This window comes from Artibeus jamaicensis, unplaced genomic scaffold (genome assembly GCF_021234435.1).
Source record: "Artibeus jamaicensis isolate MK-2021 breed Jamaican fruit bat unplaced genomic scaffold, CSHL_Jam_final scaffold_2375, whole genome shotgun sequence".
NCBI classification, from domain to species: Eukaryota; Metazoa; Chordata; class Mammalia; order Chiroptera; family Phyllostomidae; genus Artibeus; species Artibeus jamaicensis.
Window position 1 is genome coordinate 2448743 of NW_026522032.1, and position 71080 is coordinate 2519822.

The 71080-nt window shown below is 48.7% G+C and overlaps 1 protein-coding gene and 1 pseudogene across 4 annotated transcripts; both read right to left on the reverse strand.

The window, feature by feature from the left end:
- Nucleotides 1-1068: 1068 nt before the first annotated feature.
- STARD8 (StAR related lipid transfer domain containing 8) lies at nucleotides 1069-60096 on the reverse strand. 4 transcript variants are annotated; one of them, XM_053656650.1, is made up of 14 exons: nucleotides 60076-60096; nucleotides 13954-14025; nucleotides 11729-11810; nucleotides 10671-10734; nucleotides 7929-9340; nucleotides 7123-7296; nucleotides 5995-6154; nucleotides 5317-5515; nucleotides 4829-5039; nucleotides 4421-4535; nucleotides 3908-4132; nucleotides 2728-2945; nucleotides 2459-2635; nucleotides 1069-2307 (listed from the first exon to the last, which is right to left on the reverse strand). In XM_053656650.1, exons 4-14 carry the CDS (start codon nucleotides 10725-10727, stop codon nucleotides 2190-2192), a joined length of 3066 nt encoding a protein of 1021 aa, XP_053512625.1. In that variant the 5' UTR covers nucleotides 10728-10734; nucleotides 11729-11810; nucleotides 13954-14025; nucleotides 60076-60096; the 3' UTR covers nucleotides 1069-2189. The 4 variants fall into 4 exon arrangements, with proteins under 4 accessions (XP_053512625.1, XP_036988978.2, XP_036988980.2 ...); XM_037133083.2 differs by lacking the exon at nucleotides 60076-60096 and adding an exon at nucleotides 40577-40776; XM_037133085.2 differs by lacking the exon at nucleotides 60076-60096 and adding an exon at nucleotides 33389-33407.
- LOC119040228 (uncharacterized) lies at nucleotides 18756-18856 on the reverse strand (annotated as a pseudogene).
- Nucleotides 60097-71080: the final 10984 nt, after the last annotated feature.

Below are 71080 nucleotides of genomic sequence, written 5' to 3' on the forward strand. Positions count from 1 at the left end.
CTTGACAGGCATCCCCGACCTATTCGGACTGGTGGGGACGCAGACGGGGGCAGGCCAACATGAACACTTACTGAGGCTGACTTGGGACAATGTGTAACTGGCCTATCTGCCCTATGAGGAAGCAGAAAGTTAGTTTCAGGCTATCTCACAGCACTTAAAGGGATGGAAATACAGATTTGACTGTGAAGCCTACACTTTCTCTAGCTGCCTTTCAGAGGTTGGGAATTTTCTAGCTGCAGTAACAGGGAAGAGGCAAGTTTCTTCCTCTAGGGAAGTCAACATGAGGGGGCCCCTCTTAGCCCCCTGGGCTTTGCTGGCCAATGGAACCAGACCAGAAGCTGCTGTAAGGCACTCTAGACCTCCCATAACATGACTTATTGAGTACAACGGCTTTCCCAAGCCTCCCAGGGTCAGGTCTCCACTCTTCATCCTTCAGCTCGAGCTGTGTGTAATAGGGGAAGAAAGGAAAACATTGCCAGGGAAATGCTACTCTCAGGACTACTGCTACATCCCCTACTGCTACTGTCAGGACTCCTGAGGTCATGCTTGTGGGCCGCTCAAATGAGGGACCCTGGCCAAGATAGGGGATGGGGTTTGCAGCTTGTGCCCAAGCTGTGGCTTCTTGGAATCCTACCTCCCCACCCTCAAATACCCTCCTAAAGAGAAGAGCTGAGGCCTTGCCCCTGTTCCTCTTGGGACCCCCCTGAGTCCTAGGCCAATAATGCCCAAGAGCTCTCATCCTAACACCAAGCCCAGGCCCCACCCAGCATCTGAGCAAAGAGCCACATAGCTGGCATGCATCTCCAGTATTGCTTTATTGTTTTGCTAAGGGAGCCATGTGGTTCCTGCTCTCCATATCCCCCATCTCACCTTAGATGCCCTGCCCCCCCACTCCTACCCATAGATTATAGTATACTCATGATAGAACATATGTGTGTATACAGATGTATGTATGTATGTATGTATGTATGTATGTTCCTGTATGTACACAAATACATATATATATATCCTGACTGTACAGTATTTATAGGTACAAGTAAAACAGGCTTAAATAAGTACAATGTTGGCTAGGAACCATCTCACTTCAGTTTATTGAGCTTAAAGAAAAATGAATCATGAGTTGATGTTAGAATGGCACTTGAATGTCCACATGAACCCAGACAGCCAATGTGGGTAGGGATAGGTCAGGTTAAGATCACTCCCCAGTGGGCTGAGATGACACTAGGCCCTGCCATCTGGCTGGCTGGACACGTGAACCACAGGCCAGGTCTTTGCTTCAAGGGGCTATTATATCAGCCTGGTACTGCAGGCACAAAGAGCAGGAGAAGGGACTCGGACACAGCTACGTGTCTCCTTGCCACCATCTGCTTTTGCTCAGCCCGTATGGTGGGAGTGAGCTTGTCTACTCTCCAGATGTAGCAGTTCGTGGCCAAAGGCTGCACGGGACCCCACGAAATGGCAGATCAAGTATGGGATCCAAGCCAGGGGAAACTGGTTCATTGGTCTGTTGAGATCAGAGAAAGGAGGGTCCCTCCTTCACTCTCATGTCCCAAACTATCCCAAATCGTCATGTAGCCTACTAGGGGCCCTTCTATGCCTACTCTTTCAATCAGCCTCATAAAAAATCAGCATCGTATTTACACAAATAAAACACTCCATGGTGGCTGGGGATGCCCTGTGCTCTGCCCATGTGCCCATTCAGTCCCATCAAATTTCTCTGGAAAAGCTAGTTTAGAGCCATTGTTGGGCCCAAAGGCAGGGCCAGAACCTCCTGTCCAATCTCAAAGGGACCCTAGTACCAAACAGGATGGCTTGACCTCTCAAAAGGGCAGAGAGCTGAGAGTACACACTGCCCTCTCCCTCTGTCCCCTGCAGGCAGAGACCTGGTAAGGCTCCAGGCTGACTGGTGGCTCTGTGGGCCTGGGGGCGATGGTGGTGTTCTTGCTCCTAAAATGGCTCCACTCTGTCAGGAAGGCAGAACACAGGTTTTGGGTGGGGTTGGAATAGAGATGGGACACTGAAATTCTCTGTATGTGCAGGGGAACTTCAGGGGATGGGGACAGGTAGCTGGGGTGCGGGAAATGGCTCTGCCCCTGGAAGCAGCATGTGGGGTTTGCTGTGCTATGATCCTCCCTAATCATCTGGTACCAAGGGGGCGGGGCGGTGTCACCCTGGAACCATGCCAAAGCTCACAGCTTTGTCTCTGGGCCAGCTGCCTGCAGGGTGGGGAAGGAATCCCGGATCTTTGCCACTTCCATGGCACACAGGTGCCCAAAGACTTTGTTGTACCAGTCAGGAGAACGGCCCCTGGGGAGAGAGAAACAGGCAGGAATGAGCCATGCAGTCTTACCAGGAGCCCCTTCCAGGTGGAAGGAAGAAGAGACTGGCCCCCAGCCCCCAGGGATCAACAGCATGGGGCAGAGGCAAGGAGGTCACCAGGGCAAAGGGGGCCTAGTACCTTAGGTCAGCACGGCAGATGTGGGTAAGCCGGGAACGGCCCAGGCCACAAGGCTCTATGAGGTACTGGGAAGTGAGCATCAGGGCTCGCACCCCAGATTCTGGGACAGGTTGTTCAGGATCCAGGGACTGGGAGACAAGCAGGCAACCCCCACGAGGCAGGTCAGAACGCCACATCCTGTGCAGAAGGGACACATTGAGTTTCCTGACGCTGGTTCCCACCCCACCTGTCCCCTTAAGAACAGCAGAATAGCAGTTGGAGTCTCTCACCGAAGCACCACAAAGTCACGGCAAGGGTGGGGTGCCATGCTGTCGGTGACATAGTGGTACAGCTCCACGCCCGGCATCAGGGCCTCCAGCACCTGGGCCCGCAGCAGGTCCTCATCCCATAGGGCCCGCTCCCGCAGAATACGGTGTAACACCACAGCTGGAGGGGCTGCCACCTCAGTGGATGCCTTCCACACACGCAGGGGGTGCCCATCTGGTGCCTGCAGGCCAGGGAAGTGGGGGCAGGAGGCAGCTGTCAGGGCTCAAGAGCTCCCAATCACTCTCCCATTCTGGCCTGCCCTCACACCAGGCCCAGAGGAAGGAAGGCTGCAGGACTCCTGCGCCAACCCATGTCAACCCCCCAACAGGCCACCCCTGTGTTCCCTGTCCTGTCTGTCCTTTCCAGATGTCTGCTTCTCTACCTGCTCAGATTACAAAGAGATGACAGACCCACATTCTTGGAGGCCCACTAGGCTCTACCATGAAATAGGCGCAGTGCTGGGAATTTCCGGATATGAACGGAAGAAGATATGGGGATTGTCCTTGAGGAACTCACCACCTAATGCACAGAGTAGGAAATGTGCAAAGCAACCAAAGCTGCTGCTCACTGAGCCCTCTGTACATGCCAGATGCTGGGTTGGCTGCTCACCCCAAACCCATGAGGGAAATTTCACTGTGACCACTTTATACATGGCAGTCCTCAGGTGTACAGTCTTATTCGCAATCCGAACCCAAGAGAGAACATGGCGAGTGCCAAGAGAAGGACAGAGAAGTCACCTCCAGCCCAGGGCATGGCAGGGGTTTCTGAATGGAGGAGGGGGAATATCAAGTTGGGGCTTACAGTGGCTGGGGAAATGTAATGTGTGGGGTTGGTCAGTCCCAGTAGCATGACATCAGGGGCAGAAGCACTGCATGACTGTGGTGCAGGAGAGATGGGAGGTGAGGCTGTAAAAGTACTGACATGTCTACAGTGGGGCTTTGGGAAAGTAATTCTGGCAAATGATCCCCAAGAGAGATCCCTTGGTCTCATGTGGTTCTAGCTTTGCTGGTTGACATTGTCCACGTATCAGGCCAAGGCACAGCGAGACTATCAGGGCAGCCCCTTCCTTTGGGATCCCATGCCCCTTGCCTGCACTGAGTCCTCTCCCAGTCCCACAGCAACCATGGCAAGTGCAATACTCACCTTCTTGCAAGCCAGCTCCGTGTGCTGGGGCCCTGGTACACTCATCCAGCCCTTGAAGCGCTCAGCAGCATCACGCAGCAGCTCCTGGACACTCTCTTCCATGTACAGGCTGAGGCTCACACCAGCAGCTTGGGCCTGCCGCAGCTCAGTCAGGGCTGGGCCAGGAGGGCTGAGCTCAGCTGCACTGTAGGAGCCACACAGTTGCAGCACCATGTCCTGGGGCACCTGGCAGGGCACACACACACTGGGCTGGGGCCATGAGGAGCAAGCAGCAGAGAGGGTCAGGGACCCTCGGTCCCATGGCCCACAGAGTCTGTCAGGTTCATGTTCATGGGGTGGAGAGTCCTGGCTACTGCAGTGAGGTCAGTGAGAAACCTTGCAGGCAGAGCTGGAAGTAGGGGGTTGAGGGACATATGTAAAATTGGGCCCTATCCCTGACTTCGGGTGCAAAGGTCAGACCTGGTGATTCCCCCAGGGTCTGGGAGGTAGGCATCATGGCCTGGAATCACTCACCTGGAAAAGTTTCTTACAGTCACTGATCATGTGTGACAGGCCCTGGGTGGCCGCCATGTTCTCACTTAGGTCCCTAGGGCCTGGCCGGCCAATACGGCTGCGCCTGCTCTTGATCCTACAGGAAAGGGCGGAGAGGAGAGGGTGGCACAATGGCAGGAGGTAATATGGCTGGTTTCCAGTTCTCAGGAAGCCAGCTTGACAGTCCTGAACACAAAACAACCTGGTGTCTTTTAGAAGACCCTGCTTCACAACATCCAACCAGTCCCAGGCCCCTGAGGACTGCTGCTAACCCCTTGTGGTGATGTTTTGGAACTGTAGCACCAGGCGTCAAGGGCCCTAAGTCCAAGTGGGGCAGGGGTTGGCAAACTGTCCCTGCCTGGCCCCACCCCACATGCTACCCTGTTTCACCTGGGTGAATGGCCATCCTTCTTGGAGACGTTGAGGTGGAAGATAGAGGGTGCCAGGCACACCGCCAGGTTGCCAGCTGTCATCTGATTTTCCTCAGCAGAGGCAATGTCACTTAGGAAATACAGCAGGGTCTGCAGCACCTCTCGGTTCTCATCAGGGAGCAGCAAAGTAGCGGCTTGTGCTGCTGCCAGCCACTGATCCTTGGGGAGGACTGCAGGGAAGGAAAGATAGAAGGGCTTCTTTATTCCCTAGAGCCTACTGTGTCTGGAAACACAGAAGAAACAGTAGTCCCAAGGGACTCCAGTGAGAGAGAATGGCAAAGGTGGGCTCTGGGAGGTCTCCAGGTGCAAGATCAAGCTCCACTCAAATGTGTGGTGTAACCTTAGGTAAGTCCCTCCCATATAGCAGGTTTGAGGAACAGAGTGTGGTTTCTCTCCAGGATGGCTGAGAAGGGGGCAGATTGTGAGGGATAAGCACTGGCAACTCACGCTGATAGATCTGCAGGAAAGTAGTGGTGAGTTTGCTGGTGAAGATAGGCTCTGGCAGGTCTCGGAAATACTGCTTCAGCAGGTCAGCCACATCGTAGGCCGACTGGCCCTCATAGCAGACATTGTCAGGGGAGGACTCATTCATTTGGCGCAGGTTCTGGATCCTAGACTTCACCCCAGACTTGCGGAAGATGCCCACCTGGTCCGTGCAGATCAGGGAGGGAGGGAGGGAAGAAGGGAGACATGGAAGTGAGACTATGAGGCCAGAGCTGGACCAGGAGTCACAAGTACAGGCTACCCCGAAGACTTCCAAACACACGGGCCTCCTCTGCAAAGAGTTGGAGGGAAAAGGCAAAACCAAAGAAAATGGTTTTTATAGCTTCAGGCCAAGCAGAAACATGGCTTTAGTGGAAACAAACAGGCAAAGGGGTATCTAGGCTAAGGCAGACTCTTGGAAGTTGGGAAGTATAGCACCTGGGTCAAGAAGGAGGCTGGGACAGAGCTGGGAAGAGGGGAGCTTTGGCTCCATTCTTTCTGGGCCTTCCTAAGGCTACGAAAGGTCTCTGGTGGGCCAAGCCAGGGGGAAGAAGCAGAGCAGAGTGGCTGCCCTCCCCAACTTCTTAGCCTCAGAGTTCCTCCTTAGCACTACCTCTCCACAGGTTCCCCAGTGGGACTCACCTGGTCTAGGCACTGGCTGCGCAGATAGCGCATGGCTTGCTGAATGCTCTGTGGCAGTGGCTGGCCTGTGCGCTGTACATGGATGAGGGGAGGCACCCCAAACACATGCTGGCCCCGGTAGTCTGGGGTTTTGTTCCTTTTCATGAACTTGGGCATTGACCTGTTTGGAGGAGTAACAAAAGATCAGGAAGGGGCATAGGCTATCAGTAGGGACAGGGAGGGGATATGGGACACAGCTTGGAGACTGCAGTCTTGAGGGACTTAGGTAGTGGTAAGCGGGGTAAGAAACACACCATATCCCCTGAATCAACAACTGTGAAGCACCTACTCTGGGGCCAGCCCTACAGAGTCATAGAGGAACACAGGGAGCTCTGGTTAAAGAAATAACTGTGTCAATAGGCAGTGACAATACTTGCTGCCAGTAGTGAGCCAAGAGCTTCGAGGAAGACCCATGAGGGAGGGGAACTGTACCTAGTGGGTCAGGGAAGCCTTCAGGTATGGGTAGAGATTTAGCAGGCTCTTGAGAAATTAGTAGGCATTGTCCCAGAGGAGAAATGGGGAAAAGACATCCTAGGCCAAGAGAACAGCATGGACAAAGGTAAAGAGGCTGGGAAAAGAGCACAGCACATTCAGGGAAGGGCAACTGGCCCATGCAGTGGCATTGCTTTCAGGTAGCAGGCTACAGAGCCTGACAGATGGGGCAGGGCCAGAATGTGAAAGGATCATGCTGGGAAGGAAATTTGGGCAATGTGGAACCACAGAAGGGTACTTATCAGGAGAGTGAAAACCAAAGCTGCACTTTCAGACAATGTCACTGGAGGTAGCATGGATGTTGGGGTAGAGGAGGTATAGTGAAAGGACCTCATGTTCCACACCCCCGTCCCTCTCTCACACATGGCACACATACTCCCATGCATCCGATGTGCACCCCTCACCCACACAAGCTACCTCTCAGGCCACAGTCCCTCCAGCCTCTTGGCATATCTCACCACCACACTGCCCTGTGGGCTCTGCCTATATATACCTAGGTTCTGGGGCTGACCCTCCCAGGGCCTTGGAGTGGGGACGGGGAGGGAGCCAGGACCGGGGTGACCAGCCCCCTACCCACCGTGGCCCCGGAGCACTTACCAGCCCCATCCCTGTTTGTGGGGCATGGTGTACTTCTCCATGAAGGCCGTGAGCCGCAGCAGAGAGCCCTTGTGCAGCAGGTGGATCTGGCTGGCAAACTGCCGGTTGATCTCCAGCGACTCCGAGTTGAGACTGGGCCGGTGCGAGTTCTGAAAGCTGTGCCAACGGAGCTTCCTAGTGAGGGATGAGTGGGTGGAGAAAGCCAGAGGAGCAGGGTTGGGTCAACCTTAGAAAGGGCTGTGTTCTTCGGGCCCCTCCCCTCCACCAAAAAAAAAAATGCAGAGACGTGACCATTGTCAGCATTGCCACTAGGCCCCAGGGTAGGAAAAGTTTAGTCTTAGTTTCCGGGGCTGTCCAGTGGCCCAGATGCAATCAGGGAGATGACCCAGACCTCAGGCCCATCTAGAGCCATCAGGTAGTACTAGCCCCTACCCTTTTCCAAGGCTGCAGTGACAAGTCCAGAATCGCAAAACTGGGGATCAGAGATCACCTCTTCTAATGCTGCAGATTTACATACAGGAAAGCCGAGGCCCAAGTAGAAGACAGTATTTGCTCAAGGCCACAGCAGAGGCAGGTCTGGAACCTAACATTCCGGATTGCCAAGTCTTGTATTCTTGCTCTTTCCCTCCTGCGCCTTGGTGCCTAAAAGCAATCAGCCAGCCCCCAGGAATCTGCCCCTGGGCAGCATAACTGGCTTGGGGGGTAGTGAAGATGGAGTGGGGGGAGAGAGGCAAAGGAAGGAATTGAGAAGGGAAGAGACAGAGACAACCAAGCCCCCTGCCCCTATCCCTACCCTAAAGTCCCACCTGCAGGGTCTGGTAAGTGAGGCCCCAACGCCTGAATCTCGTCGGTCACGAGGTGCTGATGCCTGGAGTGTAGCTGGGGACGCTGCAGCCTCAGCCTCGTTCATGGAGTTCCCGCTACTGTCCAGTTCACTGGAGGAGGCCACAGTGTCAGAAATGGAGTGTCCTTCTTCCACAGACAGGCTAGAGGCAGAGGTGGGTTCCCCACCTGAATTCACCTCCTGCTCATTCTCCTGGGCTGGGCCCGGTGACTTGGCCTCGGCCCTTGCCTGCAGCTCGGCCTGTGTCTGAAGTTCAGCTGAGGCATGAGCTGGGGGAATGGTCTGAACTTCATCCTGGCCCATGGCTGAGGACTCTCTGTGGGCTGGAGCCTCCATCTGGGCCAGAGCCTCAGGCTGACCTTCAGCTTCAACTGTGGCTATTTCTACTGATGAAGTGGCATCTTCCTCTTCTTCATCTTCTTCTTCTTCCTTATCTCCAGGCTCCAGGTCTGGGTACATGGCCTGAGACCAAAGCTCTACCCGCTGCTGCAGTCCCCACACATGCTGGAGGATATCATCTAGGTGGGCATAGCTGCCCCCTCCCTCCTCATCTTCAGCCTCAGCCCCAACCAGTATAGGCTCAGCTGGGTACAGCTCAGGCATGTTGTCATAGGTGCTGGCATGGCTGCCAGTTGAACCACAGGAGCCCCGGCGCCCTTCATAGCCCCAACGCCTACCTGGCTGCCAATCCACCAGACGGTGTCCATCCTCAGGACACAGACTCTCGATGGACAGGGAGCGAGGGAATGTGCCTGGTTTGTGGTCCCCAGGCACATGCACCAGGTAGTTACCCCTGTGTACCCGCTGAGGATGCCGGAGTGTGGCCACAGACCAGGCCTCCCAGGCCCTCTGAGTCTCAGTGCCACCAACTCTGGCTGAGGAGTGTGACCGGTTCTTGGCCCTGTAGAATCCAGCTGAGAAGAAGCCACGGTGGTTTCGGAAAGAGAAGGCTTTGGTGGCCTTCTCTGAAGTGGCTAGGCTACGCTCAGACTCAGCTTGCCGGCTGCCACCCTTTTCCTTCCGTCTCAGAGACTCAAGGTGCTTGAGGAAGCTACGGGAACGGCGCTTCTTGGCTTTGTCCTGGGGACCCTCTGGTCCCTGGTTGGGGCTGAGGAGGGTCCGGTCACTCGGGCTTAGGGCACGGCTTAGCAAGGGTGGGTCTGCTGGCTCAGGTGGGAGGCTCACGGTGATGGCCGGCAGGGAAGTGGCACTAAGCTCAGTGAGGACACTCTCACAGCTGGATGTCACTGGTAGTTCAGGGCTCGGTGGAGCCAACAGGTCAGAAGAGCCCATGTGAGACCAGCACTGACTCTCTTGCTGCAAGGACCAGGGGTTGCTGATGGTACACTGCTCTTCCTCTTCTGAGTCTTCATTCTGGGAAGGACACCACAGGGTCGGTCAGAGAAGTCCACCCACCAACCCTTGCTTGTACTCCACTCTGCCTCCAAACACTTGGAAGACTTTGGGGCAAACGGCCCTGCTTTCTGACTGGGGACATGTACTAGAGAGGGAGCTGGCTCTGGGATTGCTAGAAAGAGGAGGCTGGGAGGTATAGACAGAGACCAGATGGACAGTAAAGGTCATGTGATTGATCCAATCCCTCCCTATTTATAGATAGTGAAACACAGACCCACAAATGAGAGGCCACTTGCCCAAGGTTATGTGTCATGCAGAAAGTCAGTGATAGAGCCAGCCTAGACTTTAGGTGTCTTAACCTTTTGGTCTCAGCAACCGCTCAAGTCTGGGCTAGAGTCTTAGATCAGGATCACAGAATGGCCCTGGCTGGTGTGGCTCAATGGACTGAGGGCCAACCTGCAAACCAAAGGGTCACTGGTTCAATTCGTAGTCAGGGCACATGCCTGGGTTGCAGAATCACAGAATGTCAGAGCTGAGAGGAGTTTTGAGATTTTCTCCTTTTCTAATTTGCAAGGTGGGGAAACTAAGGCCCCCAGTGAGGAAGAGGCTCACCCAAGGTCACTGAGCAGTCAGTGGGGACTAGGTCCCAGGAGTTTCATTCTTCTTAGGCCAGGGCTCTGACAAATTGGCTAATGCACCTGGCTCCAGGCCTCTAGGACAGAAAGCCTCTGAAGAAACTCACAGAACCTGACCCCAGGGCAGGATGGAGTCATTAGGTCCACATTCCAGAGCTACGTGCAGACCGACAGTTCTCACAGTCTCAGCAATCCCAGATTGGCGGAGGCAGAAAAGCTTCTGGAAGCTATCAATACCCCTCCCCACCATTCATGAGAGAGATGAGGAAAATGGGGCCCAGAGGGAAAAGACTTGGGGGTGAATAGAATTAACGACCTTGACATCTAACATCATATAAGCTATGAATTTTTCCATCACATTATTCTGTCTCTACCCCCTAGTTAAGGAATTTCTGCCATCACAGAGTAGGGAGTGGAGGCAGATGGATTTCCCTAAGGAAGCGCCATCTCTGGGTCAGGTTATTAGTAAGCCCAGGAGGTATGGGTGGGCTGAGGTGGGGGCTGAGGCCAAAGGCCAGGGTACTTTTTCTCATACTTCAGCCTCTAGACCAGGCTTGCCTAACCCTGACACCCTGGCCCCAGGCACTGGAACAGGGCACTGTAGATGTCACGGACTCCTTGGACACTGGAACTAGTTTCGAAAATGGTTTGTGTATGCCTCGAGTTTCCCATAGTGTTGCAAGGTCACAGACTCCACTCTTGCCATGACTCACCTGCTTGCATTGAAAATGAACCTCCAGTTTCATCGAGGCACAATTGTTTAAGGTCATCAGCCTCCTGCAAGGAAACGAAGCAGTAGTCACCCAAGGGTCCCAACCCCCAGAGCCTGTAGCACATAACCTACCAAGATATTCCCATGATGCCATCCACTAGTGCATGTGCCCAGCCAACAAAATATCTCCCAAGTCCAGTGTTCATGAGGGTCTCAGTGCCAGACACAATGCTAGGGAGATTATGGCCTCTGTCCTCTGAGAGCTAACAGATGTGGAAACAAACCACCACAGAGATGGGAAAGGTTCAAGAACCAGAGTAGACAGAAGGCAGAGCAGGCACACAGAGGGTGGGACAAGGAAGTTCCGTGAACAGACTGATTGTAGTCAGATAAGGCTTCCTGGAAGACAGAAATGGGATTCAGAGCAACAGAGACAGAGGAACTCCTATCTCAGGTTTCAACAGGAGCCTGGGACAAGGTAGAGAGAAAAACATTAAACAGACGAGTGAAGTTATGAGACGAGACTCAGGCTGATAAGATCAGTCAAAACCAGATTGCGAAGGACCTCCAGTGTCATGCTAAAAAGCTTTGTATTTTTCCCTTTAGGCAGCAACACATTTTAGGCAGAGGAGTGCCTGTCTGGAAACTGACTCTAGTGGCTGGTGGGCGGCTGGGCCGCACAGTGCCGAGGAGGGGAACACAGAGATGGGAAGGCAGGAGGGCCAGGTAAGAGGCTGTAATGGATCCAAGAAGTCATGATTTGACCTCAGACAAGGGCCAAGCTGGTGTAAGTAGAGAGGGGACAAATGAGAGGACTGTTTGTGGAATCTCACTGAAGAGAGTCTTAAGAGAATCAAGGCCAGACCTTGGCTTTCCAGCTAGAGTGCTAGGAGGGTAAGGGTGTCACAGACCCAGAAGACAGAGTAAGCAGGGTAACTACAGTACATGAGCTTTGTTGATATGTGGGGCTCCTCCTCTGTTAAGGGCACAGGGATTTTTTTCACAAGGAAGCCCCAAGCTGGGCCCCAGCCTCCCAGGTCTGGCCCTCAGCCCCCCTACCTGCACAGGGCCCCCAAAGAGTCCTCGTCCAGAAAACCGTGGTCCTTCTTCACAGAGCCAATATCCAGGGGAAATGAACCTTCTGCATGGCAGAGAGAAGCCAAGATGAGTTGAGGTTGGTTGGATAGAAATTCTGCCAGTGGCCCTTATTGCTGAAAAAGGGAGGTTGGGGAGGCTGGGGAGGCAGGAAGGCAACCCAACAAGAGCAGAGGAGGGGGAGCACATCTGCAGGAAGGGAAGGGCCTAGGAAGCTCAAGTTGGCCATCGGCAGAAAGGTCGGGGAGAGGCCAGGAGGGATAGCTGGATGAGAGGACCCATCACCAGTCAGTGAGGTGGGTCCCGCAGGGATGGCAGGTCTCAATCCCCTTTAAATCCTGGGCTGCTCAAATGAGGAACTTCCTCCTTGGCCCAAGTTGCAGTGGGGGAGCAGGGAGAGAGTGAGGACAGAAGAAACACCACTGCTACCCAGAGCAGGGGGCCCACTCCCTGGGGTTTAAAGAGGAGAGGGGAGAGAGGAAGGAGCAAGGGAGGAGGTAAGAGCAGCCAGGAAATTTCACACTTGTCTGCCTTATTGGTAAAACCAGCCTATTTACTCATTTCCTAAGATTCATTGAGCATCTACTTTGTGCCACAAACTGGGGATACAACAGCAAATGAGACAGAAATGATCCCTGCCTTCATGGGCTTTCCACTCTCCTGGGGGGGGGCAATAAACAATATACAAAACAAACAAGAGAATGCAGTAATAAATGCTACAAAAGACATCAGTACAGTTTGGGTGGGGACTATTCCTAGACAGGTGGCTGGCAGAGGTCACACCTCTGAGCTGGGTCCTGAAGAAACAGAAGGAGCCAGCCATGCAAAGAGCCTGGGTGGAGAGTTCCTAGCAGGACTAACACTAAGGCTCTGAAGAGGAAAAGGGCCCAGAGGGAGCAGGTGATAAAAAGGAACCTGAGTGTGGTCGTCGAAGGGGAGAGGAGTAAAGAAAGGGCAGGCAGTTGGCTGACATAGTCTTGTCCGTAAGGGTGAAGCACCAGGGTTGACTTCATTCTAAGTGCACTGGGAATTACGTAACACAGTCAGAGCAGAGCAGTGACAGACCAGGCCTACACCCACAGGGCCTCTAGCCCCTGTAAATTCAGAGTACAGCAAGGAGTACAGGGAAGAGACTGACATGCTAGGCCAGGTGAGCAGTGACAGCAGGTCACACTGATATGGCGGTGAAGGTGGCAGGAAGTGGATCAATTTAAGAAATATTCTGGAGGGAGGAAGGGGCTAGCTGAAGGGTTAGCTATGGTGGAGGAAGGAAAAGGGGAATTGAGGATGATTCCTGGACGTGGCGCTTGAGCGGGCAGTAATACCACAGGGAGCTCAGATTCAGACCTGTTAAATCAGAGGCACCTGGCAGACATCTGAGTACAGACAGTGATTGGCAGTTGATTAGATAAATCTGGAGCTTGGGAATGAGGTCTGGACAGAGAGACATTTGGAAGTCACTGGAATATAGATGGTACTTGGATAAGAATCTCTTGGGAAAGAAATGTTGAGAGAGAAGAGGGACCAGGACTTAGCCCTGAGACACCCCGGCATTTAGCTACCTTCTAAAGGAAGCAAAGTCAGCTAAGGACACTGAGAGCAACAGCCAGAAAGACAGTCAAGAGAGCAGCATTTCTAGAAGCTGAAGTGAGTGGCCAACTGCACCAAATGCTTTGGAGACCTTAAGCAAGGACTAGGAAGTGACCACTGAACTTGACCCCATGGAGGAGCTTGACAAGGACTGTTGTTGGCAAGGTGGGGGGAAGCCAGGGTGCAGTGGGAGTGTGGGAAGAAGAGGAGAAGTGGAAACATCTAGTATGAACAACGCTAATGAAGACTGGGAAAGTGAAGAGAAACAAAGAGATAAAACCATGGGGAAGATGAGGTAAGGGCCAGGCTGCCAGGGCACATGCTCCATGCTGCATCTATGCGACTGGCATCCTTGGAGTGGTACGAAACAATGACCCTAGTCAAGACAAGGTATTTTACACGTGGCAACAGCAGAGCTTGTGCGAGCTAATGAGAGCCATGTAGTAGAGATGATGTAGGAGAGAACGGTTATGGCCATAGAAGCAGGGCCAGAGTACACGGCTTCTTGTACAGTCAGAGAAAAGATCTGATTTGCCCCATTTGACAGATGAAGAGTAGAGGGATAGGAAAGTTTGGGGATGGGGAAGGGGGCACCTTACCTTCAAAAAGCTGAGCATACTGAGGGAATCCTGTTGCTCGGAGCCACTCGCATGCTTTCTTGGCTTCAGCTTCTAAAACGAAACAGGGTGAGAATGAGGCAGAGAAGCAGGGTTAGCGGGGTGATGGGTGCCTGCTGACTCACCTCCAGCAGGCAGGCACCTCGAGTTCTGGTGATCTGGAAATGGCAGAAGAAGTTGAGGGGAGAGGCTGGCACATTTGCCTCACGTCACAGCCAGAGAGGATTTACCCTCTACTCCCCAGGCCCCACACACTGTATGTCCTGGAACCCCTTTCTTGAGCCTCATTCCTTACCTGTCCCGATCCCCTCCTACTCTTTGGCCCCTGCCTGAGAACAGAACCTGCCAACAGCAGCAACTCCCAGGACTGTCTGGGGTCAAAGAGTGCTGCTGGGGCAGGGGGACACAGCTGCATCTTCAACCCTCTTCCTTGGGGACCCATTTCCTTCCACGGCCTGAGTAGACTGTCCTAGTCCACCTAGGGAGATGAAATGTTCACCAATTTTTATTCTCTTTCTCCTCATCACACATAAAGTTCTCCAGCACTTTGAGAGGAACCACATCTCACTGAAAACACACAACAAGCTGTGAAGGTTTTACTCTCCCCATTTCCCAGATCTCAAAACCAGCTCAGAAAGGAAGGGCTCATCCATAGTCTCCCAGTTGATGGGGTAGCAGTGCTAGGACCAGAGTCCAAGTTAAGCCTGACTCCAGCTCAGTGTTCCCTCTTTTGACATGGTGCCTTCCCCCAGTGTTCTTCCTCCCCTACCACTCATCAAGTTCCAGCCCTCTCTCCCCTGGGAGCCTCCCAGGACTGCCCCAGCTCTCCCCTGAGGCTATTTGCAGCATAACCCAATGCTGACTGTCACGCTGACACAGCACTGGCCTGTGGGTGTCTCTCAGGGCAATGGCTGAGACGGCCTCCCGCCTCTGCTCTGGGAGTTCCTGGCCCTGAACAGGACACCCCTGCCAGCCTCAGTGCAGACATGCAACTGGACTGAAGCCACAGAGGAGGCCCTGCTGACCCAGTGTAGGCTGAGTACCAGCAGCAAAGTTCTGAGACTGCCCAGGCAGCTATTTGTTCCCTACCCAGGTGGTGCCAGGGAGCAGTGGGGCTGGAACGTGGGAAGCATTTGTTACCACGGGGCCCAGCTAGCACTACCTCAGCGCCTCTGGTAGGGGGCAAGGAAGGCCTGGGAAAATATCCAGGTCCCTAGGCAGGTGATGGTCTGGGGGATGGGAAGTGGTAATAGCAGCCTGGAGGGACTTCACACCCACCCAGGGAGCATTTGGGGGACACAGTTTCACTGAGAGGACAGCTGAGCCAGCTGCTACAACCACCCCCTTGTCTCTTACACCTACCAGACACTCTGGAAAAGGGCCTTCCCTGCCTCAGAGCCCCTCCCAAGAGCCAGCTCTGCTTTCCTGTCATTAAGACAAACAGGAAGGGTGAAAGGAGACCAGATCAGTTTCCAGAAAGGTGGTATAGAAAGCAACGGGGACACTTAAAGGGCTATGAGTCTGGCATGGCCACCCAGGTCAGGAGAGCCAAGCCTAACGGATAAGCCTATATGTCAGGATCGCATGCTTTAACTCCACTGCAGCCCCCAGTCACTCACAGTTTGAGGCAGAAGAGGAAGAGAAGGGCAGAGAGAAGTACCTGCCTGGCCATTACTCCCATGCTCCTCCCTAAGCCGAAGTGGGGTGGGAGAGCACAGTGCTGAAAGCCTGTACCTTGTACCATCTGCCTGAGCCATGAGGCCCACAGAAGAGCAGCAGGGCTTCCTGTTCCCCTAATGCTAAGCAGTGGCACTAGCCAGGGTTGGTGGGAAGGGGACCAGCTCGGTCAGGTGAATGCCACGTTCTTTCATTCATACTTAGGGCCCTCTAACCCCTGCTATTCAAAGAGTGGACCAGCAGCATCAGCATCACCTGCGAGTGGATTAGACACAAAGAGTCCAAGACCTACTGAATTAAATCTCAGTTGAATTGGATCCTCGGGTAATATGAGCCCATTAAAGTTTGAGAAGCATTGACCTAAATCACTTAGCTCAGGGATGCTCATCTTTGGATGCACATGAGAATCAGCTAAGATGTTTTTAAAATACCAATTCCCCAAGGCACCATCCCCAGAGGCAGATTTTATTGGACTGTGGTGAAACTCTCCAAATCAGTGTTTTTAAAAAGCTACAGTATGGGGCATACTGAAGCCCAATGAACTTCCCCAAGTTACACAGTTAAGGTGTTATAACTGAGATGACGACCCTGATCATAAAAATTCCATGTCCAGCACTCTTTGCCCTGGCTTTATACACACCTGCCATGAGATGCTACGTAAAGGGCCTTAGACTCAAAGGAACCAACCCCATGCCCTCAAACTCGTGTTCTGCCCCTTCTGGCCTAGTGGAATGACAAGCTCGAGTTGAAATCCTGGGGCTGTCAGTCACTAGCTCTCTGACATTGGACAAGTTGTTTAACCTCTCCAAGACTCAGTTTCCTTCTCTGTAAAATAAGAGCATTCAATTAAATACTGGGCGGGGAAAAATACCCTGACATATAGTACCAGGCACTCACCAGATCAGTTAGTTCCCTTCCCACTGTGACTGAAGTCTCCCAAGGAAAAGGAAGAAATGGGAGAAAGAGGCCCAGCAAGCATTCCCTTTTGGGTCTGGAAAGTAGTGACATCCATATCACTGTCAGAACTGGAAGCCAAATGGCTCAAGAAAGTGAGGTTATGAGGCAGAAGTTTCAGAGGCCACACAGCTCAAAAAGACAAAGGAGCCAAGGAGTCTGAAGCAGGGCTCCAGACTGAATCCCCAGCAGCAGTCCCTGGTAGGAATCTGGAGAATGTAATAGGTTATTGCCCAACAGGATGTCAGGGACATTGGCTCCTGACAACATACCACTCCATGGAGAGCTGAGAGGCCCTGAGGCCCCCTCCCAGAGGAGCAGTCTGGGATATATGTCTTGGTGATTAAGGGCTGACCTAAGGTGTTTTGCCTTTGTCCCTCCCACCCGTCCAAGCCTGCACAGGCTGGGAGCCAGGAATGACCACCCAGCCCCAGAAGAGTTAATTCACCTGGAGCTGGGGCCCAGGCGGCCCAGAACGAAGATTGCCTTATATGCCTGGCGGGGAGAGTGACACCAGGCAGGCTGAGGCTAGTGATGTAGGAATGTTTGCCTGTAGCCCCTGGTCCAGCCTGTGTCCAGATGTGCAGATTCCAGTAGTTTCAGCCTCTGTGTTATGCAAGCCATGCTCTGGCCAACACTAGGGTGATAAACCAGGACAGGTCAGGGACAGCACTCAGCTGGCACGACCTGGATTCCATTGAGAGTTAAGGCCAGACTCTATCCCTAGGGAGAGGCCCAGCTGAATCGAGCCAAAAGATCGGGTGGGGGTGAGGCAAACTACAGAGCTCTGAAGTCTAATCAGGCCCCAGGATCACACTCACAAGTCTCCTGAAGGGAGCATCAAAGAAGGACCGGCTGAACAGAAGCCAAGAGGTCAGTGATGGTATCTGCAGCGATGCTCACGCAGGCCATGTACCAGGCACCAGAGTGCTTCTCTGTGCAGAGAACGATGCAATAAGAAGAAAAGCAGTGCTTCTGTCCTTAGGCCATGCTCTATGAATGAGGGTGGAGTTTATGCACCCAGGAGAAAAGCAGCAACATTTCCCATGGGAGAAATGCAATAATGCCCAAATATGATAACTCAGTTGGAGAAAAAGGTTTTCCAACTAAGCCATTCCTATACTTGCTGCCTACATCATCTTAGACAACTTTCTTCATTCTCTAAGCTTTGGCTTTCAAATCTACATAGTGAGGACTAGTAACTTTCCTGCCTACCTTCCTGGCAAGTCTGGATGTGGCCAGGTTTTATCTGGTTTTGAATGTATCTACAGGAAAGCTATCATTAGAGGGGACTTCCTTTGTTAGGACTACTTGAACTTTATATTCACATAGTCTTTAAGTCCCAGTCCTTATTGGGTCCTGATTGTAAAAAAGTGAGAGAGAAAGCTAGGAGGAAAAGAGAAAGTAGTGGGTAACTAAGCTTTGGGAAGCCAGGACTCACCAAGCCAATGTCACCAACTCTACCCTCTTCATACCGTTATTGAGAAACTCGAGTCCTTTTATGCCTTATGGTCACTCGGCAGGCTGTGAGAGAGGTGCCCAGGCCCTGGTTCAGTCTGCTCCCTTCCAACCCAAAGTCCAACTCAGGCCTAGGGACCAGGCAAGACACAGGGCCCAGGACAAGCAATGGGTGGATGTCACAGATGTCCAGATCAAAGTGTCTTTGTTACAGCTGAAGTAGTAACTAACCTCTTGACTCAGGCTGAACATTATAATCTGGGGAGCTTTTAAAAATACCAGCGTCAAAACCCCAGTTATGATTAATTAAATGAGAATCATTGCCCCCTGGCTGATGTCGTTCAGTGGATTGAGGGCTGGCCTGTGAACTAAAAGGTTTCTGGTTCAATTCCCAGCCAGGGCACATGCCTGGGTTGTGGGCCAGGTCCCCAGTAGGGAGTGTGTGAAAGGCAACAGATTAACGTATCTCTCACACATCAATGTTTCTCTCCCTTTCTTTCTCCCTCCCTTCCACTCTCTCTAGAAAATTAATAAATTAAATCTTTAAAAAAAGAGTATATACTACCAGAAAATAGATGGGGGGAGGGCAAGAATAGTATGGGAAATATAGAATCTAAAGAAATTGAGATACATGGTCATAAACTAAAGGGGGAGAATGGTGGGGGAGGGGTGTGCAGGGTGGAGGGGAATGAAGGGGGGAATAGAACAACTGTAATGGCATAATTAATAAAATATATTTTTAAACTGATAAGAACAGATACTACACTTGATCTTAGCCAAAAGGCCAAGAAGTGATAATAAAATATATTTTTAAAAAAGAGTATATACTATCAATCTAACTTACTACTGTTGATGTTACCCTCAGTCACCTCTCAGTCAGCTGCCAGACAATGTTTGTCAGGCTTCTCCACTATAAACTAGTCCCCTACCCTTCCATATTGTACTCTGTAAAAGAAAGTCACTGCTTAGTCCACACTTAAGAGGTAAAACCCTAGCTGGCAGGCTCAGTTGGTTAGAGCATTGTCTCCATAAGCCAGGATGGCAGGTTCAATCCCCAGCCAGGCCACATATAAGGAAGTGGAACAACAAAGCTCTGTCTCTCTCTCCCTCTTCCTTTCTCTCTCTCCCTCCCTCTCTCTCTCTCAAAATCAATAAATAAATTTAAAGGAAAAAAGAATCTTTAGGGATAGGGTTAGTTTTTTGTTTCTTTTTCAGACCTCTCCAGGTGATTCTGGAGTGCAGCCAAGATAGAAAACCAACCCTGGTCAATGTGGCTCAGTTGGTTCGAGCGTCATCCCATAACCAAAGGTTGTGGGTTTAATTTCTGGTCAGAGCACACGCCTAGATTGAGGGTTCAGTCCCAGGTCCAGGTGTGTACAATCCCCTGTCCAGGCACATACAGAAGGCAACCAATCAATGCTTTTCTTGCATCGACATTTCCGTCTTTCTCTCTACCTCTCTCTCTAACAAGGCCCGACTCTGTGTAACCTCCTAGATCAGAAGAGATGGAGCACATTCAGGGTGGTATGGCTGGAGACTCCACCTCTCTCTCTCTAAAAGCAATGGGGAAGAAAGAGGTCCTCAAATGAGGATTAAAAGAAAAAAATAGAGAATCACTTTTAGAGAAGCGCTAGAAAGCTATAGCATAGGTCTCTGGAAAGACTTGCCAGAGGCCAAGCCCAGGCCATTCTAGTCACTGGTCCATGTTCTCTCTAGGGCTGAGTATAGGAGCAGGAGAGAGCAATGAGCAATGATGTGAATGCACATGATAGAACAGGGGCAGGCCAGTCTGTGGGTGTTTGTGACCCACTCCATAAGGCAGCTAGCTTATCTGGAAAGGCATCTCCTCCATGGCCCTCGTGGTGGGATGATTGTCTCCAAAACAAGATCTGTTATCATCATGGCCTCTCCCGCCTTCAGAGAACACATGAGGAAAGCCAGCATTCTACAGCACTGGAGAAAGGCCTGCATTACCACAATCTATGTGGAAACCCAAGTTCCCAAAGTGGGCTCTGTGAGGCCAAGCTGGTACCAAGGTAGGCAGAGTGCTGCCTACCACTCCAGGCCTTGCTGTTGCACCTGGCAACTGCTAGGCCCTGACAAGTAGCTTCTCAGATCATTTCTCCTGGCTGATGCAAGGCTTGTTGCCTTTGCCCATCTGAACTCCTAAAGAAGGACCTGCTTAAGGAGATGTCGGCCTTTTGCCAGAGGACTTACATATCACTCGGCTCCAAGTGCCTATGACTAGCCCCTTTTACCCTCCTAGAAGGATACACTATAGGACCTATACCACAAGAAGCGTGCCCACCCATCCTCAAGCATTGGACCCCTCAGACGTGGTGTTTCATTTGATTTTGCACAGAGGGGCTCTCTGGGATGTCAGTGACCCTGGCAGAGAGATTGCAACAGGTGACTGCCTGGCTAGGCCACCTCTCTCTCTGGGGAACCAAGGGAGAGGAGCCCTCACAAGGTACCCTGCTAAAAGCTGTCATAGATTCCAAAAGCACCAAAATTTCAAAAGTTCCCCTCCAGATCCTGAAGCAGACATTCAGGGGGGTCTGTGATACCCTGTCCACGGGCAGTTGGGTACACTCTTGTCTTTTCCTGCTCCCACTGCTCTTAGCTGGGATTACAACTCTAACTAGGTTCTTACAGGGGAGGGAGGTGGAGGGAGGAAGAAGGACAAGACCAAAATAGCTCTCATCCCACATTCCAAACCTCACAGGAGGGGCACCACACCAAGGGCTGCCGTATTTCAAGCGGTCTAGCTTGGCAGTGGCAGACACTAGCTGGCCTCCGGCTCATTAGGTCGATGGGCAGAACTTGGGGCCCCACTACACCTGTTTGGATGCCAGCCTCAATCTCAGCCAGAGCTACAGCTAGATGCCAGCTCCTGGGCCCATGTGAGCAACACTTCAGAGTGTCCCTTTCACAACTGAATCACCAACAAGGCAAAAGGCCCAGGGAGGTACAGTACTGTGGGACTGGGTGGCAACAGAATGAAGCTACTGAATTTTCTTGCTGGCCAGTGGCAGGTTCATACGAGTTGCTCTCCACTCTAACACCAATCTCTCTTCAACACTCCATACCCAAGGCCATAGGGCCACAGGAATTCTTCAACCAGAAACAATTAACTCCAGAGCACCTTTAGCAATATCTGGAGACCTTTTTGATTGTCAAAACTGGGAAGTGATGCAACTAGCATTTACTGAGTATAGGCCAGGGATGCTGCTAATCATTCCACAATGCACAGGAGAGCCCCCACAAACAAAAACCAGTTTGAGTCCAGGCATGAAGTACGACACCTTACCTGGGAATCTCAGACACCTCCAGGCAGCCCCACCCCACCTTGGGCATGTCCTGAAGGGTGAGGTGAAGAATGGATGCAATATTCAATGGAGGGCCCCTGTATTTGGAACACTGTGGACACCTTACAGGGTCAGCCAAGGAGAGGTGGCAGTTCTAGTTTGGAGTTGTTATAAATATGGAATTTATACAAGAAACCACCAACTGTGCCTTTCCTCCCACGAACATGTGGGCTGAGCTCCAGCATGAAGCAGTAAGTGAGGGCCATAAGGAAAGGTCATAAGGGCTTGTAGCTCCAGAAGACCTCTGGCCTGCTCAGGCTGCTTGAAAATCTGGGTCCAGAGTCAGTCAAGCCTGTGGTCAGCTAGGCTAGCACTAGATACAGCAGGGCCAAAGCAGGCAGCTGACATTCCTGCCTGGCCCAGGGCTTCCCTGTGACAGCTAAGGTCAAAGCTGCCACCTGTTCTGTAGCAGTTTCTCCTCATTAGTTTTTTTGCCTTCAGGGGGTCCCACCCCCAATACAGTCCCAGGTGCTCTGACAAGGTCATGGTAACAAGAAAACACAGGTGTTTTAATAAGCCACATGCTACTCCATCACCACCAGTCTCCAACCTGGAGGCAAGAGATGCCAGCCTAACCAGTCTGGGGCAGATGTTAGACCAGTGGTAACTGTTCTCCACTGTGGTATGGAAGACTATTGGACTGAAGGTCAGGAGAACTACACTCTGGCCTTAGTTCCACTGGGAACTTCTTGGGTAACCTTGGGCAAGCTACTACCTCTGTCTGAGCCTCAGTTTCTCTACCTAATAATGGCCATGGACCAAAATCTAGACCTGAGGCAGAGTTAGGTGTGATTGGTAGTGGGTGATTGAGTAGGGGGTGCTGTCCTCCCCCTGTGCATTCTCTTTCTGGGATACTGAAGTAAGAGCCCTTAGTGGGGTGGGGGGAGAACCGAGACCAAACCCATCTTCCCCTCCCAATCAATCCAGCTCTCCTGATTTCCCACCTCCAAAGGCACCAAACATCTATACTTAAATCCCCAGTCATCCTGGTCTGTTTTCTGTCTTTATTTGTCTATTTAGTCACCAAGTTCTATCAACTTTTCCATCAAATGGTCACAGTTTCCCCCAGCCAACCGTGCTCTAGGTTCTCATGCCTGGATTATTTCAGTCCTCCAAGTAAGGACTCCAGCTTCTGCTTTCAACGGGTCATCCTGCCAGCATCTGCTTCCAAGAGAGCCCAGCTCTGACCTGGCCACTCTCCTAATCTGCAACCTAACAGGATCCCCATGGCCCACAGCCCAGAGCAATTATATCAGACTGCCTTTTACCTGGCACTTGAGGTTATCCACACTCTAGACCCAGCCTGACTTGAATCTGCAAACTCCTATTATTCATCAAGATGGAGGCCAAATGTCCCCTCGCATGAAGCCTTCCTTCCCTGATCTTTCACCACCTCCTACCACCCAATGGCTCAGTTAAATTAAGTGGCCCCCTACATATTTTCTTTACCTTCTCAAAAGCACTAGAGTCTACCTCCCCAACTCAACCAAAGCTCAACTCCTTCAGGTCCTACTGGTCTCTGAATCCTCACTGCAGTGTGGTAATGGCTACCGAGTGTTCTGGCAACACCTAGACAGGAAGTCCTGCTTCCTAACTAAACAGTGTGTGTGGGCCTCTGACTCCTCCCCTTCTCTGGTTATTCCCACAGCGAGGACACAGAAGTGAGCACACACCTGAACCTCAGGGCACTGGCTAAATGGCAGAACATTGCCCTGGGGCAGAAACCACAGGGCCAGGAACCCAGGTCCAAAGATGTGAGAAGGGAAAACAAAACATCCTTGAGGGTAGAGGCATTCTGGCTTCAAGGAGCACTTAGCTCTCCCATCCCCAGCTCCTGCAAGGACATCCAAGAGCACTTGACAAAAGGGACGTGCGCCATCTCCTGCTTCCCTCTATTGGCCTGCAAAGTCTTGGCGGTTACCCGTTTTGACCCTGTGCCACCACTTCTACATCCCACCCACTTGCCTACTTCCCTTTCCTTTTTCTGAGGCCAAATATAAACTCCCGGACAGGAAATGCCTTGAAGGAGCCTGTCCCCACCCTGAGGTCCAGAGAAAACTGTCCCTGACACAAAGGAAATGGGCTTGAGAGAGGTAACCTCCTCAGCCCAGGCCTGTTCTCCCTCTAGAAGCAACAGACACACCCCTCTCCTGAGTGCTGTGGTCAGCCAGCTAAGCCAAGCCAAGCCAAGCAAAGGGAGGGCTGTGATGCTGAGCACAAAGAGACAATGAGTGCGTAGGGCCTTTGGGGCAGGAGGTGACAACATTCAAGCTCAGACCACAGTGGAGCAAAAGGAAACAGAGCTCAAATTGGTGGCCAAAGGCTGTGTAAGACCTAAGATGATAGAGGTTTGGTGGTACAGTGGGAAGAATAATAGGCAACAATCTGAAGACACAGCTTTTAGTCCTGGCTGTGCTGATTGTTGATGACAATATTTATAATACTGAATGTAATTATAAGTAATTAATGTAGACACTAATATTTACTGAGCACATATTATGTGCCCGATTGTATGGGGCCAAACTTAACTTCTCATGCCTCAGTGTCATTATCTGTAGAGTTGTGATATGATCATAGCACCATCAACATGGGGTATCTATAAGTATAAAATGAGATAATAATAACAGCCAAAAGGTCCTTGTTATGTCCCAGACATTTCTTTAGCTCCTTTTTATATGGTTTAAATCATTGAATCTTCATGACCACCCTGTGAATTAATTGCTCTGATCATCTATTTGACAGGTGAGAAAACTGAGGCCCAGAGTAACTTGCCCAAGGTCAGCAGCTGAGAAGTGGTGAACCAAGATGCAGATCCAGACAATCTGGCTCCAGATTCAGAGCCACCAACTTACAAGCCTCCTCATTAAATAGGAGAAATCGCCTGAGATATAGACACAAAAGAACATACCAGGGTATTTACAGTAATAAATCCTTAGCCCAAAGTAAAATTTTATCAATGGAGAAAGCACTTGATCATCCCACATTTTATTTGATCCCCATAGCAGCCCTGTCCAAAGCAGGCCTACTTGCTGCACAAGTGGGTAAACTCAGACTATGAAAGGTCAAGTGGCTTTTATTGTACTACAGATGGGGATAGGAGTCCACCTAAATGTTCAGAGCCCTCCTGTTAATCTGTTACCATGTCAGTATCCCTAGGTTCACCCATCAAATCTACTTCCCCTTGGCTGTGTACTTATTCAACTAATTTTACCCGAGCACCTACTTGGTGCTAGGCCCTATGTTGGCACCATGGTCTGAAAACTGTAAAAAAGTCAGACTGCCCTGGAGTACTTGGCTAGAGATACTATCAGGCCCATCCTTCCCAGGGAGGCAGAGGCTAAGGTGAACTGTCCTTTGTAGCAGCCCCTGGACCTGGTTTGGATGCAAGGTAATAGAGAATGAGCTCAAAAGCAATGGAGCTGGCAGGTGGGACAGCCTGATGCAAGGAAGCTTGCAGCACCCAAGGGCCCTGAAGTAGGAACACTGTGGGGAGAGCTATAGATTGTGGAGAAAACTAACCCCCCACCATATACCCAATTCTAGTATGGGCCACACCAGCTGGAAAGATCAGAAAGTTAATCCAGGGCCCTGGCTGGCATAGCTCAGTGGATTGAGCATGGGCCTGTGAACCACACGATCGCGGTTCGATTCCCAGTCAGGGCACATGCCTGGGTTGCATGTCCAGTTCCCTGCAGGTCAGTTTCCAGCAGGGGATGCACAAAAGGCAACCACACATTGATGTTTCTCTCCTCCTCTCCTTCCCTTCCTCTCTCAAAGATAAATAAATAAAATCTTAAAAAAAAGTTGGTAAAAAAAAAAAGTTAATCCAGTTAGCCCCCTGCCCCCCGCCTATCCCTAAACACCCATACCTTCTAAATTATGCAACCCAATTGTCAAGACAGTTCATTAAAACACCTCTCTTCCCTGATGCCACCCAACACCCTGGTGTCCACCTGCCAGTTGCTGGAAGGTGCTAATCAAGTGAGCCTACTGCTGCTGTCAGAACCATGCCCCATATCCCTCCTGCACACCCTCCCCCATCTCAATGCAGCTCTGCTTCAGAGCATCAATACCCAGCCCTTTAAGTTTTCTCTCCTGTCCATCTGTCCACCTGGAGAGGGAGTCAGACAATAGATCTGGGTACTATCTTTCCAGGAGAGACTGATCACTGGTGGGTGTGATGAGCACTCAGGGGCAGAAGGGAGACCCAAGCTTCAGCTCTTACCTCCTGTGCAGGCACCTGGAAAAGGGCAAGGAGAGGCATGGCACAGTAAGGGCAGTGGGGTCAGTCTTCCTGGGTGGTGATCCCAACTGCATCACCCCCATCTGCACGAGTTTGGATACATTCCTCATTTAACCTTTCCTTGCCTCAGTTTCTTCATGTGTAAAATAGGGATGATGAGAACCTACCTTACAGCACTATCATGGGAGCTAAATAACTTCAAATGTGTTAAGAATCTAGAAGCATTCACTATTGTTATTGGTATTTCACTGGTACTATAGCCTGTTGCAGTGTCACAATTGCCAGTAAAGGAGGCCAGAGGACGGCCCTGTGGGTGAGCATGGCCAGGGACAGCTTTTCTGGATGGGGGAGGTAGACCGAAGTGACAGAAAAGTCCAGACCTAAAGCCAAGGAGGTGGCAGGTTGGAGCACAGCACACCCCCAGTTCAGCAAAAAAAGTACTACTAAAGAATGACAACAAGAAGAATTCTGTTCATATTGTTGGCTCTAATACTGAACAACCCCATGAGGTAGGCACATATCTCCATTTTAGAGCTGATAAAATGGAGGCTCACAGGTGTTAAGTCATTTGCCCAGTGTCACACAGTGTCATGTACACCAGAGCACCCGCTCTTCATGACACTGTCCTGCCCCAGGGATCATGTGTACAACTCAGGTCCACATATCCCTCTTTGTTTTTCCCATTTAGAAGGCCCTACTCAGGTGGGGGACGCTCAGGTCAGATGTCTTGGGCAAGGGCTTTACAATATCCCTGCCCCTGCCCCTTACCCAGCTGCATTGACATCAGCCTGGAGCAGAAACACTGGCTGCAAGTGCCTCACTCACACCTCAGACAGCCCAGCCTTTGGCAAGCCCAGATAAAGAACAGGAAATCCTCAGCCACCTCCCCGGGAGGTTGCTCCCTCAACCATGGGAACAGAGTGCAGCCTGGACACAGGTTCCTCTGCTGCCTTGACTGGTGGGGGGTGGTTTGAGGGAAACAGGGAGGACTTGAGTGTCAAGAGACCCTGATTCCAACTGCTCCCTCCCCGGAGACCATGCCCTTCCTCCTGCCTGGGCCTCAGGTGGAGATCACGAGGTTCACACTGGGGGATCACACCATCTATCTTACTGCATTGCTCTGACAAGAATGGGACCATGGAAGTGAAAGTGCTTGGGACACTTGAAAGACATGGGGGGATTCATCATTGTCATGGTCACTGACTGCTACAAGAGGAATGACTGGGTTGGTGTTTCTCCCTGTCTGATTCACCCTTCTAGGCTCCACTGTGGGCATGGCTCATACTCATTTCCGGCTTCAATGCTCCTTAAAATATCCCCTTCCCCCAACCCCCACCAGCTCAAGAGAAGAAAGCAAGTGGCGAAAAAGCAAGTGGCAGGAAAGCAGTATACACTGGCAGCTGCCACACAGTACACTTCAGTCAACTCATCAAGGGCAGTGCCTCCTCTCAACAGGACTGCCCTGTGCTATGGGGGCACAGGAAGGTGGCCTTCCCCTCCAAGGGTGCCCCACTCATGGGAGCTGGCTGGACCTGAATGATGGACAAATCAGAGAGAGCTGTAGGAGGTGCTTGGACCCAGGATTCTGCAGTTCAGAAAAAGATCATGGAGAACTCGTCTAAAAAAATTCAGGCTGGACACAAACAAAGTACAGTGAGGAGCTTCTACAACCCCATTTCCCATGCCAAAGGCCACAGACAGCAGTATTTGCAGAGGATGGTAATGAGGCTGGGAAGGAGACTGGTCTCAGGTCCCTGGAGGGTCAAGTTGAGGCTGTTTGGCCTGGAGAGGATGCAGGGGGAACTTGGGTTCTGTCCTCAGAATTCTGAAGGTCAGAGAGAGCAGACAGGGTGTAGGTGGTCACAGGGAGAAGAGCAAGGGCCCAGGGGTAGAAATCACAGAGACAGAGTTCAGCTCAACATAAAATAAAACTTTTGGACATTCTATGGATGAAAGCAACTGCCTTGAAATACTGTACTCCTAGGTATTGAAGATGCATGAACAGGAACTGCACAAGTGTTTGGCGGGAAGATCCCAGCTGCAGAAGGAAAGTTGGACCAAATGCCCTCTAAAGGCCCTTATTCACTGAGCTCTGTCTGCTTCCTACCTCTGGGGCATTATGGAAGAAAGCATAAAGGTGACTTGAGCTGACTAGGCCCTCAGCTGGTTCCCACAGAGACCTGGGATCCCAGTAGCACCTTGGGCTGGTACTACCCAGGGGGAACAGGTCATTCATTAACTTGCAGTTCCATGGGTTCCATGGGTCAGAGGGTAGCCAGCTGACACAAACATGGGGAGGGACTAGAGATCAAACTGCACAAAAGTCCATGCTCAAGGAAAACCCAAGCTTTGGCAGTGCAATACCCTGCAAGCCCAAACTGATCAGCCAGGTAAGGATATTTAGTGACTGGGCCTGTCAGAATTTGAAGCCAGCTTACCTTTGCCTTGTGGGTAGAGAAAGGGTCTTGACTGGGAACATATACTTTCATAGCTGGAAGGGAGCCTGAGAGACCGCTGAGTCTGTGCCAGCTGCCCTTCCCATTTTAAAAATGTTGGAACTGAGGCCCAGAGAAAGCAAAAGTCTTCTCTAACATCATTCATGAAGAGGTAGCTATGGAGAGGCACACCTAGAAATCAGGTTTCCCAACTTTACAGTGAGGCCCATAGGGTTCATGAAATGTTTGTTGATCCCTTTTCTTCTCGCTGACACTGTGGAAAATGGCTTGTGGTCTAGAGCTTTCTAAATTGGACCTGGGTCCTAGCCTGACCCTTCCCAACTCCCACTGCCTGTCAGCATGCAGGCTCTCTGAGGAAGGTCTCCTCTTGCAGCCTGGCAGCAATATTGTGGCTGGCAGCTCACATCCCAGCCTGGTGTGGAGGGACCCATAGCTGTGCTGGAACAGACATACATGTGGCCCCATCCTACCCCAAGTAATGACAGATTCTCTTCGTGGGCATTCCTCACTCAGACTTTTAAAATGAGCCAGGGTGATCGACTGTTCCTGGAAACACCCTTACCCTGCCCCCCAACTCCAATGCCTAAAAAAACCCTCACCCCGCTGCCCATCAGAATCCCGTTACCTCAATTCCTTCACTACCTAAGCTGAATGTGTGTCCTTGAAGCAATGTGAATAACTACTTCTGTTTGCCCAAGCAAAGACAGAGGGGCAGAAGTTTAATTGGCCCCAGAAGTTCTCATGACTGAATGTTTGTTAATGTCCCCTGGGGGGGGGGAAGGTGACGGTTCAGGATGGGGTCCCTTTAAGGCCTGAGGTGGACAAGGAATTGGTTAATGGCCATCCCCAAGAGGTGACTTTCCAAGGTGGTTATTATGTAGCTCAATCATTAACCAAGCAGTGGCAGGACCCCAGGCTTGTTGGAAAAAAGCCACTCCTTTCCCAAGGACAGACCAAGAGCAGGAGGCCACAGGCAGACAGGGAGAGCACTTGTGGGGTCTGTCCCTCCGGTCCCTCTCACAGCCTGCTCTGGGGAGGTGGGAAGAGAGGCCCGGATGAGGGAAGTTCTCCCTTAGCCCTACATGAGGGTGGAGGAGGGCTGGCCCGGATACAGAGGAAGTCAGCACACCCTTACTGGAGTGGGAGGGAAAAGTGAGACAGTGAGGGTTTTTATCATGAATGAGAGAGGAAGCTCAAAGCTGGGCCATGGCGATTAGATGACAAGTTGGGAAAGACGCTCATCCTGAATGCATCCTGTTTTGCTCCAAACTGGTCTCAGGGGCCAGGAACAGGGGAGGGGCTTGGAGGAGAGTAGCCTCCTAGGAATTCTCCCAGGTCTGCGGACCTCAAGCTCCTGGATTGTCCTTGATCTGGGGAGGCAAGCGGGAGAGTTAGAACTCCCATTTACCAATTACAGAACCAGGGCACGGTTTGTACAAGAAGCCTCCATGAGGGAGCCTTGAAGCTGAAGCCCCACAGACCGGATGGCTGTGCTGTAAAATGAAGGCTAAAGCTCCATAATCCCTCCAGTTTGAACCTTTCCTGAGCCTCTCTTCCAAGGTTCAGCTCAAATGTCACTGCCTCTGTCAATCACCTTCCCCTTAATCAAAAGCACTCACTCCCTGGTCAGGCCTCCCAGGACAGAATGCCCTCCTAAACCACTGGAAATACGAACACTGCCAGGATACATGGTGATATTAAGGGACTTTTAATTACAATAGTGGTACCATGGCTATATTTTTTGAGCTCCTATCTTGTAGAGCTATATATTGAACAATTTATTGATAAACTAATAAGGTGTTTGTTTGGGATTTATTTCAAAATAACAAGAAAGATGGAGGTACAATTAGGGCAGGATGGGCCATAGACTAATGGCTGTTCAAGGTGGCTGATGAATACATGGAGCCTTATTAATTAATAACATTTCTACTTTTATATATATTTGAAATTATTTTTTAAACCTTTTAATTTATTTTTAGAGAGGGAGAAGGGAGGAAGAAAGGGAAACATCGATGTGTGAGAGAAATGTGGATCAGCTGCCTCTCGCATGTGCCCCAACCAGAGACCACACCTACAACCCAGGCATGTGCCTTGACCAGGAACCCAACCAGCAACCTTTTGCTTTAGGGGATGATACTCAACCAGCTGAGCCACGATGGTCAGGACTGACATTTGTTTTAAAGATTTTATTTATTTATTTTTAGACAGAGGGGAAGGGAAGGAGAAAGAGAGGGAGAGAAACATCAGTGTGTGGTTGCCTCTCACACATGCCTTACTGGGGACCTGGCCTAGAACCCAGGCATGTGCCCTGACTGGAAATCAAACTGGTGACCCTTTGTTTCACAGCCTGTGCTCAATCCACTCAGCTACACCATCCAGGGCCTAAAGTTCTTCATAATAATTTTTCTAAAGCCCTCACCAAAGTAAAGACTTGGCATGTCATGTATTATCTATGCCACTAACTTCCAAACTAGATGGTAGATTCCCTAAAGGTGCAGTTATACTCTGTGTCCTCCACAAGACCAAGGACCAAGCCTGGACTTAATCATTTGTACAAAACCTGGTAGTTTACAAAGCACTTGGCAATGGATCACCTCATTTAATCCACTGAAGTTGAAAAAGTGGGGGGAAAAACCGAGAGTCTGAGAGGTCAAGCACAGCAGCACAGCCTGGATCCCCTGTTCTCTGCCTCATACCACCCTGGACCCCCAGAGCACTTCCATCAGTTCTACAGTCCCTGCAGGTTGAAGTAACAGGTATAGCAATGGTCAGCATGCCAGTTCCCAAGGCAGAATGCTGTGCAAGAAGAGACTTAGCATACAAACACAGCACTTCAGATTGTGACAACAATCCATACTGTGGTTTCCAACCAACTGATTCAAGTTTACCAGGACCAACACCCCTCCTACACACACACACACACACACACACACACACACACACAGACACACACCAAGACCCTAAGTCATAGATGAATAGAGCCTTAATAAACACTTGACACAACAACTGTATGCACAGCCCATTGTTCAACTACTCTGTTTATGGTTGCAGGGTGAAGCTTATACTTTCCCTCCTAAAACCCTTTCATTTTTCTCTATTTTACCTGATAACAGTCTCCCAAGGATCCTGGGCTATGATACTCATCCTACCGAAAACAGCACAAGGGAAAAAAATTTCTCCGCATTGTATTCAAGCCAGTGGCAACTCCTTTCAGCCAGAAACTCCTCACCCTGCTTTTGTTGAATCTGAATTTTCCAGGGCTGCAACAGGGAGCTCCAGGAGTCTCCTAGCCAAAATGCACCAGCAGCTGCAATAGCATCCTGATCAGAGAGAGTCTGTCCTCTTCTCTCCTGACCTTCTGACTTTCCTGTCACTGCTGCCATCCCTATACCTGGCTCCAGGAGTCCTCTGCTCCTTCTCTAATCAGTAGCCCTAAAAATGAAATTATAAAACTTCAAGAAGAGAGAAAGGGTCAAAATTTGGGCTTCTGTGTGCCATTTTCTTTGCTCCTCTGCTAAAACTGAGAAGGTGTTGTGCTTTAATATGGAAGCCTCACCCCCAGCATGCACACAGGGTACACAGCCTCTTTGCACAACTTCAACCCCTCTTCTAGCTCTAAACACCTCCAGATGTCTTACCTCCCAACAGCCTTTTGTCCCCATATCAGGGAGAGGAGCCACAGACACACGGATAGGGTTAGCATAATTATCCAAGAGTTTCTTAAGGGGTGGAGAGAAAGCAAGCAAATAGGGGAGACCAAATGAACTCTGTCCATATAGTGTTTTGTGGCCCTAACTACAGAGGCCCTGGGAGCAAAAATCCCAAATCCCAAATCCAGAACATAGTTGGACAAAGGCCAAATCCCAGAAATGAGGACCCAGAATGTTCAGCGATTTAGTAGCAGTGGTTTTAAGGTGAAACAGTCCCCTGCCCCCAACATCAGAGTCCCCATCACATTCTTCCCACTTGCTCCATCAACCACTCAGAAGCCACCTGCAACCCTCACCTTCTCTGCACCCTTGGGCTGCCTGCCTTCTCATTTCCACACAAAATTTGTCTCCCTCCATTCCAGGAAGATGAAAGTGAAGGGAAAATTCAGAAAGCAACAAGACAGATGGTGGGTGGGAACAACAACCACTAGAGTGAGGATGGGAACAAGTCCCACAGTAGGAGTCAGGGTTTGAAAATAGCCTTGGGTGTGATTCATCACCCTCTTCTCTGGTCGGCAGACCTCGATGCTCCAAGTGGGAAGGAGACAAGTCAGGGGCCTCCAGCCCAATCTCTGGGGCAAGGGGTTCTGTCTTGACTCCCCCTTCCCCACCTTCAACCTGGCCATTTACCCTCCCACCACCACTGGTTTTCTAGCTGGCTTAGCTGCATAATCACCACAAAGCTCTCCACCTGCATAGCTCCTCTCACCCCCCCCCCCCTAGCATCTCAGAGACAGCCTTTCACCTGCTAGTTAGGAGCCCGGAGCCTCACATGGAGTCACCAAATATCAGGGCAGAAGAGATCAACCCTTTAGACCCCCAAATCTAGCTAGCCCACCACTGGAACTGTAGTTGAAAACACTGGCACACAGAAGGTGCATGACTCTGCTAAGGTCAGGTGAATTAGTGGTTGAACCCCAGTTTCCGGAGTCATAATTCGGTGCTCAACTTTAAAGAGTGTAGGGAGAAGAGAAATTGAGAGAATCTCAGACGATCTAATTTGGAAATTCCAAAGAACTTCTACTAAAAGGCTCAGGGGTTCTCTAACGCAAAATCACTTTGGACTTAATGAGGAAACTGAGCCCTGAAAGATGCGACTTATCCAGAGGTTTTTACTTGACCCCAGCAGCTACCTTAATACTAGGAAAGTCCGGGCATTTCTCAGAAGGGAAGGCACTGGCAAAGGGAAAGCCCATACCGCCCGACCAAGGGCTTCCTGGAAATGCCCTCAAACCCAGAGGAAGGAGGAGACAGTAGGAGAAGCGACATGGACCGGGCCCAGAGCCAGGATCCCCGCCACCCACTTATAGCTCCAGTCCCCCTCTGAAACCCCAGAGCGATGGTTCCGGACTCCAGCCAGGCCCAGGGATAATGGGAGGGCAGCCGCTTTCCACCACCCTACTCGCGAGGCTTCGCTGGGAGAAACAGCCGACAGGCTCAGGGGGTCCCCCAATTTCGGCGACTCCAACCCCAAATTCCGGGACAAAAGTGGCTTGGCTTGCTTCCCCTGCATAGGTCTGGATGTTCCCATGCTGTCGCCCCAACTCCTACCTGGAGGCCTCGTCCACTGCCTTCGGTCAGAGACCCAGACACAGCTGCCAGAGGACAGGAAGCGAGCTCAGGCGGGACTACTGCGTCCTGGGAACGCCCGCAGCCTGGGGTCGGGCGGGGGTAACGGTGCCAGCCAGAGAAGCAGCTGCTGCAGCTCCTTAGCTGTTGTCAAACCGAGGCCACTCAGCGCAGGTGGGGAGGGAGCAGCAGCGAGTAGGGCAGTCGGGACGCCCCGCCCACCTATAGGGCCCTCGACCAATGAGGATGCAGTCCGGCCCACCAGACTACTCAGAAAGTCGTCCAAATTGTGGTGGGCGGGGCTCTTCCTCCTAGCTCCTCCAATCCTCTCGCGGCTGCCTCTTCCTCAGGTCACACCGCTAGGTGGGGGGGCCGGTGGTGGTAAAGGCGCTAGCCCAGAGCCAGTGACTGGGTGCAGGAGCGAGTGGGCCAAACGACACACACTAATATTTACTGAGGTCTGTATGTGTCTTGCACCGTGTGGGAGATTTAAGTATATGTGCCATGTGCACGGGAGGGTTCAGTGGCTGGCTGAGGATAATGTACCAGGAGTTCAGAAGACACAACTTCCTTGTGAGATCTGATTAATAGAGGCAATTAAGAGAGAACACAGGCATTAGATGTTTGAGCAGGAAGTTGCCATTACCCCCTTACCAGGCTCCAGCATTCTGCGACTTCCCCGCTACCCCCAGCTCTCTATCCCAAGTGCAAACTCTACCTCCGCAGAGAAATGCATGGAAAAGTTGGGGGCATCTGCATTAATCTCGGCAGGAGAGAGCTCCCAAGAATTGTACCAGCAAGTACCACAAGAAAGCCAGTTTAAATTCATTAAGAAAGTGTTAAGATTTCATTTCTGTCTCGCCTTTCCTCACAAGGGTGAAACACAAGTTCACAACCTTGATTTCATTGTTGAATTGCAGACTCGTATTAGTCAGGGATGGGAGTACCCAAGAACCCATACATCCAACCACCATCCTCCACACTTACAAGTACAGAAACTGAGAATAGATGACCACTTAAGTTTACCCAGCAAACCCATGGCAGGGAAAATACCTGCACATTGCTATTTTCTCCATACCTAACAGATGGGAGAAATGAAGCTGAGGTTCCTAGAAAGGAGATACTGCATTTATCTAATTTGTTGGTTAGAGTACCCAACACGGATGAAAGCAAAATTTAGTGATTCTTAGTACAGCAACTTTCTTATGGTCACTGGAGGCAGTGGCAGAGCCGGACCTAATAATGCCAGGCATCCCTTCCTGCCGGACCTTCAGTCCATAAGGCCAAACTGGAATTCTACTTTCCTTCCCTGATGTCCCTGGTGAGAATCAAAGGAGAAATGATGAAGCAAGGCTACCTCAAGTGTGTGTACACTTCCTTTCCTTGCAATGGCAAGACTGCAGATGGCACTTTGTTCAAGAGGAGCCACGTGCCTGTGGGTCGTGGATGGGGATGACACCCGTATACCAGGACTCACTCCAGAATACAAAATCCTACCCAGAGTCAGGTATACTTATGATGGGTGGGAAGAAAGATTACCTCTTTTCTGAGGCTAGGCTGTTCCATCTCTAAGCATCCCTAAGGCTCTGAGTTGAAATTTACCTTGCTTCAGGAAAATGTTACAAAGATATAACAGTGTGGGCCCTGCAATGATCCTACAGCTTCCCTAAGGGGGGCAGGAAACCATGTCGCAGCCCATTCTTTCCACCCCTGGCACCAAGCACTGTGCCTACAGCAGTTTCTCAGTAATGTTTACTTACTAATGGATGAGTGAATTGTGAAAGATATGCAGGGAAAAACCATGAAGAAGTTGCAATTGTATGAATAATGAGCAAGCCCAATTTATCTTTCAGTAGATACATTTAACTAACTCAGATATGATGGGCTCTGAGACACTCAGTTCTTTTTTTTTTTAAGAAAGGGCAATCAAACCAGAAAACTACAGAGTACAAAAAGTACAAAAGGTACAAAAAGAGCAATTGCTATAAATAACTAGAACAAGAGCTTCCCAGTGTCTGGCACAGAGTAGGTACTCAATAAAAGTACCCGTTGAATTGCTTGAGTGAACAGAATTGTCAGGAAAAATTACCATCTTAATATTTGCCATTCGTGTTGTGACATTTTGAAATGGCCCAAGAGATGTCTGGTCTATTTCTTTGGGTCTTGTTTGATCTCCTTCTCTTATCCCATGAGCTTCAGAAAGGCAAAAAAGAGCTCAACCTCTAGAAAGACAGAGATAGCTCATCTCTTTCAATACCACTACCATCTCTTGCTTCCCAAGCCACCCCCAACCCTCCAACCTATGCCAGAGTGTTGCATATGGTGCCTGGGACAGATATGGAAATGGTACCTTCTCACAAGCTCCTTTCTGCATTTTGAATGGCTCTAAAGATAACTGGAGCCTTTAGATCTTTGGCGTCACTTTTCCCACACTCTTGCTTGTGTGTCCTATAGTACTGCTGCTGCTGTCTTGGGTGCCTGCTCAGCCACCAAACAGGAAAACATAGAGTGCATGAGGGCTGGCTGAGGGCAGGTAAAAAGGCTTTGGGGTGCATGCATGCATACATGTGTTTGTGTGTCCAAGGCATGGGGCTTCTCTCATTTTAACACAACTGCAGCAGGTGAAAGGCAGGACAATGGATTCTGGAGCCAGACAGCCTGGGTACAAAGCCCAATTCTGCTAGTAACAAGTTGTGTGACCTTGGGCAAATTACCTTTCGACATTCTGTATTCAGTTTCCTCATCTCTCAAGTGTGGATGATAATCACAGCCCTGACCTTATACAGCTGTTGAACAGATCCTCTGGGCTAAATCACACTTAGAATATTGGCTGGCATATAAAAAGTACTTCTAAGTTGTTAGATACAGTGGAAGCCCTGGATCAGGAAGTGGGAGAGCTGGGTGTTAGTCTCAGCTCTCCCACTCTCTGGCTGTGTCACCCAAGGCAAGTCATTGTGTGCTCCAACATTCAGTCCCTTCACCTGTCTGATAAAGGTAGAGCACAACCCCTAGCAAGCCGAGTTGAGACAATGACTATGAGGGTACACTGTAAAGGGTGGCAACAGGTGGCAGGATGGCAGTGAATGTGTTGCAGAGCTAAGCTTTTCTCCAGGGCTAATCAGCCCTTTTTTTTTTTTTGCTAGGCAGCAGCAGGGAGATACTCCATATGGTATTACCCTAAGCTTCATTCCAAGACACCTGGTTCCCAATAAGTGCCTATCTGAGGGCTTGCAGCAGTCCCTACACCCCTCCCTGCCTAGGAATGGGGGTTCCTGAGACTGTTGCAGGCAGACCTATGGCCCTACTCTGGAATGGCTAAGAGTACCTTTAGGAAGAAACCAAACAGACCTTTCCACTACTCTTTTCCATGGAGCTCAAGAAGCAGCAGCAAATAATTCCAGGAAACTCAGCCAGGAACGACAAAAAGGGAGAAGAAGCCTGAGGGGAAAATGAATTACACTCGGACAGGCCCATCCAGCACATGACCACAGGTGCCCTCACACTTGCACACACATTCCTGCGTGCCTGATTGAAAGCTCACCCGTCAGGCCTGGGAGGATAAAGGCCAGCTTTCTGGTGTCTCAGGGCCCCCACCCAGCCTCATGAAAGGGAGCTATTGATCAGGATCCCACAACATGGGATACTTTATTACACCTCATCAAAAAAAAAAAAACCCTCAGGAGCCATGGCAGGGGGGTGGGAACTAAGAGGAGCAGCCAGAGTACGGCTAGACAAGGGGAGGCAGAGAGGTGGTAGTGGGAGGGGCTTGCAATGGTGAGGGGCACACAGGCACCTCACTGAGTGAGCACTGCTAAGTGAGGGTGGGGGCTGAAGAGCTAGGTCCTGAGAAGAGTACAAAGATCTCGTCTTAGCTCAGGGACCACTGTAGGGGTGCCCACTCCACACACCGGAGACCTTGGAAGGGGGAGTTCTGTGCTAGGCTGGGAGCCCTTGGCTGGCTGTATGGGGAGCTAGAGCATTGGCCAAGCCAGGCACAGGCCAGGAGAGTTTCAGGGGTCCCTCACCCTCTCTGGGCTCCCCCTCCTTAAGCAAGGACACAGAGGCACTCATTCCCTCCGACCTGCCTCCTAGAGCCATTGAGAGGAAAGTGTTGGGGCAGCTCATAAGGCCTCCAGGTACCTGGACCCAGGCCCACTCAGTCACGGTCCCCGACTCTTCCCCAGACACCCCAAATCTTGTCCCTTTTTCCCTCAAGAAACACCAAAGTGTCAGCTTGATGAAGGGCTGGCCCCCAGTCTCCATGTAACAGAACCCACCAGGCCATAACGGTCTGAGGGGCCCCATTTCACACCCAGGATGGGTCCCTGGCCTGGCTTCACTGGTCCATCTCAAGGGGGCAAGACGTTGTCTGCTGTGGGCAGATGGAGCATTCCCCATTCCCAGTTCCCTCAGGGAGGCCTGCCTGCCTTGGCCCAAACAAGTAAGTGAGGTCACCCTGGGCAGAGCACTTGGGGACTGTGGCACTGACACCCAGAGCAGTATGTCCACCCACTCCACACCCCATTTCTGTCCTTCAAAGGAAGGTCACAGGGTGGTGAGGGAAGACGAGTAAAGGCAAATCCATTTCTAACACAAGCGTCCTTGTACCCTCTCCATGCACACATACAAGCAGCGGAGGTTAGGGTAACCCTCCTTCAGTAATCTCCCCAGTAATCTCCTCTGCTTGATTTAGTTTCAGCCCTCAAGCTTGTTCCTTCCTGACTAGGCTCAGTTTCCTCATCTGAAAATAAACAGGGCTGGGCCATGGTTTCTAGGGTCCCTTCTTTCCAGCACATTCTCTGCTTCTGTGGCTTCTCTGTGTATTCCTGAGGGACTGGTGCTCCAAGAAAGGCAATATTCATGGGGCTTCTACAGAGCAACGAAGGGGTGGGGGCATGAGGGTCCTCTGAGGATGGGGAGTAGCTGGGGGCCGGGCCAGAAAGAGCAAAGTGAGAAAAAAAGGAAGGGGGTGCTCAGGTGAAAAGGCAGAGGATGGAAAGCCAACCCAGCCTAGAAGGCTAGAGACCAGGCCTCTGCCTCCAACACTGCCCCCAGCTCACCCTTCTGCAGTGGACACCCTGAGCCCTTAAACAGAGTTCAGGATCCCGCCCCCCTGCCTGGGACCCTTCCACATATCCCTCTGGGGAAGGAGCTCCCAGGACACAATCTGGGAGGGTGAGGAGGAGCTGGAAGAGGAGAAGAGGTGGGGTTCTTCCTTACCACCCAAGGCTCCCCCATCAATCAGCCTGCTCTCTCGTGTAATCAAATCTGGCACCCATGAAATTGGAGGGCTGCGGGGGCGTCTGTGTGTGGGGGGCACTTTGACAGGCTATGCCCAGAACCTGGCCCAGTCTGCCCCTGTGATTCTGGGTCTCTAGGACTTGGCAATCTCAATTCAATCAGACACAGCCCACCCCCTGGACACCCAGATATCTCCTTTCCCTGAAGACAGCCCTCAGATGTACCTGGATGACATCAGGGAGGAAGAACTTGGGGTGTGTGGTGAGGCTCGAAGGCCACTCAACACAGAATATGGGCTCCTCTTGGTCTTGGAGTCCTTGTCCCCTCACAGTGGGCCCTTCTCTAAGTACAGCTTTCCACCCCACTCCCCCAATACCCCTTCTGTCCCTCCAGCTCTGCCTCCCTCCCCCTTTCTCTCTCACCCGATAAAAGTTCTGATCTGATTGTCATTCAGGACCAAGGCTTCCCAATGCATATGCATCAACGTGTCAGTGAGCATGGGCATCCAGCTGCCAACAGGGGGCCGGGGCACAGAACAGGGCAGACAGGCCCAACAGCCGGGGTGTCCCTGTCTTCCTGGAACTGCGATGCCTCTAAGGGAAGCAATAGCAGCCCCAGATGGAGAATGGCCAACCCAGGCAGGTGGGCAGCCAGGTTAGGTCCCAGAGGACAGGCTGAGAGGTAGGGCAGTGATGCTTCCAGGTTGGAAACCTTATGTCTCTGGATGGTCAGGACCACCCTTCCAGAAAACACAAAGAAAGTGGCTCTTGTGCCCCACCTCCACCAAGGCTTCTGGATCAGGGGCAGGGCACTGCAACTCTGGCTTTTACTCTGCTTCTACCACAGATATGCTGTGTGACCTTGCTGAGAGTCTCACCCTCTCTGGGCCCCCATGTCCACATTTGTGCAATCAGAGGGTCTGATCTGAGCATCTCTGCGGGCCCTATCCTTCGGTGCATTCATGGTTCATGACAAATCTATGTTGAGAAACCCAACCCAATTTGCCATTTCCTCCCTGACATTTTGGCAGGAGCAAGAGACAATTTACTGGGGGAAAAGGAACAGGCAGAGCCTGGAAATTTTTTTTAAGTGCTCAAAGACATATTTTTTTAAAAAGACGAAGTGCCAGGCACTCTGGGAGACCTGTTGGAGTGAAAACAGACCTTGGAATGAAGCTTTCAGTCATTTTGAGCAGACCAAAAATGTGCTGCCGCCGGGGGGGGGAACTGGGTTGTGTCGTGCAATTAGGGAACAGAGTTAGGCAGTAAAGGACCCTTAGAGGGATGGGAGATGTAGGGAGCTACTAAATAGGTAGTGACACCCAAGAATATGATGATAAAAAGAGACATAGAAGGACAGACAGACAATGGAATGAAGAGGTGAAAATACCTACTGAGGGTCAGACATATAGTGGGACAGGAAGACAGACAGGAGGGTGGAAGTGCAATACCAGAGGCAGAGACAAAGAAACTGCTGTGGGAGTAAGAGGTTTATTAAGCACCTACTATGTGTTAATAACTAAAATAATGGGTTTTTTTTTTTCTTGAGTTCAGGATGAAGGCAGAGAGAGAGAGAGAGAGAGAGAGAGAGAGAGAGAGAGAGAGAGAAGTGGGTAGAAATGAAGCCAGACGGTTGGGATAAAAGGACAAGACACCTTGGGGCAGAGCAAGAGCTGGCTAAGATTTAGAAGAAAGCAGGCATGCTGAGGTGTAAGGTCTGAAAAAGGGCGACTACCAGCCAGGGGTGGGGTTTCGACAAACGGACCTAGGACTACCACATGAAAACCGGACTGGAACCAAAGACGAAAAGGCTGGGAGCTCGAGCCACGGGGACTGGGACGGCAGCGCCGAAACTCGAAACTCGCAGCCAAATGCAGCCAAATGCAGCCGAGCCCTGACCTCCCGCCAGGGTTCGCCCCGCTCTGTTCACCTGGTTTCCAGCGCAGAGCGTCGCCCCGGGTGCCCTTCACACCCCACGGCGTCCTTGGAGTCCACGTCTGTGGCTTCGGAAGCCGCACGGCCGGCCCCCAGCCCCGCGCCTCGGCCATGCGTCGGTAGCAGCTCAGAAGGCTGCAAACAGCGAGCGGGTCGCAGGCGCCTCGGGTGGTTGCACCCAGACTGAGCCCACAGCCCGGGAAGGACCGAGTGAGGGCGGGGCTGAGGGAGTCAAGGACTGGTTATTGCCCCGCCCCTCATAGCAGCTAGAAAGTTCCACGCCCCCACCTTGAGCAGGGACCCCCCCCCCTTTCTCTATTCCACACTGACCTCAAGTCATTTAACTCCTGTAGTCTGGCTCCTTACCGCCACAGGGCCTCGTATCTGACCCTTTCTACCCTGGTCCCCTATTTTAGAGGTGTCTCCCCAGGAATCCCACTCCTTCCTACTCTGCTACCTCAGTGTGACAGAGTGAGGGTCTTCTCTGCCCTCGGGTCAGCCTGTCTGCCACCTGTTTACCCCAAATATCACCAAACTTGTGACCTTGTGCAGCAGTCAGATGGAAAAGGAAGGTGGCTTGCACCACCTAGGCACTCAGTCGCTTCTCACCACTTACTCTGCTCTCTGTCTGACCACAGCAAGGGAACCTCAGGTCCAAACACGGACACCGTGAAACCCTTCTGGTACCAAGATTATCCTGGACTTTATGAGGGGAAGCATGCCTTATAGACTCGTTTATGTTATAGATGCAAAACTGAGGCCCAAGAATGCAAATGACTTGGCAATTATCTAAGGAGGACAATTATCTCTACATTGCAGGACTGTTGTAAGGATACAGAGGGGCTGAGCATGGTGTCTGAGTACAGTGTCTGTAAAGAAAGATTCACTTTTATTCTCCACCCTGGAGCTCTACCATGAAAAATGCCTGGACCCAAGACCCTAAATTATATAACTTAAGTTCCCTTAGCCCTGGCCTCCACATGCGGCAAGCAAACTTGCATTACCTGATCTGCCTTTGTTTACAATGGAGGGAAGACAGAAAGCTGCCAGCTCGCAGACCTGGCATATCCACTCCACATCTTGTGGTGGACAGTAAGCAGGCAACATTCTAATAGTGGCTGTGCACCAACTGTGGTATAACCTGGCTCATTTTTCCTCTTTTGGCCTCGATTTCCCCATCTGTAACTAGATGATAATCCTATGACACCAAGGGAATGATAATAAGGGGATACACAGGTAAATGTCACAGCCCACCCCTCTATCATCTCCATACCTTGTGCCACGAGAGTAGAGGTAAGCGGCCGCAAGATGGAGGGACAGGCTGGGAAAAGGAAGACGAGTTTGTGAAATGAGATGTGCTTTGTGCTTATTTGCAAGAGATTTTTCACCCACTGTCCTTAGACTCAGTGTCAGAGCTGGAAGGGAATACGAGATTAACATCTCGATCTTCCTGTCAGTCATCCTTTTCTCCAAGGCAGCACTGGCACACACTAGGTGTGTGTCACAAAACATTTATTGAATGAACTCGTTCTTCACGTGTGGCAGAGGGCTTGCCCACGTGAGTCTGTTTCAGAATCAAGATAGATCTCCTGGCTACTCCACCTTCTACTAGGTCAGTCTGCTTCATGGAATTCTTTTTGGCTTTCCTCTATGCGATCATAAACCATGGGAAGCCCATTCCTCTCTCCCAGCACTCTCTGATCTGTCAGCAGTCCCCATTCTGGACCAGCTCAACCAGGATGAACAACCATCCAGAGGCTCCTCTCTGTGCCTAGTTTGCTGTTGCCAACCCTTTGACTTCTGAGTTTCCAGCAGTCCCTACGCTACACCTACTACCGGGACAAGTTCCCCTCTGGGGAAAAGGAGACCTCAGTCAGCTTCCTCCGTGCACAGGAGTTTCTCTTTTGCTCACTGGTGGGGCAGGAACATGGGACACAGGGACACAGCCCCTCCGCAGGCAGCAGCCTAGAAGGAAGGGCGGCTGCGGCCATTTCCTACCCTGCTAAGGGACCTCCCTCCCTGGCCAGTCCCTCCCCTACTTCCTGAGTTCTGCTGCTTCGGCCTTAGGCAGAACAGTGATGTGAAAGGGCTCCAAAGTTTAACTGGAATCACAGAACCGGGTAACTGGGGAGGACCCCAAAGGTCATTTATTCCCACCCCCTCCCAACTGCAGGAATGCCCTCCCTCTGTTAGCAAATCTGACCTAACCTCTTACAGCTTCAATTTCCTTTTTTATAAAATGACAGGATGACACGCACCTGACAATGTTGTTGTGGGAGGAAATGTGAGAAAGGATTTAATAAAAGCTAATGTGTACTGAGTGCTAACTCTATGCCTGGCAACATTCTTACCACAACCTCCTACAACCCCCATTGTATAGGTGGCAAGACCAAGGGACAAACTTAACGTATCTCGCTAAGTTCACACAGCTAAGAGTGGTGTTGGCAGAATCTGAGCCTTGAAGCTCATTTGTCACCCTTGTGATGGCAGTCATCATCCTCGCCCCAGGGAATGGTCCATCGTAAAATTTTAATGAGTTCACATATGCCTGTGTGTCTGGAACTTTTGTATTCAAGCAGCCCTAAGGGCAATGGGGAAATAATGGGAAGAAACTCTGGAGGCAAGTGCTGAAAATGGACCCTGAAACTTTGGCTCCATGCAGGGAATGTCTTTGAAGTGCCTGCTTTTATCTTAAACATCTACTTGAATTTCCTATTGTCTTTGAGAAAAGCTGGCACTCCAAGAAGATGGACCACTTCAGTCCCTCTATTCTTATGCTCCAGGCTACTGCCTTTTACTGCGGGGGGGGGGGTACCAGACACCAGGCACATGGTAGGCCCTCAGTCACTGAGAAGAGCCAATGTTTATGAACCACTTTTGATGTGAGCCAGCATTCTAAGCACTTTTCACATATGATTTAATCATCATGATAACTCTATGAGGGGGTCAAATTATTATCGTTGCTCTCATTCTTAATGGCAAAGCTGCAGCACAGAGAAGCTAAATGATTTGCTCATGGTGACACAGTTTGGAAGTGGTCACTGGGCTTTAAGCCCAGTCTGTCAGCCTTAGGTAGTAACCACTACATATACCACCTCTCAGGCCACAGTATAGCCTCTCTTACCCACCTGTCTCCACCACTTTCCACCAGGAAGATTGGGTTGGTTCTTGGAAGACATAGGTCTTATTCCAATTAGATCAGCAGCTCCTTGAGGGCAGAGATGTGGAACTTCTCCACCCAACCCACCCTTCCCCACATTGATGCTATGTAAGGGACTGGGCTGTGCACAGGGCTGCTCATTTATATGTGGCAACTGACTGCTTCCTGGCTTATAGCAGTCTCTTGGGCCTAGCATCTATAGGGCTGGTGGAGAGAACCCTAGAATTTCAGTCAGGAGTCTTCTGCCACACTTCATATCAAAGATCCAGCTTCAGAAATGACTGCCCACCTATCAACAGGGACAAGTCCACACTTCAAGATGGACATTCATCGTGCTGCCCAAGGTCATTCAGCCAAATCATCTAGCAGTTCTAGAACCTCATTAACTTTGTTACCCTCCAGATGTGTTTTCAATGCTTTTCTCTTTCACAGAAATGTTCATTCTTATTTCCTTGAACTTATTTCACAGTCAGTTATTTGGTGCTTTCAGTGCATCTGACTGTTCTATGCTCTTGGCACATTTTAACTTATAGACTTCTTATGAAAACCCTGTAAGTGCTATTATCCCATTTTACAGATGAGGAAGCTGGGGCACAAAGAGGTGAAGTTATTTGCTCCATCCCTGCACCTGGCCTGTCAGGCCCTCCTATGAAGAGCATAAGCCATTCCCTTTCTGGGGGTTCCCACAGCTCAGTTACATCAGCAATCATTCTATATTGAGTTCAATTATATCTATATGTCTTCCTGCCTAATAGGAGTTTGAACTCTCTCAGGGAAGGGATTGCATTTTATTATTTATGGCATATTCATTGCTCAGGAAGGAGTTTGGCACAGAGTTGACACTTAGGGAATATTTCTTAAAGGACTGAATGAAGAGTGTGTGAGTGAGGGAGTGGCCCAGAGGCAGTCTTGACCAAACAAAATGGTGGCTGAGAGATTTGGGGTTTTCTTTCCTCAGTGTCATTGGGGTGGAAGAATATAAATATGGCTCAACAGCTGAGCATGAAATGCAACCACAGATGGTGAGGGGAAGAAAGAGAAGGTCTCCCACCCCATTCTGCCCTTCAGGTAACTGGACCAAACTTGGTACTCTGAAGAGAAAGCCATTTGGGATGATGGGATATCTAGTAAGCGACAAAACCCAGTGGCTATGGGGTCCATTCTGGAGAACTGAGCTCACTGGCTTCTCTGTTGCCCCATCAAAGGTCCCAAGACTATCTGTGCAATTCAGAGAGTCATATGGAGAAGAGAGAAGGACTTAAATGTCACCCTGGGGAGTTGGGATTTGCTTCTTTTGGGCTCAAACATTATGTTTCAGCGACATTGCTCAGTCCTTTCCTTGCTGGCCAAGTACTCTTTGTGAAAGAGTAGAGGGGATTTGGAGCCCAACTTTGGACCATTCAGAAAAAAAAAAAGCTGTGCAAGTTACTGACCCTGAGTTACCCCACCTGAAAAACAAGTAACGTTTTCTGCCCTGCAAGCCTGGAGATAATGGATCTGAGAGTACTTTGTAAATGGAAATGACCAGCCACAGAGAGTAAAGCAGGGGAAGTGCTACTTCTAGCAGTGTTCTGCAGCTTTCCAATTGAAGGCAGAAAAGATCAAGGGCCCAGACCTCAGCCTTTCCCAGTCTCCACCTGGTTGTGTATGCCTATGGCCCAATCATCAGCCTTTTCCAAGCCTCGGTAAAATGGGAAGGAGGAAAGGATAATTACTGGCTCTTGCAAACAAATCCACAATAACACGTGTGGATTTTACCAGCTCCAGATGATGGCCTCCCCTAAGAACTGCAACTCTCAAAGCAGCGTTGGTTTTGAACACCAGCTTCAATACTTACTAGATGACACATAACACTTATCTGGGCCTCAGTTTCCTCACTTATTAAATGGAGACAATAACACCTACCTCCCTAGACTATTATGTAGATCAAATACAAAAGCTTTGATAAGACCTGCTTGTCAGTGGTGGACTCACTCTACTTATTCATTCGCCCTGCCTCATCATTTTCTTCCAGTTCTTGTATAACATGGGCTGCTCAGTTCTCATGCTTACTAATTCTGCTTTTGCCTGGGAAGTAGTTACAGCACCTACCCATAGTTGCCCCTCACCCTCAACTCGCTAGCCTCAGTACACACACCTTCACCAGTCAGAACTGGCAGGAGCCCCTCCTCCTCTTCCCATCACCTGGAAAATTGTAGCACCTGTCAAAGGTAACACATATGCTGCAGTCTGGCTCAAGGGTCAGGGCTCTGTCCATTTGAGAGGCTGGCCTGGCCATGAACAAAAGCTGCTTTTGTGTCAAAGGAGCAGTTTGCCACCTGAGGGGTCAGTAATCAGCCTCCCATATCCCCACCCCCTTGTGACTAGCCAGGAGGGCTGGCTAGCTGTGGCAGTGGGCAAGCTTTGTTTGCATCCATCATTTGGTATGTTCCTCTGGGATTCCAGGTCAGTCACAATAGAGCCACCCTGAGTGGCCTGAACCTCCATGGCAGTCCAGCCTGGACCTGGTTGGTTCTCAGTGAGCATCGGCTCTACCCTCTCATGGTCCAGTTGGAGATCCTGAGTTCCACCCAGGAAGGGGGCAAGCAACTCAGGGCCCTGCACCTGGGCTCTGCCCTCCAGTATTTGTGCCTACCTTGTCCTGCCCTGGAGATCCAGTCTCCCAGAACTCTCACTCTCTCTCTTATGGGTCCTGAGCAGTTCAAGCAATCAGGTCAGAAGAAAGGGTTTCAGAGAAGTCCCAAAGCTCTTTAGGAAAAACTTCTATAATTCCTTCTCCTTGGGCTGTCCTCAGGTAACCCATGCCGAAGGCTGGAAACAGAACTTGGCAATGCACAGGTTCTTAGTTAAACCGCAGCATGTCTTGAACAGATAGGGGCATCCACACATAGCTGTGAAGGGGCACAGCACCAGGCCAGTCCCCTGTACTTCCCTCACAATAATGGGTTAGAAGCCAGGCTCTGCCAACCAGGAACCCTAGAGGAGAAAGAGCTGTGTGAAAATGCCCACTTGAGTCAATCAGAAAGCAGGATTTAGCCTCAGGTCAGCTGCAACCTCCAGACTGGAGACCTCAGGGACAGGGGACTACATTTCCTGTCAAAAAAGAACCCCAAACCCTGTGCAGTGAGAGTCTCCATGAAAGCAAGCATTGTATTGTTGTCTTGATACCTGGAGCAGTTCTGGCAGGGTAGGAGGGTCCAGACTGGCTGCTAAAACTCAAGGCCCAGGGATAGGGCCTCCAGATCAGCATCCCCTTCCCTCCTGCTCACTCTTCTCCCCTACCTCTTCTCTTCCCAGGCCTGGATGTTCTGTGTTGTAGTTTAACCAAAGAGGCTGTTCTCTTTGACCAGTTATTGTCCTCCACACCTGGGGGAGGAGAGAACAAGGGGAGCACTGTACTCCTCTCCGGCTTTGACTTGCTGTGTAACCTTGGGCATATTACTTACCCATTTAGGGTCAATGGTATCTTCATCTGAGCATACAGCAGTTAGATGCCTAAAATCTGGGCTTGCGAATTGTGCCTCGCAGTGGCAGGGGAGCAGCCTCAAGGCCTACCTTGGGGATGTTGGGGAAGACAGAGCAAGGGGAGGCTGAGTCTGGGGGCTCTTGGCCCCCACACTTTCCCCATCTTCCTAAAATCAGAACCATGCTGCTTTGTGTCTGTTTTATATCTTGGGGTTCCACATCGGATTCAGTTTGGGGGGAGAAAGAAAAAAATTTTAAACCAATGGACTAGATATATATTCCTCTTGTACCTGGGCCCCAGTTACCATCTGAGTGATCATAACATGCTATAATATAAGTAAAATGTTTAGGACAGTGCCCAGCACATAATGATGATGACAATAACAGCTACCATCTATTGAGCAGCAACTATATACCAAGCATTGTTCAAAAGCTGTAACTGGGTGAACTCATTTGATCCTTCCAAAACCTTCTCAAGAAGAAGACACTATTATTATCGTGATTTTATAGATGGATAAAATCTGTGCTCTGAGGCACAGAGAAATTAAGCAGCTAGTCCGAGATCACACAGGTACTAAAAGATGCAACTGGGATTTGAATACATGGGTATGGCCCTAGGACTCTCATTCTTAATCAGTACAATTATTGGTTTTCAATACATATTTAGTTATTTTTATTACTCCTGTGGTAATTGTTATTTTCACTGGTAAATTATGTTATCCTCCTCTGTAAAATGGGCTTAGTTCACTTTGCATTGTGACTGCGTATCTAAAAATCAGATCGTAGTTGGAGAGTGGGTGTGTTCTTGCTTTGGCAGCCTGGCCTGGCTGCCTGATGCCCTCATGTGCCAAATCTGCTGAGGTAAAGCCTACATTCTGGGCCTACTTCTCCAAACAGTGGGCAGGGGGGAACTGCTGAGTTTGCTAAGAAAAGAAAGACTGGCTCATAAGCTCAAAGCTTAGAAGAAACCAAGCAGCAGAACACTGGGAACTTATTAAGTGGCTAGATGTCCTGCATGAGACAAGATTACAGATGTGCTACACTCAGCCTTTACTGACCCCACTACTGTGAATGTCCTCCACTCACCTGGCTCAGCCTGCTTTCTTCCCTTTTTTCTCTTTTTCTGGTCTCCTCTATTTTTTCTTTTTATCTCTCCTCCCTCTCCTTGCTCAGCAAGACCCATAATAACTTGCTAAACCACAACCCTCATATTTCTTATATTTCCACTTTCCAGGGGAATTTTGCAGTCGGTCCCAACTGCTTCACTGGATTGACCCCCCCCCCCGGCCATATTCATCTTTTCTTGGGTCCCACCCACCTTCCCAGGCTACTTCCCTAAACCTCAGCCCATCAGACCAGAGGCTTGCCCCTTCCTGCCGTTACTTGGTCATCAGAGCCACCAACTCCCTGGGCAAGGTCCTTCCCTTTACTGGGTCTCAGTTTCCCTGTCACTTAAAGGTGGAAAGGGAATGATTGGACTAAATAATATCTGAGGAACTTTCCAGCTCTAATTTTCCACAGTTTTACATCTGGTACATTGAGAAAATGGGATCTTCCGGCCCGCTTTATCTCTCTCTCTCTTTCTCTACCTCCCTCCCTACACACATACACATACATTTCTGTGCTCATATATGTGCGTGGGGCAACTCTGAAAGCATTAATCGGGGCCAGAATCTGAGGAAATGGGAGCTGAGGAAGGTAGAGGGTGTCAACAGTAATTGCAGATTTTTCAAAGTGGAGCAGAATTTTGAAAGCCAAGAAAGTTTAGAAAAGTGGCCCTCTCCGCTGGGTTTGGCTCCAAATGAAGGTCAAGGAATGGTGTGCCCAGAACCGGGGCAGGAGCAAAGCATTGACCCTTCTAGGTGTGATGCACTGCCTGAGATTCAGCTCATGTGCCTGGCATTCACCACACCTTCCTGTTCCAGAAAGGTCATCTGGACTCAGGGCAGTGGGGAAGTCGCTCCAGATGGGTTAGGTTTCTGTTCTCAAGGTACTTACAGTCAAGTCACAGAGACAAACATGGAGATAAATAGAGCACCTCTTATAGTTTCCAAACTGCTTTCATTGGTTTTTCTTTGGTCCTCACAACAAGCCTGTGAGATAGGAGAGGAACTGTTATCCCATATTACAGAGCAGAGGAAGAGGACTGAGAGTCAAAGTAGAGACAGAATTCACCCAGGCTGAATTCTGAGCAGCAAGTGAAGAGCTGAGACATAAACCTAAGTGTTTGCTCTCCAGAGCTAGCACTCTGTCCAAAGCATCATGCTCTTGCATTTTCAAAAGCTTGGACAATAGAAGTTTCTTGGGACAATACAAAAAAAAAAAAAAACTTCCTAAGGAAAGTGGGAGTGAGGGGATATGAAACTCTGCTATTCATTTCACATCCAGATATACAGGTAGACATTTTTCTTCAGAGGATGTATTTTATTTCTAGCCTATATATGAAAGGGAAAAGCTGCAACACAAGGCACAACATGATCCATGCTGCAAGACAGATAGATATACAGTATTCTGGGCACACGAAGGGGGAGGGGACAGTATTTGACCTGAGCTTCACAGAATGGGAAAGATCTAAACAGACTGAGATCGAGACAGGGGAGTCACAGAATCTCAGAGACTCCAGCCATCCACTTCCCAACTCAGCAGCTGTTGCTGGTTTCTGAGGCTACAGACCTGCCTAAAAGGAATTCTTCCTGAACTATTAGGTGCATATAGTGGGCAGGATTTCCTGTTTTCTTCCTTTCCTTATTTTATATTGTGAGCTACCTGGGCCAGAACCCAGGGCTTGGGAAACACTTGCATCATCCACCCACCCCTCACCTGGACTGTGATTGTGAATTGCTCTGGAGATGTCCAGCTTGGGGCAGTCCAGCCAGACACGGGCAGAAGGAGCCACAGGAACCAGCACACTTACAGTTAGAAAGGGGCCCCAGCCAGGCCTCCCCACACTGCTTTTCACTGTTTTTCTCTAGGGTTCAGGATTAAGTATCAAACAATCAGATGATTAGATGATATTTTTGAAAAATCACACTTTCGGAAAATCAAAGTCAAACACCTCTCCAATTAAGGGTCACATAACCATCGTGTGCAGGCCCTTAAAGGACCTTAAAAACTACCTTATCCAATCCCCTCATTTTAATTCTGGGAAAATTGGGGCCCAGAAGGAGAAGACATTTGCCCAAGGTCACAGAGCTTGTTAGCAGCCAAGTCATCATGTCTGGTTATACTTTAGCCCTCACTGACAAATGACCTTTGCTGTGAGCGGGGCTTCCAAGGGGCTCCTTGGCAGACACGAGAAGGCAAGCACATCTGGTCTTTGGAAACCTCAGGTGTATAAAACAGGTCTGACCCTCCTCCCATCATTCCACCCAAAGTTGCCCTCTGGCCTGCACGCTGCCTCCCAGCAGTGGGGGTGGGGCTTCAGAGTCATGATTCAACCTGGGCCCTTCCCTTGTTAGAGGCCCAGGGGCTCATTCCTGAGGCCTCAGCTCCTGCGTTCTTAATCTCAGATCAGACTTCTGAACCAAAGAAAACATCTTCCCCTTCCCTCACCCTACTACCTGAGCTAGTTATGGTGGTCATTTTCTGATCATTAATAACTATAATTTGTGTATTACTTGGGAGCTTATAGAGCACTCTCCCTCCCACTATCACACTTAATTCACACGACAACCTAAGAGTTGTGTATTTGGATCCTCATTTTAAAATTGAGAAATCTGAGGCTCAGAGAGGTGATCACATAGCTCGTAAGTGGCAGAATTCAGACTGAGAACTGTCTGAATTTTCCAGAAACTGAGCTCTTTCCAACTGTTTAAGGCTACCTTTTTTGCTTGTTTCTTAGCAAGGATGGATGAGTAAAAGGATGGACCAAATAGTTCCTGAGCATTGTCTCTGTGGCTGGCTCTGTATTAGGCATGAGGATGCAGAGGGGAATGAGACACAGTCTGTATCTCTGGGAGCCCAATGTATCAGTGAGTGCCTCTCAAACTTTTGCACCAAAATACCCCACATGGCTAAACATCCCTACACAGCCTGAAGGAGCTAGAGAAGCCACGCAGCTGGTCACAAGTGAGTGATTCCTTTGAGGCCTCTGCTTTTAGCTTACAATTAATTCATGTGAATATAGCATGCCATTTCATACCATATATGTATGCTTGTTATAATATACAAAGGATATTTTGTCCCCAGATCTTTTAGGAAAAATGGACCATTCCTAACAGATGCTTTTGAAACATCTTTCAGCATGCTTATGTCTGGCCTGGGGGTGAAAAATAGCCTCCTCTGAGAAGCAACAGACAGGGGTAAGATTTTGTGTGGTGAAGGTGTTGTTACTCTGAAGAACTAGTAAAGAGGCACTAGGCATATGTGACTCACGTATATATGTGCCTGTACAAGCTCCAGAGGTGGCCGGAGCTATTCCTTCATGACCACGTTGCTGTTGCACCCAGATGATCCACACTTCTACTCCACCAATTAGCTGTGAACTAGCCATGCTCTGCAGCCCAGAAACCAGAACTGGGAAGGACAAATGGGGTTCTGGAGGGTTTTTTTTTTAAGATTTTATTTATTTATCTTTAGAGGGGAAGGGAAGGAGAGAGGGAGAGAAACATCAATGTATGGTTGCCTTTCGTGTGTCCCCTGCTGGGAATTGGCCTGCAGGGAACCAGCCAGCAACCCATGGAGGGTTTTTTTTTTCTAAAATACCTTTTACATTGGCCCTTTTAGTAACTATGATTGGAAAATAAGATGACATTCACTGCCCAGTGACAGAGACCTGAGAGGAAAAAGCCAGGCAAACTTATAGCAGGTCATGTGGGGTGATGAAGTATTGGTTTTTGCCATGTGTAATGCACACCCACATTTTGTGCACATTATACATGGAATTATTATACCCATTATTAAATCGTGATATGTGCTCATTATACCCAGGTATAATGAGCATCCTTATTTTTCCCTCAAAAATTTGGGCAAAAAACTGTGCATTATACATGGCAAAATAGTTACCCTGAGAGGTATTTGGGGACCGGGAAAGCACTTCCCTGTTTTTGCTGGCTTTGTTAAGACAAAAGCACACGTTTTTTAAAACCTGAATGTTGTCCTGCCATTTGCTTGTTCTGGACTTAATTTATGTCTGTTTTCTTCCTGATTTTAAAGTCAGGTTCTGAGTCCCAGCCTACTTTGATGATCCTCAAGGAAACAAGCAAAGGGGCTTGGCCTCTCTCTTGGGCCATAGGTTAAAGGGAGCAGGGCATCTCTGGGGACCAGATGTGGTGATAACAGCAGTGAGATCAAAGGATGACAGCCACAAGTGGCGCATGGTGGGGGAGATTCTGAACCTCCTTGAGAGTCTCCTTTTGGCCTTTTCCTATTTCCAAACCTTGGAGGGCTTTGTGTTTTGTTTTTAATAACAAGGCCGTTCCCTTCCCCTGTGGAATGTACTCCCTGAAATATCATGCTCCAGGGGCACGTGGACACAGAATTGGAAGCCTCTGTTCTCAGGAGCTCAACTTCCTATGTTTTCATTTTTCTTCTCAAAAAACTCAAACCAAACCAGCTCTTCCTGTTTCTGGGTTTGGGATGTGGAAGATCACACAGCAGGGACTCTCCAGCAAAACAGGTCAGAAGGGGCCTTTGAAAGCTGCCCCTTGGCTGTCCTGCAGAGGAGGAGGGCTGTTTGAAAGGAATTTAGTCCTATGGAAAGAGGAGGAGACAAGTAGAAAGGCTGTGCAGAGGGAGCAGCTCTGCTTCTGGCACCAGGTTGCTTTCCTTTGCCTTTTGCCCTTACCCTTTCTCCCTCCACAACCACCAAAGCCTGGGTACCAGAGAGCCTCCAGCAGCTGAAATGCTGGTCTTCAGCCATTGGTGACTACCAATTTGGAGTAAGTTTAGAGAAAAGTCATCAGGACTGTGAGAAATCATTTGAGGAGCTGAACCTGTTCACTCTAGGGAACATTTCTGGGAAGGACATTATAAATGTGTGGAGACTTGAGTTCGAGTTTCAGTTTTACCACCAACAAGCTGTCTGCTGTTGTGCAAGTAGATCACCTAACTTTTCTGGGCTTCACATTACCCAGCTACAATGAGAACATCAGACTATATGAGCTACCAGGTCCCTTCCATCTCAAACTTTGGAAAATTCTAAATGCCAGCACTTTAGTCATAAGGAAGAAGGAACATGTGACTTTCATGAGACACCAAAGGGTAAAAAAAAGGACTATCAAGTGGAAGCTGTGAGGCAGATTTTGGGTCAATATAAAGAAGAACTTCCACTGATCACACCTGGAAAGTGTGGGGCAAGCCCCAGTGGGCACATAGTAGGAATGGTATAAAAAGCAGCCCGTTAGCCTTTTGAGCATTGGACTAGAGCAGCAGTCTCCAACATCTACTTTTGTATGGCCACTACAGCTTCCAAATGAAAACTTCATGAAATCTCAAGAAGATAAAATAGATTGAATATTTATTTATTCGGCTGAATAATACACCCCTCAACTCTGTTCTGCCCTCACTTCCCACAGAGAATTTCTAGGAACTCTAGAGTTCCTCAGTACCAGCTTTGGAAACCACTGGTTCATATCATCCTTAAGTGCAACTTCTTGGCTTGAGATATAGGGCAACCTCCAAGTTTCAAAGGTTTGGTGGAAATGTTTTTTACATTGCTCTACACCAGTGGCTGAAACTACTAGACCCTCGAGGTTCTGTCTCAAAACAATTTGTCATTTGGAACAAGTCAGGGCCCTGAATCCATTTGTAATAGCTAGTTCAGAGCTGAAATAAGAAGGAAGAAAGGCTTCTGAGAAGAAGGCAGTAATCTCATAACCAGGAGCTCTTTTGCTATGCCATCAAAAATAAAAGACACTCTGGAAGATTCATTGTTTATGTGAGGCCCCGTGCTTAGTTCTGGGAAGATGGAGGTCAGTCAGATATAGTCCTTGTACACCATGACCTCATGTTCTATGAAAGACACAGAAAAGAGGCAATTTCGAAAGAGTGTGATGTGTTATAATAAACATATGGACAAGATGTGAAGGGAGGCCAGAAGCCAGCTTCACAGGCAAGTAGAGGAGCTGCCAAGACACACCCAGTAGAGAGTGTAATATGAGAATTCATTATACTTATAGAAAATAATGAGTCACCTCATGGAACTCAGAAATGTGGAGATGTGGTGAGAGATGAAGAAATAAAGATATGTTGTTTAAGTTGTGAAGGACCTAGAATGTCAATGCAAAGTCCCTACCTTTGGACTTTGACCAAAGGTAGGGAGCAATCAAAGGTATTTGAGCAAGGTTAAATTTTTCTTTGAAAGAGAGAACTCCAGTAGTATGTAAGGTGGACTGGAAGGGAAGGCATGGTAGCAGGGAAATTAGTTCGGAAGCCATAGCAAACATCCATCCATGCCAAAGCTGAGGGCTGAGATGGAGGGCTATGGTGGTGTTGATAGAAAAGAAGGGCACGTTCAGGAAACATTACAGAGAAGTTTCATGGGTATGATTTGGTGACTGGATAGCAACAAAGGAGAAAGATGAAGGAGTCTAGGTGATTCCCATGATTCTTGCCTGGGTGACTGGATGGATGATGGTAACCTAACCAAGAAAAGGAGCCCTGGAAAATGAGGTTTCCAAAAGAATGATGAAGAATTTTGATCTTTAGTGCTGAGTGTGAAGTACTTGTAGGACCTTCTGGTGAAAGTGTCTAATAGCACTTCCCACATCCTTTCCAGACCTGTCTCTCTACCATTCCTTCCTGAGCCCCTGTGTAGCTATCGCATGCTCACCAGCCCTTGCTCTGACCTTCTGGATTGGCCCAAACTGTGAAAGTGTCTGATGAGGTTGTGTCTCAGAACATTTGCCTGATCTATATCTGTAAACCCGGGCCTGACTTTCTGTGTTGCATTCCTGCATCAGGAACCTGGGTTTCCCAGCTCCTTTTTACCACAAAGAAAGCTGTTACACTCCTCCACAAGTCTGGAAATCTTTCCCCATCTCAAGGAACATCTTGAAGTTGCCCTTTGCACTGACCTTATCCCTGCCTCTCCCTCCTTTCAGTCTGACTCTGGCAGAAGTGGCAGTCGGGGGATGGGGAAGGATGACACAGAGTCAGAGTGCAAAAGACGATGGGGCCTTCTAGTTCAACTTTCTCATTTTTCAGACAAGGACACTGAGGCCCCAGGAGGGGAGACAACTAACTCAAGATCACAGAAGAAGTTAATGTCAGATCTGGGACTAGATCTTAGAATTCTCAACTCACAGTCCAGCGTTTTTGCCTGAGAGGAATTCACTGTACATCACGGTCGAAAGATTTCCTGTCTCAAATGATAATCAATTCCAGATACCCCCTAACTAAGTAGATCTTTCTACTATTCCAACTTGTTAGGTAAAATATCTGTCAAATGATAGATAAGCTATGACCCGCAAATGTTCTTCATATAATCGCAAATCCTAATTGACCAGATCTGTCAAGAATTAGTTACAAGAATTATTTAATCATTTTCAAAAGAAAGGAAGTTAATGGAATTATTATTCTGATGATTTTTGTAAGCTCAGCATTTTAGTCTACTACTGCCCTCCTGAACTTTACAAGTGATGGCCATCACAATTTAAATAAATGTATTTGTTTCTACACTTTCTCCCCTTTTAAACTGGTCTCTCAGTCCTCTCGGAGATGGAGGGAAAGGTCCTGGGTAGCTGATGGATGGAATCTGGTGCTGAGGCCAAGCCTGTAGCCAGGCTGGAGCCACTTGGGTTGGGGAGCCAGGGCTCTTGTTACAGGCCAACTATTACCCCCCAGGTTGCCTCAGCCACTTCAGCAGGAGCCTAGAGAGAAGTCCTGAATGGCTCCGGCCAACAAAAGGACCTTTGTGCACTGGGACCAAGGGGCCTCAGGGAAGATTTGGTGCAAGGGAGGTGCAAGGGAAGGTCAGCAGCCTCCTCACCTCTGCTCTCTGCTGGGAAGGAGAGCTAATGGGTTAAGCAGAAGTGTGGGGTTTGGAAGTCAAGAAGTCATTGACTTAAAGAGCAGCAAGATACCTTACAGATCACTGAGACCAAACCATTCATTTTATAGTTGGGGACACTAAGTTAAGGCCCAGAGAGGGGAAGGGACAGGCCCAAGGTCACACACACAGCTGGCAGAAGGCAGACTCAAAACTGAAACCTAGAGCTTCTGATTCCCCAGTCAAGTGTTCTCACTTCAGTACTTGTGAGACAGTTCAGAATTGGATTTCATTTAGAGGGAGGAGCCCCCAGAACCTACCTATCTTCATCTCAGGAGCAATTCATGCTTAACAACAGGATGTGAGAACTTGGAAAAATTATGAGGTGATGTGGGAAACCCAAGAACACCTAGTGAGTCTTGGAGTGAGTCCCAAATGCTGGAACCATCTCCTAACCCACTGGTTTGTGCTACCATAACTAGCTTGTTTTTTCCAATGTTTGGTATTGTTATACAGGCTCTGGCATAAATAATGCCTCTTTTTATTACAAAATATTTTATTACAAAATCCTAAGCATGTAATTCTGTAACATAACAATATCACATTCAAGCACACCATATGATATTTTAGGTGAAATGTTTAAACTAAAACTATAAATTATTACACCCATATTGTTACCCTACCAATCACACTCAAGGAGGCCTTACTTCTGCTGGACCCTGTATTTATGGGATGATTTTGCACAAGACATTGACATCTTGAATTGTGACAGATACACATTGAACTTGATATGTGTTAGAAGAAATATAACTAGTTCCTCAAACCCAAATTTTATAGATATTAGAGCTTAAAGTGAGGTCGTTTAAAATTGGGCTGCTTTTAAGAAAAACGATAAGCATATAATGGCATAGGATAAAGTGATGGCAAATATTGTGAAGTTGGTTCACATATAAGCAAATGTTGGAAAATATTGTACTAGTGAATTCTTGAGTTATGATGGCAGGACCATCAAAGATCATTCAGGCCATACTCCAGGGCCTGGGCAGCCCTACATATGTTGAAGCCATTTGGACATTGTTTTTGTTTTCCCTTAAGATTTTATTTATTTATTTGTTTATTTTAGAGAGAATGGAGGAACAAAGAAAGAGACAGAAACATCAATGTGAGAGAGAAACATCGATTGGTCGACTCTCATACATGCCCCTAGAGCCCACAACCCAGGCATGATTGGGAATGCAACCAGTGACCTTTTGCTCTGCAGGACAATGCCCAACCAACTGAGCCACACAGGTCAGGGCCGGTTGGACAGTCTTAATGTTCTCTTGTGAAGATGGTACCAAAGGTTTTCTCTGTCAATGACCCTACGTAGGACAAAAGCAGTAGCATTTTAGAGAAACCTCTGATTGACTGATCTTAAAAGCAAGATTAGATATGCAAACCACATGCAATTGCCACCTGTGAGTCAGAGTCTCAGCTTTTTCTTCTCTAAAAAGTGCCTTGTTGGTCATCTCCTCTACTAATTCTGTCCCACTGTGGTAGAACTTATAAGAATGGCATATAAGAACGCAACAGGCTCAACGTGCAAATGGAATATTAAGGGTCAGAGAGAGGAATGTTCTTCAGATCATTCAATCATGAGAGGCACAGTCAAGACTGGACCCCAGGTCTCTTGACTCCCAAGTTAATGTTCATTCCACCACTGCCCTACATTTCCTTCTCCATTGCCCTTTCCTCATACTCCCCTCAACCTCATCTCCACCCCAATTCAGGTAGCTGCAGCCTCCACTGAAGTCTTGTCTGGCACAGCTCACTTTCTTTAGACCTGAACTCATCAAAAACCCAAGAATCTGGTAACATGGGTCACCTCCAGGAGGATTCTGGGTGGTTAAGGGACAGAAATGAGAAGGCTTTATTTTGAGCCTTTTTAATTTTGAAACATGTGAAGGTATTACTAGTCCAAAAATAAATAGCAAAACAAAGAGTTCTGTTTCTTCCCTGAGCTAAATCTCAAATCTCATTTATTCAGCCTTATGAAGTTTTTTATGTACTATCTCCTGATCTGTAGAAGAACCCCATGCAATAAATTGCCCCATTTTATAGATGTGGACAGTGATCCAAAGACAGGAAGTTCCCTGTCTGGGCTCACACAGTGAATCAATAATGAAATTTGGGCTAAAATCCAGGACCCTGATCCCCAGTGCCTTGATGCTTCCATAGCCACACCCACAAAGCTCATGATTTGTGCCAGATTATCCTCAGATCAGCCTGAACCAATGTGTTCACATTTGTCCTTAAATAGACATTTTCAAAACTTTAACCTAAAGAATTAGCACAACCAGTCCCAGCTCAGCTCTGTTGGTGGCCACCTCTTCTGCCTGGTACCACCCCCTAAAACACACGTGTCTGTCCTCTGGAAGCCACAGACCACTGAGCCACCTGGTGCCCACCCTCCCAGGATTCAGCACTGGTGACTTGGCCTGGCACAAACATTCTAATGAGGCAAATTGGCAGCTGCAAAGGCATTCGTCTGGGGGGGAGGGTCACTATTTCAGGGCCTGAGGGGTTTCTTTTTAGCCTTTGCAGCTGGTGTCTCTGAAATGGAGAAGTTTGTCCTTCCCCAAGTATGGGCAGCCCACAGATCTTGTGCCCCCAGAAGTCTCTGTTGCAAAGCAGGAACTGTGCTCAGCAAGAAGGCCTGGAATAGTGATGGGGGGAGGTGGGTGGGTTGTGGAGAAGCAGATGTATGTTGTGTGCTGATCAAAGCAGTGTTCCTGCTTCAAAATAGGTCCCCTCTCATCTGCTGTCATGGCAATACAAATAAACACCTCATCCTGTTGGCTCTTCTTCCTTTTTAGCAACTACCACGCAAGAACTCGGGGTCTTAAGGTGGAAAAGTCTTTGAGAGGTCATCAGATCCGCTGTCTACCTCTTAGTAACACCGTGTCTAAACTAGCTCCAACTACCTGGGGAGGTCCTCGGGACCTCACACATGTCCTTAGCATGTCACTTGTTAATTACTGACTTTCTGTTCCATGTGACCCCCAACCCTAACTGCCACCTAGGAGCTGTACTCATTCAAGTCATGAACTCATCCTGATGAAAAACTGGAGCCAATAGACATGGCTGAGATGGGGCTGGAGTCAGGAGGATGGCCTAGAAGACCTCAGCAAAGTCCAGATGATGGCAGGAATTTAGACGCTAGCAGTCAACACATTCCAGGCTAGTATCCTCCTTCCTTTTTCTCCCCAAAGCAGCCATCGTCCTCTGGATGACTGTGTCCTCCTTAACAAAAGAAGTTGCTTCCAGAATGACACCCACTTGTCCATACCCAAGTAGGACACCAGAGGGAGAAGGCAGATTGGCAGTCAGGGAATCAGGCTCAAAGAAACTTGTTAAAGAGAAAAATGAGGGTTTGTTGTTGTTTTTTTTTTTACTCTCAACGCTACCTATATCCCCCGAGTACTAACTACTCATCTTGGTAGGCTTCCAGATAAAGCAAATTGTGGAAATAGCAAAAGCACTAACGCTCAAATGTCAAGTCTCTTTCCTTTACCCTCCACTTACCTGTTGCATTTTTCAGCATACCTGCCTACCCTAACATACTTCCTCCCCAGTAGACAAAGGCCTCTGAGAACAAGGGAAGCATATGGGTAGCTGCCACTTGCTGACAGCTCTTCAAGGAAATCCTTCCCTGGCTTTCTAACCAGACAAAGCCCTCCATCCTAGAAATGAAGAAGCTGTGCGTGCTTACTCACCTCCAAAAGGCCAGGCCCATGTAGCCCAGGAAATGCCCACTGGAGGGAGACAGATCCTCTCCAGATTCTGCACCTAAGTCATTGCCTGAACTGCCCAGGAACCTAATCAGCCAGCCCAACAGGGGCACGAGAAGCTCAGGCCCATCTCATGCTACTTGTGAGCCCCACCGCACATGCACACTTACCAGCATTCTTCCTCCCATGCCGTATTGGGAAGCACTGCAAAGGAAACAGAGAAGAAATCAAAATATTGCAGACACTCATGCAACGTCAGAATGGGAAGAGATCTTTGTAGTCAGCAAGTTCAAGCTGCCCATTTTACAGAAAGACACACTGAGGGCCACAGAAAAGGAAAAAGAAGTGGGGGGAAGTGAAACCTAGAAGTCTGGACTCCTGACTACTCACCATAATACTTTCTCTCACTCCACTAGCTGACTACTCCAGTTCACCACATAGGGAGCAGCACCAAGTTAGGGGATTAGGGACAATCTACACAATTCATGGTACTGTTCCAAGGTTTGACAATAAGGATTATGAAAGAATTGGTCAGCACTGGCTTGGCACATACCATCCTTGGTATAGCATCAACCAGGTTAGAAGAAAGGTGTGTTGGTGGAAAGATTAGTATTTAGAATTGGCAATCTCAAGTTCAGGGCCACCTTCTACTTACTGATTATGTGCCATTGGACATAACCTGTCGAGCTGTAGTTTCTACATTCGTAATACTAGGATAGTAATAGCCTCATAGGCTTAGTGAGAAATTAATGTACCTTTAAGCACTTTTAAAAATGATAAAGCACATTATAAATGTATTCATTCAGGAAATATTTCTACAGCACCAATGCCCCTCAAAGACCTACACTAGATGCTAAGACTAGAGCAGTGATCTAGACAAGTAACATCCCTGTCCTTGTGGAGTAGGGGCAAACAATAAACAGGTCAATCAATAAATAAGGAAATTTCAGATGTCACTAAAAATCAGGAAAGGGAAATTGAAAAAAAACAGGATGAGGTAGAGAGTGATAGGGCAGGAAGAATAAGGGGATTGCTTTTCTTTACAAATGGTGGTCAGAGAAGGTCTCTCAGAGAAACTGAACTTTGAGCAGAGTCCTAAATGACAAGAAGGAGCCAGCAATATGACCATCTGGGTGCAGAAGATTCTAGACAGAGGTTGAAGAGAACAGTAGAGGCCAAATCACTCAGGGCTTTGAAGGCTAGGGTGAGGATTTCAGCTTTGATTCAAATGACAGCAGGTAGCCACTTGGAGGTGTAGAGCAGGAGAATGACAAGATGTGATTCCCATCTTCAGAAGATCTTTCTGGTAGCTATGTGGGGAGTGGGTTGTGGGGCTAGAGTGAAAACAGGAAGACTTCTTAGGAGGATTTTGCAATAGTTTAGATAAGAAACATCAGTGGCTTAGGCTAAAACAGTAGTGGTACAAATATTAATTCAATAGTTAAGAAGGAAAGAAAAGAGGGTTCCTCTTAGAGATAGATGGGACTTTTAACCTATTCTCTTGCTTTTGTGCAATCAGCCTCCAAACCAAACAAAGATTATCAGGAAAAGAGTTTGCTACCGTATTTTTCATCTCTCTTATCCTCTGAACAATGATTGCCACACTAGGTACAGACAACAATGATCTCTAATCCTTGGAGATTAGGCTCAGCCTTAGATCGCCCTAAAATGACTAAAGGTCAGGTGTACCCTTGTAGACTACAAGACAACCTGGTGAATCTTCAACCCACAATTGGCCCCAGGACTACAAGGGATAGGAAGTGACCCCCAGGTGTTCATTGACAAAGCCCTTGAGGGATGCCAGTGAAGGAAATGGAAAATTCTGGAATGACATAGATTTTAAAAGAGGAGAAAGACCACTTAAGAGACACAAATATGAAATTCCCCTACAAAGCTACGAATTGGACCTATTTAGGATTAAGCAAGTCAATATACTTCTCACTAGTGGACAAAGGGTAGCAAAAAGAAAAGAAGAAGGAGTGGGAGAGAAGGAAGAACAAGCCCCTATGTAGTCCTAGATGAGACAATTTGGGAAATTAGGAGAACTGACATGTGGGACAGACTTTTCTGCAGTCCTGTTCTGTTCATATTAAACTCCCTCCTCTCTCACCCTACTCCCCAACCTGTCATAGGTATAACAGAATTAAAGCTAGTTCAGGAGCTCATAAGGCTTTAAATTTACACAAGAATTTACAGGTTACAAATAAGTGACCTTGTTTGACTGTCACAATCAGTCTCCATGGTAGGTTGTATTATCCTCATGTGACACAGGAGCAAAATGAGGCCCAGAGAAGTGAAATGACTTACCCAAAGTCACACAGTTAGTAAATGTCAGCACCAAGTTTACACTTTAAGCCTATGCGGCTGCCAATTTTATGGCATCCAATTCTTTCTGCGGCCCAGGATAACCCAGACTAGGCCAGGACTACAAGTACCACTCTGTTTTGGCCCCTGATCCTGCCACTATTTGTTAAGTGAGGGGCTTACAGGGTAAGATGAGACATGAGCTTTTGCATCAGAGTTCTGCTACCAAGTGAGGGTTTCTTTTGTGATCTGGTTGTAGTTAGCCATTCTAGAAGAAGACCATGATTAGTGCTGACCATCTTCCCATCCAGTGGGTCATTCATTCATTCACTATGAACCTCCTCAAGGCCAGGCCCTGTGCTGGGTAATCAGAGATTCAATTAAAACTGGCAAGTTCCCTGACCTTGAGGAATTCATGGTCAAGTTTGGGGGGTTGGGTAAGCCACATGCACAGATCATCACAATTGCATGTGAGTGCTGTTGGAAAGTATAAAGCCTTGTGGAACTGAGCAGAGGGAGTAATTAGTTGCTGACAGTGCAGGTGTGTTTTCATGAGGACAATTGGGAAGGAAGCAGCATTTGGAACAGGTCTCGAAGGATGAATAGTAGTTCATGAGGCAGACAAAGAGGCAGAGCATGGCAAGCAGAAAGAAGAGCATAGCAAAGGGCAAGGATGTGTGCAAGCATATGGTTTGAGGAACTGTGTATAGTCTGGCTGGAGAGCAGAGTGCCAGACAGAGAGTGAGAAATGAGTCTGGAGCAGTGGGTGGGGGTCAAATCATGAAGGACCTTCTAGGTCACATGAAGAAACTTGAACTTTATGCAGAGCCCCATGGAGAGCCATTGAAGAGGTCTAACAGGGGAGTAACATAGTCAGATTTATAGTTCAGAATGTTATTCTATCTGTAAAGAATAGATTGGGAATGGGGGGTAGGAGAAATTGAGCAAAACTAGTGATAAGGCTGGAGCAGATCAGGGCAGTGGTCTTCAGAATAGAAAGGAGGGGAGCAATATATAAACTATTTCTTCATTAGAACCAAAGTCAATGGTAGGATGTGGGAAGATAAAAGAGCTGTCAAGGATGAATTCACAGTTTCTGGCCTGGGCAACAGAGTGGCTGACAGGGGCTATTACCATATTTTGCCATGTATAATGCACATCCATGTTTTTCACCCGAACTTTCAGGAAAAAATTTTTTAAATTCAATGGTTTATTAATTTATATTTAGAAACAAAATGGATTATCATATTCCAGGGTATGATTTTGCATATGGATATTGTTATTGCTTTCTAGAGTTACACTTTTAACACATAAGCATAAATAAAAGAATTAAAACCTTTGTATAGATACAGAATTGGTACTACCCATGTATAATATGCACCCTTATTTTTCCCTCAAAAATTTGGGCAATGCCCTTGCTTGGTGTGCCTCAGTGGATTGAGTGCCAGCCTGTAAACCAAAGGGTCTCTGGCTCTATTTCCAGTCAGGGCACATGCCTGGGTTCTGGGCCAGGTCCCAGGTAGGGGGCGTGCGAGAGGCAACCACACACTGATGTTTCCATCCCTCTCTCCCTCTGCTCTGTCTAAAAATAAATAAATAAAATCTTTTTTAAAATGTTGGGAGCAAAAAAATTATGCATTATACACAGTAAAATATAGTACCTGAAGTCAGGAACAGAAGAAAAGGTGTGGTTCGGGTCTAGGAGAGAGGGGTTCTTCCTTTTGTAATCAAGCTTTTTTGGACCTGTTGGGTTTGAGGGTCTGTGCAGCATCTGCTCAGAACTGTCCAGTAGGCACCGTGGTAGATTTGCAGGTGCAAAGTTGCACAGAAGCAGATATGGTCCCTGCCCTTGAGCAGCTTGCAATCTAGTGGCAAATAGAGTGACCAGACAGGAAAAAAAGACAGATCAGGAGTTTCTGAGAATTAAAGGGTGAAAAGGACAGAGCCAAAAGGGGGGTGGGGCAGAAAGCTACTTGCTGTGAGAAAAGCTGGGAAGTCTGAGAGGGGTGGCTCTGAGACAGGCTGCAAATGCCACTGACAGGTTCTGTGCAGACCAAGGAGTTCTCAGCCAAAAGTGGCTGGGACAGAGCTCACTATTCCTGCATGGTCTCTGCTAAATCTGAAACCTCTGCGACTAGCCCTTATCCTACTATTTGAGGGCAAGCTTAGGGAAATCATTCTTTCTTTCCTTGCCTGGTTTCCCTGCTTCTCCTGAGCTCCTGGCCAGCCCTATGCCACAGGCCCAAGCCCGGGGGCCAGTCAGGAGAGCACGTTCTTCACATTCCAGCCTCCCCCAGCCCTCTCAGCTGAGCCACACAGAGCCCTATTCACAGCCTGACCCTCCCTTCCTCCAGACTGAGCTCTCACCGCCCCCAGGCTGAGCCCCATGTTCTGCCAGTGGAGACTATGGCTACTTTGAAAAGTAGGCTTCGTGGACCCCTCAGGAGCTGACTCTTCTGTCTCTTGAGGTCTCGCCACTATGAGCGGGTGCAGAGGGCTTGGCCACTTGTGTGTGCATGACTATGTGTGTGTATTCTATGCACTCAGCCGACTCCTTGAGGCTAGTCCTAGAACAGGAGCTGTGTTGGGCTGGATACAGGGGCAGATAAGACACAGGCTTGGTCCTTTGAGGTGCTCACAGTCCTGGGTGGAGACAGATGGGTGCATGGAGGGTGGGATGCAGGCTGAAGCTGGATTGAGTGTGCCACCAAGTCCTAAATTAGAGTACTGGTGTCATGGGGCCACTTTAAAACCCCATCCTAGGGATTTGGGATTATGAACTCATGTTCAGGGTGTGATGTCTGCTGGGAGTAGGATGCTACAGCCCTGAGCGTCACCCATCTCTTCCCTGAAAAGGGTAGAGAAGATCCGGTTTAGAGTAGGACTGATCAACACATGTGGCTTTGACAAATTTTTTGCTGGGCTTCAGACTTGTTGCCTATAGTGACAGTGGGTCCCTAATGATGCTTATCCTTCCCTCACAAGGAAGAGAGTGAGGAACTATTCCAGCCAGGAAAGGTCAATGGAAGCAATGACTTCTAGAAGGTCTTGGTAGAACTCAGAGTCTAGGACTGCCTTTCTGAGGACTCCCCAGAGGGTCTAGTTTCCCTTTGCTTTCACTCAGAGGGCATGAGCTGTCCCCACTAGCATGGAGTATGGGGTCTTTCAGAAGGCCCGAGTCCTCTTGCCTATACCCCAGGACTACCATGGTCTACTACACACTCATCCACCCCCAAAAGAGTGCCCAACCTATATATAGCCTCAGGAATGCTGATCTGCATATCATTTTATAACTCACCCTATGACAGAAATCTCTGCTGCCTTGAACTCTATTCACCTTAATTCCCTCCTGCTAGTCCTGGCAGGGCCTCTTTTCCACCTTCCCCACTCCCTACTCCTTTTCTGGCCCACAGGGCTTCTCCAGGTCCAGATTCTGGCCTTTGAACCCCTTCTCCCCCAGCCTTCTCTAGTGTACTGACTCCGCCTCCACAGCAGGCAAGAGCTGGATCAGGAAGGAGAGTGAGCTAGCAGCTGCAACCCCCAGGGGTTCTCTGGATAATCTCAGGAATGTCATATCCCGAAGATTTGACTTTCCCACTGGCCAACAGGGACCCTCCTTCCTGACCAGAGTTTGGGAGTACTGCCAGGAGAGGGGCCTTATACAGGGTGAATGCAGAGAAAAAGCCCGGAGGGGAGACACACAGTGGTTCCAGGGTGTGGAATGAAGCCTATTTTCCAGACTCTGAACTAGTCTGACCAGGTGTGAGGATAGGAGGTGTGGAGGGAATTACCTAAACAACCCACTTTCTGAGCTTCAAGGTCCTAACACCAGTGTTTCCTACTCTCTTTCTACTTCCATTGGATGTTCCCAATTCTAGGTTCTCCTCAGGCAGGTATAATTTCTTATGTTATAGATAGGAAAACTGAGGGTACAAGGCATGGGCCCAGGGTCACAGGGAACAACCAATCAACTTTCCTCAAAGTGAACCTGCATTTGCTAAGCAACCACACACAGTGGGTCCCTTTGCACATGTCATTGTTGCAATCAATTATGAAGAAGGAAATCTCCTGCCATGTTGTTGATGAGGAAACTGAGGCTGAGAGAGAGAAAGGAGAGGCTGAAGCTGAGCTACCACATTACTGTCCCATTTCCAGCAGCTACTGCGTTTTATCATCATACCACATTCTTCTTTCAAGGCCCCAGGGTGATCCAGCCCAGGTTAGAGGAAGGGCCAGGGAAAGTCAACCCACACCCATTTCCAGGGCTTCAAGCCCCATTTCCCAAGTATAAGACTTCCCCTTAGCAGCCCCAGTCTTAGAACTACCTGCTTGTTGAGATCCCTGGCGACAGCCAGCAGCTGCAGCAGCTCAGAGGTAGGCCTGATGGGTGGAGTCAAAGAGCTCCACTACCCTACCCCATTGTGAAACCTCTGACCCTACATCCCAGTCTAGGTCATGTGAGTTGCTGCTCACTGGTATTGTTACTAGTGACTTGGAAATGCAGCCCAGGCTCTGGCTCCCAGGACTTCCCAAACCTCCAGCTGTTCTCAGGACCCAGGGGCCACTGGGAGGACTGGCCTTCAGTACAGGCTCATTTCCCTGACCCAGGCTTTCCTCTCCTCCCCAGGGACCTTGAGTGGAAATCACTGACATTTTAGGAGCAGTTTTTTTTCACTTGGCCTGGAAGTTCAGAGAAGTATATATGAAATATAATGGGAGTGCCAGACAGCAAAGGAAACCATCGACAAAATTAAAGAACACATCACTGAATGGGAGAACATATTCTCCAATGATACATCTGATATAGGGTTAATACCAAAATTTATTAAGAACTTATACAACTCAACAGCAGGAAGAGAAACAATCCAATTTTAAAAAATGGGCAAAGGCTAAGAATCCTGAAACATCAATCAGAAAAGGACAATAGCCAAGATCTGGAAACAGCCCAAGTGCCCATCAGTAGATGAGTAGATAAAAAGGCTGTGGTACATTCACACAATGGAATACTATGTGGCTGTGAAAAAGAAGGAACTCTTACCTTTTGCAACAGCATGGATGGACCTGGAGAGTATTATGCTGAGTGAAATAAACCAGGCAGAGAAAGACAACTACCATATAATCTCACTTATATGTGGAATCTAATGAACAAAATTAACTAATAAGCAAAATAGGAGCAGAATCATAGATGCCTGGAACAGACTGACAGATCTTAGGAGGGAGGGTCATGGGGGTGCTGGATAAAAGAAGGCGAAGACATTAGCCAAAGAACATATACATATAGCCCATGAACACAGACAATAAAATAGTATTATGAAGGCCAAGAGAGGGAGCAGTCAGGGTCTGGGTGGAGGTGGGCAAATGGGAGGGAATGGGGAACATCTGTAATAAAGTCAACAATAAAAAATTGGGCATAGGACCTGAATGGACACTTCTCTAAAGAGAACATACAGAGGGCTAAAGACATATGAAAAAATGCTCGATGTCACTAATCAGAGAGATGCAAATTAAAACCACAATGAGATATCACAACACACTCACCAGAATGGCTGTCATCAATAAAGAAAAAAATGACAAGTGCTGGTGAGGATGTGGAGAATGAGAAACATTTGTGCACTGCTGGTGGGAAAGCAGACTGGTACAGCCACTGCAGAAGCAGTATGGAGTTTCCTTAAAAATGGAACTGCCACCCTGGCTGGTATAGCTCAGTGGATTGAGCGCGGGCCTGTGAACCATATGATCATGGTTCGATTCCCAGTCAGAGCACATGCCTGGGTTGCAGGCCAGTTCCCAGCAGGGAACTCATGAGAGGCAACCACACATTGATATTTCTCTCCTTCTCTCCTTCCCTTCCTCTCTAAAGATGAATAAATAAAATCTTTTTAAAAAATGGAACTGCCTTTTGACCTAATGATTTCACTGCTGGGAATTTATCTGAAGAAACCCAAAACAGTAATTCAAAAGAATATATGCACCCCTGTATTCATTGCAATGTTATTTACAATAGCCAAGATTTGGAAGCAGCCTAAGTGTGTATCAGTAGATGAGTGGATAAAACAACTATGGGACATTTACACACTGGAATCTTACTCAGCTGTAACAAAGAAGGAAATCTTATCTTTTGTGACAGCATGGATGGACCTGGAGAGCATTATGCTAAGTGAAATAACTCAGGCAGAGAAAGGCAAGTACCATATGATTTCACTCATATGTAGAATCTAGTGAACAATATAAACTAACAAAATAGAAACAGACTGATAAATAGAGAACAGACTGACAGCTGTCAGAATGGAGTGGCTTGAGGCAGCTGGATGAAAAAGGTGAAGAGATTAAGCAAAAAAACCCTCCCAGACTCAAACAACATTATGGTGATTACCAGAGGGAAAGGGGGCAGGGGGAGGTAGAAGAGGGTAAATGGGGGGGGGGATAAATGATGATGGAAAGAGAATTGACTTGGTGTGGTGAACACACAATACAATGTGCAGATGATGTATTATACAAGTGTACCTCTGAAACCTACATAATTTTATTAACCAATGTGTTGCCCCAGTAAATTTAATTAAAAAGTAAGAAAAAATACAGTGAGAGTGCCACAGCAGGAAGGACTCTTAGAGAGTCCTTTGTTTTATAGATGGAGAAACTGAGGCACAGATTTCATAAACACACTGGATAGAATATGGACTTTAGCCTTAGATTACCTGGGTTTAAAATCCCAAGTTTATCACTTAAGAGCTGTGTGACCTTGGATAAGTTTCCAAACCTTTCTGTGTTTCCATAAAATGAGGATGATGAGAATAATAGCACTTGCCTTACAGAGTTATTGTGATGGTGAAGTGAGTTAATATATGTGAAGGTCTTGAAATAGTATCTACTACATAGTATGTGCTCTATGAATGTTAGCTAATTTTAGTTCTAACTTTTTCTAGTGCTCTACAGAAAAAAAAACAAACCCAAACCTGGCAATGCCAATCTGTAGCCTTTCCCACAAGCCATATTGTCAGGTATGTCTTCCAACATAACTGCCCCCAACCTGAGCAGCCCCCACTCCTGTTGCTTTGGCACCAAAAAAGCTAAAGGCAAAGTCAGAATTTGTGTCTAAGACATAAATCAGAGTCCATGCCTTGCTTCCTACTTCTCATCTCACCTCCCTAGTGCCCATCCCCATCTTTCCCACTGCCTGAAACAAATATTGTCCAATTTCAGGTGACTCTTGAGCAAATCGCATTCATTTTGCTGAGATAGGCAACAGAGGGAGTGGGGCAAGCATTAGGAGTGAACTGAGATCAGGCAAGTTCTGGAGGTCCCCATCCTCATCCCCAGGCTGGGCCCACTTTCAAGGCTGTTCTGGCTGTGTTGCCACAGGAAGTATCCTGGACCCAAGTTTAGCTATCCCATGATTTTGCAAACCAGGTGGGATTGCCACACACTGATGCTAGATAGACTACAGTTGTTGACTGGTCAGACAGTTTCTATCCTGACATTTTCTAAACTAAATTAGTCATACCCACCCACAGGGTACTTGGGGTGGGGAGAGGTTGTGAGTGTGAAAAACTCTCATGTTATATCCAATAGACAAAAAACTCCATGGGTAGGGACCTATAACTATTTTGCTAAACATTATCCATCTCCCCAAGGCCTAACACAGGGATTGTCATTTAGTAGGGCTTGAATTCATATTGTTCAATTGAACAAAGGTATGAATTCCTGAAGCCTATTCTCAGCCTAAGGAAACCGCCCCCTTTAATTCAAGATAAAAAACCAAGTAGACATATCAACAGGCTTTGCCATCATTATTTCATGCAACCCTCACTACAACCTTACAAGGTACAAATTCTAATTTTCCCCAGTATACAAATAATAACAATGGTTAATGTCTGCTGATTGTGTGCCACATACTTTTCTAAGCCATTTATACATAGTGCAATAGCTCATTTAAGCCTACTAACAACTTTACAAGGTGGGTACCATTAGCTGCATTTTACAGAGAGGGAACTAAAGTTCAGAGGGTGAAGTGACTTTCTCAAAGTCACACAGCTAGCAAGTTGTGGCTCAGATAATAAAGGGTTGGATGCCATGCCCTCTTACTCTAGATGTCCTGGTCCTTTCCTGCACCAAGAACACCAAGGTTGAGCTCCCACATACAAAATTCCAAGTCTGTCATTTTGGCCCCTTCATCTCTCACCATTCACCCCCAATGCCTATACCCAGAGCAAGTCTCCTGGCTCCTCACCTCCTCCCTGTCCTGTCTCTAACTTTACTCTTCCTTGAAGAAGTCTCCCTTATCTTTTCCTTTATGAATTATCCCTTCAAATTCCAATCCAAGTGCACATCCACCATATGCCAGGCTTGCATATAAAGCATGGCACTTGCAACTTCACCAAGTCTTACCCACTGAGCAGAAGCAGCTTGCTCAGGTCTTCTTAGCCTAGATGTGGCAGAGTTGGGCATTGTATGCAGGTCAGTCTGACTCCATGTACAGTGCTCTTTATGCCACACCAAGCTGCCTTCTCTTCAGAACCAGAAGACTCTTCTGAGAAAGTTTCCTAGAACACCCAAAAATGAACTCACATCTCTCTTTTACACCATCTGTGCCAATGACCTATGCTTCACATATACAAAGCATATGTCAGCATGTAGGTGATCTACAATTAGCTACACACAGACAATCCACAGTGTGAATTTCTCATCTGTGTTGGAGCCAGTACCCACCACTCAACTGACACATAATTTGACTAGTCTGTGAAAATGCAGAGAGTGGTCCTGGGGGTGAAACCTCCTTCCCTGGGGCAAGGGCCTTATCTTGGCCTTTGCTAAGTAGTTTTTCCACAACCTGAAAGTCTACGTCATAACTCTTTTCTTTGGACCCAGTAATTG

Coding starts and splice junctions, on each gene's coding strand:
- STARD8 (XM_037133083.2), bottom strand. CDS start 40,694: ATGGCCGAGGCGCGGGGCTGGGGGCCGGCCGTGCGGCTTCCGAAGCCA. Junction 11,811..13,953: donor GTATGCTCAGCTTTTTGAAG/GTAAGGTGCCCC, acceptor TCTGCCATGCAG/AAGGTTCATTTCCCCTGGAT. Junction 6,155..7,122: donor CACAAACAGGGATGGGGCTG/GTAAGTGCTCCG, acceptor TCCTCCAAACAG/GTCAATGCCCAAGTTCATGA.